The sequence below is a fragment of the Pristiophorus japonicus genome, chromosome 3 (genome assembly GCF_044704955.1).
Source record: "Pristiophorus japonicus isolate sPriJap1 chromosome 3, sPriJap1.hap1, whole genome shotgun sequence".
In the NCBI taxonomy this organism is placed as follows: Eukaryota; Metazoa; Chordata; class Chondrichthyes; family Pristiophoridae; genus Pristiophorus; species Pristiophorus japonicus.
In genome coordinates, this window is record NC_091979.1 from 317646629 (window position 1) to 317718717 (window position 72089).

Below are 72089 nucleotides of genomic sequence, written 5' to 3' on the forward strand. Positions count from 1 at the left end.
CGGACTCAGCTCCGCCCACCAAGCCATCCTAAAAACAGGCTTAGTGGTACATAATAATTTTGATGATCTGGAAAGTTGGGCGACCTCGGTAGACAATCAACAAAGGTCCAAGATAGCCGCCAGTACAGCGGAGGTCTGCGCGGCCACCGACAAAAAGGCGGCTGAGACATGCTCCAACTGCAACAAAACGGGACATCGCCGCGCCGAGTGTAGAGCCCCAAAACGCGACGGACGCAACAAGTGTAGGAACTGTGACCGATTAGGTCACGAGTCAAAGGACTGTTGGGCAAAGGGAGGTGGCAAGGAAGGGAAGGGACCGCAACGGGGACCTAAAACGGGACAAAACCCCAATGAAAGAGCCCCGGACGTTAGTACCCTCGGAAATCAGCAGCTGCTGGACATTATACAGCAGCTGACCCAGTACAGCGGAGGTCTGCGCGGCCACCGACATAGTGGAATTGCTAAACACCGGGAGGTTAAAAACAGTGTCAGATACGCGACGAGCTATCTGGGAGGCAGTACTATTACCCAAAGACCAGTCCATACAAGTAATCAGGGATATAGGTTTTAATCCCGCGGAGGGAATAGTGACCGAAGGTGAACCCCATAGCTGCAAAACTGAGATAGACCAAGGAACGGAAGGGGGAATAGCCGATGAACCTCTGAGCGACCCCAATTTAACCCTTTACATTGATGGGTCCCGACGATCTATTGACGGGCAATTCCGCACCGGGTGGGGCGTGGTAGACCAGGATGGTGCCACCCTCCTGTGAGGGGCACTGGAAGGGACAGTGTCCGTCCAAGTGGCGGAGCTGGTAGCGTTGACCGAAGCCCTCAAATGGGCAAAGGGGAAGCGTGTAAATGTTTATACTGACAGCCGGTACGCATTCGGGGTAGTACACGAATACGTGATAGCCTGGAGCAGACGTGGATACATAACTTCAGGGGGACACACACATTAAACACGAGAATATAGTTCGGGAATCGGTAAAAGCCGTTAAAAGACCTGCGACGGCAGCAGTAATAAAGATCAAGGCGCATCAAAGGGTAGAGACCAGGGAACAACGGGGAAACATGTTGGCAGATCAAGCAGCTAGGAGCGCAGCGGAAGAAGATGAGCCCCAGATAATTAAAGTGGCCATGATAGGACCAGGAGAGCTGAATATCCGTAAGGTACAGGAAGAAAGTAGCTCGGAGGAACGGTCGCGATGGGAGAGCAAGGGGGCTAGCATTGGGGAGGACGGGGTATGGAGAAAGGGATTACAAGTAGTCGCCCCGTCCTCAATCCAGACCGAACTACTCCGGCTACACCACGAGCCAGACCACACTGGGCGAGACGGAATGCTGAGCCGTCTGCTCAAAGACTGGTGGTGGGCCGGGGTAGGGCGAGACGTAGCCAAACATTGCCAGCGCTGCATAGTATGTGCACAGCATAATCCAGGCAGACCCATAAAGGTTAAAATGGCACATCAGACACATCCCAGGGGCCCGTGGGAGAATCTACAGATTGATTTCACAGGGCCCCTACCCACCAGTCGGGGAAAGAAATACTGCCTGGTCATTATCGATCAGTTTACCAGGTGGGTTGAGGTTTTTCCCACCCGGGATTGCGGAGCACACACGGTAGCGCAGATTCTCGCATTCGACATGATCCCACGGTGGGGAGTGCCCCTTCAAACTGACTCAGAACAGGGGACACACTTTACGGGACAGGTCATGAAGCGGGCATGTGGTCTGCTTGGAATCCGACAAGGGTTCCACATCCCGTACCACCCCCAGAGCTCGGGAATGGTCGAGCGAATGAACCGTACCCTCAAGACAGCAATTGCCAAAGCCATAACTGAGACCGGGAAGGGATGGGTGGATGTTTTACCCTGCATATTAATGAGACTTAGGGCTACCCCTAACCGGACCACAGGCCTGACCCCCTTTGAATTGATGACGGGGAGGGCCATGAGACTCCCCGAAGGCATCATAACGGGGGGAGAGGACATGGGGCCTTTACAAGATCGGATTAAACAATATGTAACACAATTAGATTCACAGCTAAAGGAACTAAGGAAAGAGGTGCTGGAGCAACAGACCATACGGGACTTGGAGATCCAAAACAAAGGAAAGGACGACGCACACCTCCCACAGGTAGGCGACAAAGTGTTGGTACAAGTCACCCCCGACAGGACGGGGTTTGCCCCAAGGTGGACCGGACCGTATGACATCATTTTGACTAGCGACACGTGTGCATGTGTCGACATGAGAGGAAAAGGCCGGTGGAAGCACTGGTCGCAATTAAAAAGGTATAACTCAGAAGGATAATGGCTGAACCAAGGGTGATACGCCTAGACGAGACGGAATGGTATTCTGTAAAATACCAGGAGTGGTTGGACACCCTTTTGGAAGGGGTGTTCGGAGGAATAGCTTTGGCCTTGGTGATAATAGGAGTTTGGGTAATATTTAAGTGGGTAAAGACACGGGCGTACGCCCTACAGATTCAGCTCGAAATGGTTCGATTGTAACCTTGTGCTTCTGATTTTGCAGGGTGACAGGGACATTCGTAGAACAAAAAAAACTTAACCCCTGGTGACGACCAGGCCGTCTGTTTAAAATTACAGATAATACTTACCAGAATGGGAATACGAACGGCGCTACTCGTAATATGGATAGCCCTGCGACATGCACGTACCCTGGACAACACCGACGGACAGCAGAGCACGCTGGTGTCAATAAAGGCCGCACTGGCATTGGAACCGACTCTGAGTGTTGAGTGATTCTTCTGATAAACACTAACACTAACACCACTCATAGGGGAAACTAAAACGAGGGGGCTTACACTCAGAATAAGGAGCTGCCCTTTTAAAACTGAGATGAGGAGGAATTTCTTCTTTCAGAAGATTGTAAATCTGTGGAATTCTCTGCCCCAGAGAGCTGTGGAGGCTGGGTTGTTGAATATATTTAAGGCGGAGATAGACTGATTTTTGAGTAATAAGGGAATAAAGGATTATGGGGAACGGGCAGAGAAGTGGAGCTGAGTCCATGATCAGATTAGCCATGTTCTTATTAAATGGCGGAGCAGGCTCGTGGGGCCAAATGGCCAACTCCTGCTCCTTTTCTTATGTTCTTATGTAGGTCCCAGCAGATTGGAAAAGTGCAAATGTAACGCCCCTATTTTAAAAAGGAGGGAGACAGACAGCAGGAAACTATAGATTAATTAGCCTAACATCTGTCGTTGGGAAAATGCTGGAGTCCATTATTAAGGAAGCATTAGCAGGACATTTGGAAAAGCATGATTCAATCAAGCAGAGTCAGCATGGTTTTATGAAAGGGAAATCATGTTTGACAAATTTGCTGGAGTTCTTTGAGGATGTAATGAGCAGGATGGATAAGGGGGAACCAGTGGATGTGGTATATTTGGATTTCCAAAAGACATTCCATAAGGTGCCACAAAAAAGGTGATTGCACAAGATTAGAGCTCATGGGGTTGGGGTAATATATTAGCATGGATAACAGATTGGCTAAATAACAGAAAACAGAGGGTTGGGATAAATAAGTCATTTTCCGGTTGGCAAATGGTAATTACTGGGGTGCCACATGTATTGGTGCTGGGGCCGCAACTATTTACAATCTATATTAATGACTTGGATGAAGGGAACGAGTGCAATGTAGTCAAGTTTGTTGATGATACAAAGATGAGTGGGAAAGCAAGTTGTGAGGAGAACACAAAAATTCTGCAGAGATATAGTCATCACCATAGGAAGTCCCTCGAATCGAGGATGACTTGCTTCCATGTCAAAAAATTCACCGGTGTTTCAATGAAGGACCTAAAATTCCAGGTCCCGAACTAAATTTTGAAGGGTGGAAGATGCCTGTGTGTGGATTTTTTTAATGTGTGGTGACCGCTGCACACCAGCCACCACACGGGCTTGACAGAGCTAGGCCTTGCTCCAGTGGCAAGGAGTAACCAAGACGACTGGAGACCAGCTCTGCTGCACAGATCTAGTGCGCCCACATATCGCAGTGTGAGCTGGCCCGTGCTGCCCCTGGGCCCTCGCCTCTTCTGGGCCCAAAACTCATGTCTCTCCCGATCACGTCCCTCTACAATCTCTCGCCTCTCCTTCGCCCTGATCTCGCCGTTCCTGCTGTATCTGCCCACGCTCCAATCATCGACCTGGATCTTGGTGATGTCCCTTTTCACTGCCGTTGCTCTCCTGCTCCTTTCACTCCCCGGCCTGCTCCGATGGTGCTCGCAGGCCGGAGGCCGCTGAGCCTGCTGGGCTAGGCCGCCACACTGCTCCTTCCGCTCCCCGGCCTGCTCCCGATGGTGCTCGCAGCCATACAGACAGGCCAAATGAGTGAGCAAACATTTGGCAGATTGAGTATAATGTGGAAAAGTGGGAGGTTATTCACTTCAGCAGGCAAAATAAAAAAGCAAAATATTATTTAAATGAAGAGAAATTACAAAGTGCTGCAGTACAGAGGGACCTGGGCGTCCTTGTGCACGAAACATAAAAAGTTAATATGAAGGTACAGCAAGTAATCAGGAAGGCAAATAGAATGTTGGCCTTTATTGCAAGGGGGACGGAGTATAAAAGCAGAGAAGTCCTGCTACAACTGTACAGGGTATTGGTGACGCCACACCTGGAGTACTGCGTACAGTTTTGGTATCTGTATTTAAGGAAGGATATACTTGCATTGGAGGCTGTTCAGAGAAGGTTCACTAGGTTGATTCGGGAGATGAGGGGGTTGACCTATGAAGATAGGTTGAGTAGGTTGGGACTATACACATTGGAGTTCAGAAGAATGAGAGGTGATCTTATCGAAACATAAGATAATGAGGGAGCTCGACAAATTGAATGCAGAGAGGATATTTCCATTCATCGGGGAAACTAAAACTAGTGGGCAGGGGGTGGCATAGTTTCAGAATAAGGGGTCACCCATTTAGAACTGAGATGAGGAGGAATTTCTTCTCTTAAAGGATGGTAAATCTGTGGAATTCTCTGCCCCAGAGAGCTGTGGAGGCTGGGTCACTGAATATATTTAATGTGGAGATAGACTGAGTTTTGAGCGATAAGGGAGTGGGCAGGGAAGTGGAGCTGAGCCCAAGATCAGATTAGCCATGATATTATTAAATGGATGGGCCAAATGGCCTACTCCTGCTTCTATTTCTTATGTTCTTATGATACAATTGTTGACTTCTTCAGTCGGTTGGTTATGTATGGTTGACGGGGCAGTGTGATCCCCTTGTGGCAACATCACCACTGGAGGAAGGAGTTACACAGTCATACAGTGGGGTCGAGCATTCCCTGCAACTCATTCTGATCCGCCATATTGTACATCCAAGTAACTGGAAATATCCCGTGCTTTCTCTATTACTCTTACCTGTTGTTGATGTCTGAGACTTTGCTTTTATCTTTACAATTCACCATCAATTGAGTTGCAAAGAGGCAAAGAATGCTGTTGAAGATCCAAACGGTCAACTGATGGGATATTCTGGTTGTGTGCTTAGCGTGGTCAGCAGGGTAGTGCCAATGCAGTCACAGATTGTCGGTGAATGATGTTATAAGGGGTAAGCCATTTAGGACCAAGATGAGGAGAAACTTCTTCACCCAGAGAGTGGTGAACCTGTGGAATTCTCTACCACAGAAAGTTGTTGAGGCCAATTCACTAAATATATTCAAAAAGGAGTTAGATGTAGTCCTTACTACTCGGGGGATCAAGGGGTATGGCGAGAAAGCAGGAACGGGGTACTGAAGTTGCATGTTCAGCCATGAACCCATTGAATGGTGGTGCAGGCTCGAAGGGCCGAATGGCCTACTCCTGCACCTATTTTCTATGTTTCTATGTTCCTCACCATTGCGGATGCCACCTGTTCTCTAGCAAGCAAGGGTTCAAAACGATGATAAGTCAGCCGCCTTATTTTTGCCTGGATAGTTTTGCTTTATAATTAAGTTTAAAATGGCAGAGTGGAGACAGGCTGTGTGAGAGAAGGGGTAATGTTCTGTTGATCACAAATTAGTGAAGACAAATGATTTCTTGGACCCAAAATGTGCAGGTAAACGCAGGCCGGCATATGTGTCAAAGTTCATGGAGGGAGTGGAGTGGGAGGGACAAAATAAAGGTCCTGGGTTGTGTCACCACCATGGAAACAGAAACAAAGAACAGGAAAAGCTTGTGCTAAGGTTTCAGGTAAGTTGGCCCAGGGCCTTCGCACGGCGACAGAACTTACCGGGCCCATGATCCTGTAGAATGAGGAATAAGGAAGATACATGATTGAATGGATCTTTCTGTAGTTCTGGTTCTTGGAGTATATCCTTGTGGGTTTGGGTTATTGTCAGTGTAGAAGGGTTAGGAAGAGCACCGATGCATATGCGAGTCGAAGGAACAAGGAATGGGCCACGCCTACCACCCAAATGACCATAATGGATATTATAATTCTCATTTGTACTTTGTAAACTTCTGCTCAAATATTGAGCATATTAAGTCTCACTTATGCTGGAATAAAATCATGACCTGTTACCAATTTGGAGTCAGCTTTGAACCATTGTTTCGACAACAAATTTTATTTATATAGCGCCTTTAATGTAGTAAAATATTCCAAGGCACATCACAGGAGTGTTAGAAGACAAAACAAATTAATTTGACTCCAAAGGGACTTCCATTGTTTTCTTACAACCCCTCATGGAAAAACAAATGGGCTGGATTTTCAAACAAATGTGGAAACAAATATAAAAGTTCAGTTTAAAATGTTAAAAACTAGAAGGACTGTAAGAATAAATGTGAAACACAGATTTTGTGGGAAGGTGGTTCGGGTGATTGTGTTGTTGTTATCTTCTACTTTTCCCTACTGTTTTTCTGGTCAATGCATTTCTGGCAACTAAAATAGAGGCTAAAGGTGATCTGTGGGGCAAGTTTTCATCTTCAGCATTCCCAGAGCAGACAGTTTGGCCACGTTTGCCTCATTCAGAGGCCTCAGGTTTTCTATCCATTAATGACACAGGAGATGAATTTCCCTAACTTTGGCAAAAGAGCCACACAAATCCCGGAAATCCACCCCCCAAAACTCTGCTCGTGTTGCTGTGGCCTCTGGAGTATGCACAAGAGCGAATTAGCAGATTGTATCTTTCCGATTTTTACCCTCTCCCTCACCGACATTATACAGGGGCTGAATTTCCACCTATTCATAGTCAATAATGGGAAATGTAGTCCTCCAAATATCTTTCCCAGCCGAAGTTGAGTGATGTACAAGTCTGGAAAACGATTTTCACCTAAGTTGCAAAAGTAAGACAAGGGGGCAGCAATTTGGTAGTTTTGCGTCTCGTGTTACCGGCTGAGGGTCGCTAACGGGCCATTAAGTGGTTGGCGACTGAGTGCGGCAAATGCAGCGATGCCTGTAAATGTCAGCGCCGGTTGAGCGCTGGTGCTAATTCATAGAGCCTGGGCCTCTAGTGCACCGCAGGTCGTGATGTCATAAAGTGCACAGTGCCCCGTTATTGCTCCGAACATAAAATTGATTCTCAGATCCAAGATCAGATATGATCTTATTAAATGCCGGAGCAGGCTCGAGGGGCCAAATGGCCTACTCCTGATCCAATTTCTTATGTTCTCCCTGCTATATCGGTTCGCGCTGACAATGCCAGCAAGAGGAGGCGTTGTGCACTCAGCTGGCCACTTGGGGAGCGGTAATTAAAGGGAATCTTGTCCAGCTTCTGCTTAAATGCATCTATACTATTCGCTTCAACCACTCCCTGTGGTAGCGAGTTCCACATTTTCACCACTCTCTGGGTAAGGAAGTTTCTTCTGAATTCCCTATTGGATTTCTTGGTGATTGACTTATATTGATGGCCTCTGGTTATGCTCTTCACCACATGTGAAACATTCTCTCTGTATCCACTCTATCAAAACCTTTCATAATTTTAAAGACCTCTATTAGGTGTTTGGGGCTGTAATGGCAGTCACGCAGGCCGCCTTGCAAAACAGAACTGCCAACAACCTGTTTGTGCAGCATCACAGGCCCTTCAAGCGACAGAAGCAGCTTCTCATGCCGTTACCAATGTGCTCGAAATTGTTTAACGCACTGCCGCTACTGCCCTGCTCTCGAACTTTACACCCTAAGAGAAGTAGTTCGCGTTTGATGCAGCACTCCACTTCCCTCTTGGAGAGCACTGAGACTAAATATCGTTAGAGGAGAGAATGATTGGCGCCTGCTGCTATTTTTTCAAATTTTCAAAATTTAACTCCCCAAATGAGGCGCTAACTAATTTTTACCCAATAGGACAGGTTTCAGCTAATAAAAAGCACATTTAGGATGGATGTCAATCAATCATTTGAGAGAGAATTTATTCCTTCATAAAACTTCAGATGTACAAACAAAAAAGGTACAAACAAGGCTTCAAAACCAATAAATCCATTACATTACAACTTTTCTTAATAATTCTTAAAAGCAACTTTAGAAATGTATATACTTAATAGATCATTTTAGGTTAAAATTATTTCATAAATGTTAAAAGAAATTTGTAGTGTGTACCCTTTGTGTAAGTACTGTATAACTTAGCATTAAAAACTGCTTCAGTAATATTAAGTCACACTGTTGCCACTGAAGTGTTGGCCAATTCCTCACAGCAGCATTGGTATACGTGTAATGTGAATTATGTCATGTGTGATGTCAATGATGTCATGCGAAATGCCAATGTCACATGATGTGCATGATGTTGCACTAAATTCAAATATCACGTGTGATATGAATGATGTCACGTGATGCAAATACTGTGTGTGATGTCAATGATGTAACATGATCTCATGTCACATGTCTTGTAACTTGATCATTATTTGGAATACCATGACATCATTCACAGCACCACTGCATATCCACACACCAAAAAAGACCAATTTAAACTATTCAGAACTCTAAAGATTAACTTCATTCCACAAAAACTGGCGGGCAAATATCCCAGCCTTGGGCAGTAGGGCAATGTGACCTCACTGCACGACACTTGCTGAAACTGAACTGGTGTGATCTGGAAGGAATCCCTGAGGGCCACATTAGCTATTCATCATTGAACTTGCCCCTTCTAAACAGGGCCGCCCATTGGGAACTTGCATCCCAAAGCACCGTCCTCAAAGAAATATATAGACCGTTTAGAAGGAAGTGACTATCAGAGGCATTGCAGCCTCAAACATCCAGAGGTATGGAGCCGATCAGGAAGTTCACCAAGGTAAGGCAAGCTAGCACTGTGCTTCATCACAGGGGCGTGTCAAGCACAGTCTTCTCTCACACGGTTATAACCTGACTGAGGCTGCATGCTAAGCCTTCACAAAACACTTTTCTCAAAGTTTCCCAAAACGCCTGCATTGCTGTGGAGCACATTTCATTGCTGCCACTTCAAACTGGAACGGCAAACCCATGAAGCAAAGCTTACCACACCACGAGTCGGGATAATGCATATTGGTCTACTCAATGGGTGATCAATTGGTATCTATGTGCTCCTCAAATTTCCAACGTCACAGCGTTACTTCTATTCTTGCAAGTCAAAGCAGTGCATAAAAGGAGCAGACCAGAATCAGAAGAGGTTCCTTCATTTTTGACCCGTGAGACTGTATGAATAGGTCATGCTGGAGGCTGAGAACATACAGGGAGTGGACTATGGTAATGTTGGAGGTCTTCCCCAAAGCCAAAGGATAGAACCGTCCTATTGTGTTCTTCCTCCCCTCACTCACATGCACGCACTGCAGCAAACCCCCATGGCATATTGTAGCTATGCAAGCTGTTTGAGGGGCTGCTATTCAACCATTATTCGAACACATCTTTCTATAGTTGCCCCCGAAGAAACTGCAGGCCTCAGCAGAGGGGCTCATAATCCCACCACCTCACAGCATTCACTCCATCCATAGCAAATGCCAGCCCAAGTGTACCCAGCCTGGAAGATTTAGGTAGTCAGTTTGAGGTGGGTACACTGGGTTCATCTCAAACAGGAGCATGGTAGAGAACGAACAAGAGCCTGCTGGACACGTAACAAGCTGCAGAGGGTCTTGTGAGGCCTGCATTGAAAATAAATGTGTTACCTACCTGAACACTAACATTTTCTCCAGTTAATAGATGATGAGCCAAGCACTCTAGGGGATATGATGCTAACTGTGGAGCAAGTCCACTTCCCACTTCAGTCATATATGATCATTCAACACGTCTGCAGTCCAGCCGGCAGAATGTGACAACTTCAGGACTATTTACAGCAGAGCTCCAGGCCAGTCGCAATATCGCTCATGAATTCTCCCATTGTTGCTATAGGAGCCTTGGGTTCCAATCTCCAAAAGACTGCTTTGTTCGATTGCAACATACTGGGAATTCTATTAGAACAAAAAATTATTATGCAGTGCTTCACTCTGTTGCCCAGATAGTTGCACTCCTGCAGATCACTGTTCATGCTAAGAATGTTCCCAGCAGCAGGACCATGGCTGCAGTGCACAGGAATGAAGCTGTTGTCTCGACAGGTGACACCAAATCACCAGCCCCTTAGCCCAGCCTCCCTCAAAACCCTAAATCAAAAAGATATGACAGGAAGCAGGCACTACCTCATCGAACCATAGTAGAGCACAGGGAGAAAGGCCCACCTCATTGCCAAGAAGCTCCCACCAATATCCAGCACCCAGCTGCTTAAAGAGGAGCTCCCAAAACATGCACATTCACGGTGACAAGTACAGCAGAGTGCATGTTAATATCCATGCCATTGAATGAATTGCTTGCCAGTTTTTGACTGCAGACCTGGTGAGATCAATCCCAGTCTAGTTTTTCACCCCCACCCCTTTCTCCCCAGTCACCACTCTGATACCATCGGCGATAAAGACTGGAAAAGTTACCCTTGCATTGTAAATTCATGCTGGAGCAGGGATCACCACCAACATCCCTGCCACCAAAAGATCAGATCCATACAAGCAAGATATAGAAGGGAAGCCCACTGTCGGGTTCCCAAAACAGCAGTGAACATCCTTTAACACGTATTCAACATTCCTCATATTGTTTTTCAACTTTCAATCCTTTAAAAACATGGCAACTCAATGTATACAGTAATTTCATTCTGAATATGCAGCATTGTAGAGTTTAAAAATGTACAGATTCAGATACACATTACTGGAGAAATGACCACCATTATGGGGTTCTGGCATGCAAGCCAGAAATTAGTATCTGTAAATGGGCCAGTTTTGGTGGGGGGGAAATTGTCCATTGAGTAGCCTATAGTTTATTGGAAATATTTCTTCAAAAGAGCTTTAAGATATCTTCGTTGAGCTACAGTCATGGAGACGCTGACCTTTGCACTGTACTTTGTGCATAAAACTATGGTCAAGCTGCATTTTTGAGTATTTATGCAGCAATACTATGGTTATGCTCAAAGGGTTGGTATCATTTTGGGGTGTAAGTCATGAATTACATATTTTCTTGATGTAGTTGACTTTCTCCCCGCCCTGTCCGAGCTGAAGCAACTAGGCCCCAGCGGTGTTGCGGTAAGTTCTGCCGGTCACTCGCTAGAGTTACGGCGGAAGACCGGTAGAATCCCGGCGAATTTTCAGGGCCATTGGGGATCATTTGTTGAGTTTGCACCATCAAGCGCCGAGCCTTGGTTGCCTGCGGCGCGCATCAGGAAATTGGAGCCAAGCGCTTCTAATTTCAAAATAAAAAAGGGACACGTCATGACTTCTGTTCATCTATAAACATAACTATACGAGTTAAATCATTATGGGCACGAACATTACACAAATATCTTTTGAGGCATTCTAAGTTTAAAACGTCATACAGTGCCTGAACTCAATAACAGGGTGAGGAGGCACAACCCAGTCACAGCACATTGGTTCATTAATGTACGGCACGACATGCCGGTTTGCTTGTGGCATTCCACATACAAGCATCCAGCGGCATCACCATATCCGAGGAAATGTAAAGAAAGGTCCAGTAAGGTCATGTTATCGAACACTGCACATCTGGATCTTAAAAATAGGTCTCCTCCGACTTCTGCAAGCAACTATTTTAGATCAGAATTTCAAGCTTTTCTTCCAATGGAGACCAATGTAGGCTAGTTAGACTGAGAGCAGCAGTGATAGTGCCCACCAGGCAGAATATGTTCCTCTCTGCACAACTTAAAGAAAGTTTCTTGTACTGAAAACTTTATTTGGCTCATAACAGTGCAAAGAATTCTTCTTCAACTTTACATACCGAGGAAGTTAAACCTTACTGTTTTGTAAGTTTGTGTCACAAGATTTGGCAACTTAGAAACTGCAAAATTCTCATATGCATAATATTGTATTACATGCATGATTGGAACAAAATAAAATCGTTTTAATTCAGTGGTGTTACACCAGTTCTGAAACATAAGACATTTTACAGGAAATAATTCTTTGGAATACAGTATCAAACAGTAATTAAAGCAACAGTAAAGATGCATCTTGTGACAGGAAGTGTCACTTCTGTTTTCTTCAAAGACTCTCCTCCCACAGACCACAGTTTACCTGCAGACTGGCTGTTTGCCACTGCAACAAGCTGCATGGTGCACTCCCATGTTTAAGACATTTTCTCTTGACATTAATGTGGCCCTGCTACTGACATGTGACTCGCACCACAAGGTACATTTTACCACACCCCGTGCTGCCAGCAGGGGCTTTGCACTCAGCTAGCGCGGGTTGCAGAGTCACGGGTGTGTTGCCTGTGATTCTGAGATCCACACTGGCTGCGTGAGACCCCACTGTCGGGGTGGGGGGGTCCCGCAAAACGTATCCTCATATTCAAAGTGATCAGCTTTCGCACAGCACTGTTAATCCCGAATATGAAGAGTGTCCCGATGGACAGTAGGGTGGGAATGGTGTATGAAGAGTGCGTCTTTGACACCAATATTATGGAAGACTAAAACAGTGCGTCACCATTCCCATCCTTATTTATTAGCCAGCCAAACACTTCTCCGAGAGAGTGGTTCTCTGCTTGCCTACTCTTTAATCATATTTCCCCAAAGTAATTCCTGATGAAAGGGGTATCGGTAACAAGGGAGCAACTTGGTGATACAGGATCCTCTCGTAGTAACAAAGTTTACTTTCAAACAGTTATTAGTTAACCAGTAGATATGACACTGGGTGGTGGTCTTAGGTGTGGCTTGCAAAGGTGTATCCACAGGATTATATGGTTATATAAACAAAGCAAAATATCAAATTAAAACAGAAAATTCACAGAAAGTCTGCCAACATCTGTGGAGGGTAAAGGCAGATTAATGTTTTGAGGGCCAATTGACCAAGCAAGAGAACATCTAAATTCCACCCTCCGACAACACCATCAAAACAGATTAATCAAAGGTTGCAAATCTGAAAGCAAAAAAAGGAAATGCTGGAATTATACAGCAGGCCAATCAGCACTTGCAAAAAGAAAAGAAAGGTTCGGGCGTTTGGAGTGTACCCTTCACTCAGTCTGATGGTGAGTACACACCTGAAACCTCACAACTTGTCCTTTCTTTTTATAGACGCTGACTAACGGTGTGCATTTCGAGCATTTTCGGTTTTTATTCCATCAAAACAGATTAACTGATTATTTTCTACATAATTCAACTGCACTTCAATGTAATCGTGAAACATACTTTGTGATGTGGAAAGAGGTGATAAAATGTTGTATAAATCCACATTCTTTCTTTCCGAAAGAAAAATAGGAGAATGCTGCATACTGTATGGCATAGGCCACCAATTAGCGGGGAAAGCGGAGAAAGAATTCCTGAAATGTGCGTAAGAGAACTTTCTTGATCAGCGTGTTTCCAGCCCAACAGGAAGGAAGCAGTGCTGGAACTTTGTCTGGGGAATAAAAGGGGGAAAGTGGAACAAGTTTCAACGGGACAACATTTGGGGATCCCCGCAGGGGTTTTTGGGTCCAGTTTTGCGGCGGTGCAGAGCAGCACCACCCTGAAGAGCTGCGCCAGTGTGCAACGCCCCTGGTTGGGACACTAATGTGAGTTCTGACTCCCACCCGACCCAGACGCCCCGCAGTGAACGCCTGGGAAATTGGGCAGTCCAACTATACCGACCGCAGAGAGGTTAGTAATGTCATCCCAAGGCAAGTGGCATTGGGTTATTTTGCGATTTATGTTGTGGTGGCAAAGGCAAATGTTTTGGGAATGTTTTTTTTAGGTTTTTTTTCTCCCCGGGCATTTCTCAGTGTGCTCCCGGCCCCGCTCTTTAGCTCGGATTTTTCCAATGCTAGCGCCTCTCTTAGCGCTGTGCCCCACACTCAGAGCCCAACAGCCCAATATTGCTGACTAAGGCGCAAACTGTTCCCGGGCGCTAACGTTACCGCCCCGAAATGACCAAAGCCGAAAATCCAGCCCATGGAAATTAAAATGAGACAGAAAATGGAGGTTTATGATAATTGTAAGGTCCAAAATACAGTAGAAAACCAAACTGGATATAGAAAGTTCAGAGGAGATCTAAATAAGGGAGTAAGAGGGGAAGAGAGTATAAGATTGGATTAGCGGCCAACATAAAAGGGAACATAAAAGTCTTTTATAAAGTATACATAAGAACATAAGCATTAGGAACAGGAGTAGGCCATCTAGCCCCTCGAGCCTGCTCCGCCATTTAACAAGATCATGGCTGATCTGGCCATGGACTCAGCTCCACTTACCCGCCCGCTCCCCATAACCATTAATTCCCTTATTGGTTAAAAATCTATCTATCTGTGATTTGAATACATTCAATAAGGTTCACTAGGCTGAGTCCTAAGATTCCAGAGATGAGGGGGTTACGATTCACTCGGCTGATTCCGGAGATGAGGGGGTTACCTTATGATGATAGATTGAGTAGACTGGGTCTTTACTCGTTGGAGTTCAGAAGGATGAGGGGTGATCTTACAGAAACATTTAAAATGAAAGGGATAGACAAGATAGAGGCAGAGAGGTTGTTTCCACTGGTCGGGGAGACTAGAACTAGGGGGCACAGCCTCAAAATACAGGGGAGCCAATGTAAAACCGAGTTGAGAAGGAATTTCTTCTCCCAGAGGGTTGTGAATCTGTGGCATTCTCTGCCCAGGGAAGCAGTTGAGGCTAGCTCATTGAATGTATTCAAATCACAGATGGATAGATTTTTAACCAATAAGGGAATTAAGGGTTACGGGGAGTGGGCGGATAAGTGGAGCTGAGTCCACGGCCAGATCAGCCATGGGCTTGTTGAATGGCGGAGCAGGCTCGAGGGGCTAGATGGCCTACTCCTGTTCCTAATTCTTATGTTCTTATGATCTTATAAGTGTTATTGGGTTGTCTCTTTGAGATTTATGTTGTGGTGGCATAGGCATTGTTTTGGGAATATTTTTCTGGATTGTGTGTGGGTTTTTTTTCTCCCCAGGTGTCTCTCAGAGCGCTCACGGCCCGACTCTTTAGCTCAGGATTTGTGGAACATTTATGGAAAAGGGCAAGGTACAATCAGCGTAAAAATACTTAATTGTAGGAAGGATAACTTCAGTGAGTTGTAAAGGGATCTGGCCCAGGTGGATTGGAATCAAGAATTGGTAGACAAGACAGTAATTGAACAATCAGAGATCTTAAAGAGGATGGATCAGGTACAGAGTCGACACATCCCTGAGGGAGAAAGGAAGGGCTTCAGCAGGTAGAACTCCCTGGATAACTAAAGAATATTGGGGCGGATGTTCGGGTCCTTTGCACGCGGTTTTTTGCCCTGGAGTGGCAGCAATGAGGTCTTCTGGGCGGATGGTCAGCCTGCAGCGCCTTGTAGGGGTTTTTGGGTCCGGTTTTGTGGCGGCGCAGAGCAGCATTGCCCTGAACAGCTGCGCCAGTGTGCAACGCCCCCGGTTGTGACACTAGCGGGAGGTTTGACCCCGCCTGACCCATACGCTCCTCAGCACGCCCCGCAGTGAACGCCTGGGAAATTGGGCAGTCCAACCATACCGACCGCAGAGAGGTTAGTAATGTCATCCCAAGGCAAGTGTCATTGGGTTATTTTGCGATTTATGTTGTGGTGGCATAGGCAAATGTTTTGAGAATGTTCTTTTTAGGTTTTTTTTCTCCCCGGGCATTTCTCAGTGTGCTCCCGGCCCCGCTCTGTAGCTCGGATTTTTCCAATGCTAGCGCCTCTCTTAGCGCTGTGCCCCACACTCAGAGCCCAACAGCCCAATATTGCTGACTAAGGCGCAAACTGTTCCCGGGCGCTAACGTTACCGCCCCGAAATGAGCAAAGCCGAAAATCCAGCCCATGGAAATTAAAATGAGACAGAAAATGGAGGTTTATGATAATTGTAAGGTCCATAATACAGTAGAAAACCAAACTGGATATAGAAAGTTCAGAGGAGATCTAAATAAGGGAGTAAGAGGGGAAGAGAGTATAAGAATAGATTAGCGGCCAACATAAAAGAGAACATAAAAGTCTTTTATAAAGTATATATAAGAACATAAGAATTAGGAACAGGAGTAGGCCATCTAGCCCCTCGAGCCTGCTCCGCCATTTAACAAGATCATGGCTGATCTGGCCGTGGACTCAGCTCCACTTACCCGCCCGCTCCTCATAACCCTTAATTCCCTTATTGGTTAAAAATCTATCTATCTGTGATTTGAATACATTCAATGAGCTAGCCTCAACTGCTTCCTTGGGCAGAGAATTCCACAGATTCACAACCCTCTGGGAGAAGAAATTCCTTCTCAACTCAGTTTTAAATTGGCTCCCCCGTATTTTGAGGCTGTGCCCCCTAGTTCTAGTCTCCCCGACCAGTGGAAACAACCTCTCTGCCTCTATCTTGTCTATCCCTTTCATTATTTTAAATGTTTCTATAAGATCACCCCTCATCCTTCTGAACTCCAACGAGTAAAGACCCAGTCTACTCAATCTATCTTCATAAGGTACTAAATCATAGGCTTGTTCGCAAAATTAAAGGGACAGTCGCAGCAGGGATACAAAATTGGTCAAGGGACAGAAAGCAGAGAGCATTGGTGATCAATTGTTGTTTGAATTGGAGGGACGTATACAGGGGTGTTCCCCAGGGTATTGGGACCACTGCTGATTGATATATATTAATGACCTGGACTTGGGTGTACAGGGCATCATTTCAAAGTTTTCAGATGGTACGAAACTCGGAAATGTACTAAACAATGAGAAGGATAGAAGCAAACTTCAGAAGGACATAGACAGACTGGTAAAATGGGTAGACACCTGACAGATGAAATTTAAAGCAGAGAAGTGTGAAGTAGTAGGATGAATGATGAGACAAAATAGGAACTATATGGTACAATTTTAAAGGGGTGCAGGAACAGAGACACCTGGAGTGTACGTATACAAATCTTTGAAGGTGGCAGAACAAGTTTAGAAGACTGTTAAAAAAGCATACAGGATCCTTGGCTTTATCAATAACAAAATCTTGTATTTATATAGCACCTTTAACATAGCAAAACATCCCAAGGTGCTTCACCGGAATATTATATGACAAAAAATGGACACAGAGCCACATAAGGAGAAATTAGGGCAGGCGACCAAAAGCTTGGACAAAGAGGTAGGTTTTAAGGAGCGTAGTGAGGCAGCGAGGTTTAGGCAGGGAATTCCAGAGCTTGCGGCCTAACACAGAAAGCACAGCCACCAATGGTTGAGCGATTACAATCAGGGATGCTCAAGAGAGTAGAATTAAGAGTGCAGATATCTTAGCGGGGGTATGGGGCTGAAGGAGATTACAGAAATAGGGAGGGGCAAGGCCATGGAGGGATTTGAAAACAAGGATGAGAATTTTGAAATTGAGGCGTTGCTTAACTGGGAGCCAATGTATGTCAGCGACCACACGGGTGATGGGTGAGCGGAACTTGGTGCGAGTTAGGATATGCACAGTTGAGTTTTGGATTACCTCAATTTTACATAGGGTAGACTGTGGAAGGCCAGTCAGGAGTGCATTGGAATAGTCAAGACTAGAGCTAACAAAGGCACAGATGAGGGTTTCAGCAGTGAATGAGCTGAGGCAAGGGTGGAGACACGCGATGTTATGAAAGTGGAAATAGGTGGTCTTAGTTATGCTTCGAATATGTGGTCTGAAGCTCATTTCAGGGTTAAATATGACACCAAGGTTGCGACCGGTGTGGTTCAGCCTCAGACAGAAGTTAGGGAGAGGGATGGAGTCAGCGGCTAGGGAATTACGTTTGTGGCAGAGGAAGAGAGTGCAAAAGCAAGGAAGTTATGCTAACCCATTATAAATAAAGTTATATAGCACCTCTCATGACCACCGGACGTCTCAAAGCGCTTAACAGCCAATGAAGTACTTTTGGACTGTAGTCACTGTTGTAATGTGGGAACCACTGGTTACGCGTCAGCTGGAGTAATGTTTCCAATTCAGGGCACCACACATCAGGAAAGATGTCAAGGCCTTAGAGAGGTGCAGAAGAGATCTGCTAGAATGGTACCAGGGATGAGGGACTGCAGTTATGTGGAGAGACTGGAGAAGCTGGGGTTGTTCTCCTTAGAGCAGAGAAGGTTATAAGGAGATTTGATGGAGGTGTTCAAAATCATGAACGATATTGATAGAGTAAATAAGGTGAACCTGTTTCCAATGGCACGAGGGTCAGCAAGCAGAGGACATAGATTTAAGGTTATTGGCAAAAGACCCAGAGGCGAGGGGAGTGACATTTGTTTTTAAACGCAGTGTGATGCTATGACCTGGAATGCACAACCTGAAAGTGTGGTGAAAGCAGATTCAATTGTAACATTCAGAAAAGAATTGGATAAATACTTGAAGGGAAAGAAATTACAGGGCTGTGGGGAAAGAGCAGGATAGTAGAATTAATTGGATAACTCTCCCAAAGAGACGGCACAGATACGATGGGCTGAATGGCCTCCTTCGGTGCTGTATGACCCGAGGATTCTGATGCCTTGTTTAACTCCATCATTACAAAAGGCCAAACTGGAAGTGAAATTCTCAAGATTCAAAGCTACTCGTAGAAATTGCAAAAGGCAGCATTGAGATCTGTTCTTTTAAATCCTCCTGTCATTATTACAGGAAGTGCAGTGATAACCTTCGATATCCTTAACATAAAGGACCAATCTCATTCCTTCCTTTTTCGTGCTTGTATGATTCCTATCTTAGCCTCAAGCGTCTGCACATGACATTTTTCTTACATTAAATGTAACAAGATACAGTGCTGACAAAAACAAATCATAATAAACAATTTAATAACCAAACACAAAAGAAGTTAATAGCAAGTCAATCCACGGAAAACTTCAACCGAGGAACAGGAGGAGGCCATTCAGCCCCTCGAGCCTGTTCTGCCATTCAATGAGATCACGGCTGATCTGTACCTCAACTCCAATTACCCGCCTTTGTTCCATATCCCTTGATACCCTTGCCGAACAAAAATCTATTTATCTCAGTCTGGAAATTTTCAAGTGACCCAGCTTCAACATGAGGTATGAACATTAAAACCGACACTGGCAGATAAATCTGGTACATTTATAGGAGTCACATGTCCACACATGGGCCTTTTTTTTTAAAAAAAAGGAGGACCTCTGGAAATGCAGTTAGCAAGTCAATAGGAATGTGTGGAATGTATGAAGGAGATCAGAAAATTAAAACAAAAACTATTATATATATATATAAAAAATACTTTGGCATTGAAAGAATTAACAAAATATTTACCGATATCTACTCAAGTACAAATATTGCCTACTCTAAATTGTTTCCATGTTTTGATGTCTTTTCTACGTGCCAGCAATTTGTGGCTTGTGTGTTTTTTTAATGTAACTGTTGTATGAACTCTTATTTTTATATCTGATCAGGTGATGCAGTCTGAAAAGTTATAGTGGTAGGATCTGACTCTATGACGGTGGTTTGAACGGCAGCTGAATTTCTGCAGCTCCTCATCTGATTGACAGTAATCATCAACACGGAGCTGAATATCATGGACAACCCACTGACCAGGAAGGCTGCGGTATAATTTCCTGTTGTATCCACCAACCAACCTATAAAGAGAAAGAGGATTTTTTAAAAAAAATCAGTGTTGAACTACAGATGCGCTATTGCAAACACTTAAAAAAAAACATACATCCCACAATCACACCTTGTGGGTAAGGCACATCCCTATAAAGTGTTGAGGCAGCAATAATAACACTTAAGCACATTACTGGTACAAACTGAGGCAGAAGCTCATTTGGATGTCCAAGTGGATCAGGATAGCAACAATAACCTATAATGTACAATACGATTCCCCCTAGTAGTAAAACCAGTAAGTTGGGTCACTCACAAGTCAGTCAGCTGTTAAATCAATTCGCAGCCAACCATGGCTTTTGAGAAGTTCCGGGGGAAGTACACTGAATGACAATATTTAAGGTGCTTCACAGGAGCATTATCAAACAAAATTTGACATTGAGCCACATACCGAGATATTAGGGCAGTGGTCAAAGAGCTAGGTTTTAAGGAGGAAAGAGAAGTAAAGAGGCGGAGAGATTTCGTGAGGGGATTCTCGAACTCAGGGAATTGGCAGATGAAAGCAGGGCTGCCCATGGTGGAGTTTAAAATTGGGCTGCTCGAGGCCAGAATTGGAGAAGCGTAGATATCTCAGACGGTTGTAGGGCTTTACAGAGAGATTACAGATATAAGGAGGGGCGAGGTGGTGGAGGGATTTGAAAACGAGAGAATTTTGAATCGAGGCATTGCTTAACCTGGAGCCAAAGTAGGTCAGCGATGTAGCTCAATCTCCCTCAATCATTTCAGAACAACTGCCATTGTGACAAGATAACTGTGCAGCCAATCATGTCACTACTTGTGTAACCATTAGAAAGGGATAGATAGGTTTAGACAAGACTCAATGGGTAAATGTACTAATTTTGTGCTCTCAGAAAATAGTGCTGCGTAGCGGAAGCACACGGAATGACTGGAACGCCTATCATATATTAGGGCAGATAATAGCAAATGAGCTAATAGCAACATTATCCTTATTTTTTTGGTGACCCCTGAAAACAAATAGGTTCATAGCACAAATAGGGCCATTCGACCCTTCGAGCCTGCACCACCATTCAATACCCCTTTCCCGCTTTCTCTCCATACCCCTTGATCCCTTTAGCTTGGATTGCAAGAGTATAAACATTACAGTTTGATTGACACTAGCTGAAACTTATTAAAATAGTAAAACAAAATAAATCAGTGAACAATTCAAAATCCATTTACAATAAAAACAACTGTAGTAGATTATGTAACACATTACTGACCTGCGATTGGTGGGCCAATAAGATAGGGTATCCCATGAATAAAGTAAACTATTCCCAGAGCAGAGGACAGGAAAGCATTTCCTGCTATATCTGATGTTATTACTGGGATAAGAGCAACATAAGCCCCATCAAAGTATCCATAAAGAACTGCATAGGGAACAAGGAGTGGAAAAGATCTCAGAATGGGAATGAACAGAGAGCAGAGACCATCCAGCCCAATGGTTAAAATGTAACAGTATTTGCGATACTTCTTCAACCACCTGCAGATTTAAAGAGAGAAGGTTGCCATAATAAAAATATTATTCAGTTTGGATAAACTGCCCAATAAATTAAATCCTAATGGCTTGGTCTGTTTTTATTGCACTCGATATGAAGAATTGCAGCAATTTTAATGGCCATCCTTTCCTACTTACAAATGATTACCATTGATCTCAAACTAGTGTCCTGAACTTATATAAAGGTCATTACAAAGATGTGAAGGCAGAGTTGGTTAAAGTGGACTGGGAAAATATAAAGTATCAGACTGTAGAAATGCAGTGGCAAACATTCAAGGAGATTTTTCATAACTCTCAGCAAAGATTTATTCCAGTGAGAAATAAAGATGCTAAGAGAAGGAAGAACCAGCCCTGGCTAACTAAGGGGGGAAAAGGATGGTATCAATTTGAAAACAAAGGCATACAATGTTGCGAAGGACAGTGGGCGGTCAGAGGATTGGGAAATTTTTAGAAACCAGCAAAAGGACAACTAAAAAAATGATAAAGACAGAAATGATAGCATATGAGAGCAAACTAATGAAATATAAAAACAGTCAGTAAAAGCTTCTACAGGTATATAAAAAGGAAATTAGTAGCTAAAGTAAACATTGGTCCCTTAGAGGATGAGACTGGGGAATTAATAATGGGAAACAGGGAAATGTCAGAGACTTAAAACAAATATTTTGTATCAGTCTTCATGGTAGAGGACACTAAAAACATCCCAATAATAGATAATTAAGGAGCTATTGCATGGGGAGAACTTAGAACAATCACTATCACTAGAGATAAAGTAACAGGCAAACTAATGGGACTAAACGTGGACAAGTCCCCTGGACCTGATGGCTTGCATCTGAAGGTCTTAAAAGAAGTGGCTGCAGAGATGGTGGATGCATTGGTTGTAATCTAGCAAAATTCCCTGGATTCTGGAGCGGTCCCAGCGGACTGGAAAACCGCAAATGTAACACCCCTATTTAAGAAAGGGAGACAGAAAGCAGGAAACTATGGGCACAAGTTTCGAGCCGCGTCTAGAACGGCACAGTCCCGACCTGGACGCCCATTTTTCGCGCCACAAAGTGCGCCTAAAAAAACCCTCCAGATTCTCCAGCTCCCTGCAGGTCCTCTGGCCCTCGGCGCAGCGCAGCAGGAGCTGTAGGGGGCGGAGCCAGGTCCCTGTGCTGAAAACAGTGCCGGGACCTCTCCACATGCGCGCAACAGTGGGCGCGCATGTGCAGTAGCTCCAGGCGCCCAAAACTGTGTGGGAGGGGCCCGAAGCACGTAACCCCTAGCCCTGGCCGAATGGCCTCACTGGGGCTGCGTGAATAAGGCTCCTCCCACAGCCAGCTCCTGCTTCCTCCCGACCCGACTTGACTCCCGCTTCCCGCCCCCCGCCTCCAGACTGAACCCGAAACCAACACCGACCCGACTCCCGCTTCCCCCCGCCCCCGGACCCGACCCCCCGGACTGGACCCGACCCGACTCCCGCTCCCCCCCCCCGCCCCCAGACTGGATCCGACCTGACCTCCCTCCTCCCGACCTGACCTCCCTCTCCCTCCCTCCCCCCGACCCGAACCGAACCAACCTCCCTCCTCCCACCCCCCCGACCCGACCCAATGCCACCTACCTGTAAATCTGATGCTGGGGACGGAGCCTGCCCGAAGTCTCGGGCCCGGCCCATTCAGCCTCCCTCCCCCTTCTCTTTTCCCCCCACCCCCGCCAATCTCCTTCCCCCCCATCTCCTTCCCCCCCGCCATCTCCTTCCCCCCCCCGCCATCTCCTTTCCCCCCCGCCATCTCCTCCTTCTCCCCCCTCCTCCTTCTCCCTCCCTCCCCCTTCTCCCCCATCCCTCCCACATCCCTCCCTCTGCTCCCCCCCTCTCTCCCTCTACCCCCCTCCCCTCGCTGTCAGAAACACAGACACTGACAGACAGAGAATGAGAGACACACAGAGACAGACAGAGAGCTAGAGACACTGACAGAGACACACTGAGGGGGGCATCCCAGCACGCTGTTGGAGGGCTCCCGGTGCTGCAGTCGGTAAGTAGAAAATGTTTTATTTATTGATTTAAAAAAATAATTATTATTTCTTACTAATTTTTTTTGATTGATTTATTGGTTGATTTATTGATGTATTTATCATTTATTATTGATGATGGCTCTTTATTTGTAAAACTGAAGTGTTTAATGTTTGTAAACTTCCCTTTAAACCCCCCCACCCCACCATTCCCTACGCCTGATTTGTACTCTACGCCTGATTTTCTAAAGTGTAGACAAGGTTTTTTCGAGCATACAAAAATCTTCACTTACTCCATTCTAAGTTAGTTTGGAGTAAGTTTTCACTGACGAAACTTTGAAAACAGGTGTAAGTGGCCGGACACGCCCCCTTTTGAAAAAAAAATTCTGTTCCAAAGTGAAACTGTTCTAACTGACTAAAACTGGAGCAAACTAAATGACGAGAATTCCGATTTCTAAGATACTCCGTTCTACACCAGTTGCTCCTAAAAATCAGGAGCAAATCAAGTGGAAACTTGGGGCCTATAGACCAGTTAGCCTAACATCTGTCATTGGGAAATGCTGGAGTCAATCATTAAGGAAGTTTTTTGAGGATGTAACAAGCAGAGTGGATAAAGGAGGACAGATTGATGTCATGTATTTGGATTTCCAGAAAGCATTCGCTAAGGTACCACACAAAAGGTTACTGCACAAGATAAGAGCTCACGGGGTTGGGGGTAATATATTAGCATGGATAGCGGATTGGCTAACTAACAGAAAGCAGAGAGTCGGGATAAATGGGTCATTTTCAGGTTGGCAAACTGTAAGTAGTGGGGTGCCGCAGGGATCAGTGTTGGGGCCTCAACTATTTACAATTTATATTAATGACTTGGATGAAAAGATCGAGTGTAACGTAGCCAAATTTGCTGATGATATAAAGATAGGTGGGAAAGCAAGTTGTGAGGAAGATGCAAATAATCTACAAAGGGATATAGATAGGCTAAGTGAGTGGGCAAACATTTGGCAGATGGACTATAATGTGGGAAAATGTGAGGTTATCCACTTCGGTAGGAAAAATAGAAAAGCAAAAATTATTATTTAAATAGGGAGCGATTACAAAATGCTGTAGTACAGAGGGATCTGGGGGTTTTGTACATGAAATGCAAAAAGTTAGCATGCAGGTACAGCAAGTAATCAGGAAGGCAAATAGAATGCTGGCCTTTATTGCAAGAGGGGATGGAGTATAAAAGTAGGGAAGTCCTGCTCCAACTGTTGGTAAGACCACACCTGGAGTACTGCATACAGTTTTGGTCTCCGTATTTAAGGAAAGATATATTTGCATTGCAGGCAGTTCAGAGAAGGTTCATGAGATTATTCCTGAGATGAAGGGGTTGACCTATGAAGAAAGGTTGAGCAGGTTGGGCCAATTCTCATTGAAGTTTAGAAGAATGAGTGGTGATCTTATTGAAACATAAGATTCTGAGGGGGCTTGACAGGGTAGTTGCAGAGAGGATGTTTCCCCTCATGGGGGAATCTAGAACTAGGGGGCATCGTTTCAGAATAAGGGGTTGCCCTGCTCCTATTTCTTATGTTCTTATAGAATCTAGATACAATGAACTTGGCTAATACAAATCTCCAAATGACAGCAAACATTTGCCTTCAAATGAACTAAAACACCATTCAAGTGGAGATGACTGAACCACGATGAGTAGAATTATTTTATAATAATCAGGTTCAACTACGCTGATCTCATTCTTGTCTACAGACTCGAGGCTTAAAAAAAGTTTACATAAAAACAGAAAATGCTGGAAATACTCAGCTGGTCAGGCATCTGTGGAGCTAATTTTAAGGTTGATGACCTTTCATCAGAACTGGAATAAGTTAGAGATGTGACGGGTTTTAAGAAAGTACAAAGGCAGGGACAGGGGAGTGGGGGAAGAGAACAAAATGGAAGGTCTGCGACCGGGTGGATGGCAGGAGGAATTAAATGACAGAAGGAATCATGGTGCAAGGCAAAAGGGGGTGGTAATGGGACAAAAAAAAATGGGTCTGGAGGAGCTGTAAATGGGAACAACAGAATCATTAGCAACAACTGCCGTCCGAAAACATAGAAGCGGTGGTTATGAATTGAAATTGTTGAACTCAATATGTTGAGTCCGGACAGCTGTAAAATGCCTAATCGAAAGTTGAGGGGCTATTCCTCGAGTTTCGTTAGAACAGTGTAGGAGGCCAAGGACAGAGAGATCCAAATGGAAGTGCGATGGAGAATTAAAACGACAAGCGACCGGAAGCTCAAGGTCATGCTTACGGACTGTGTGGAGGTGTTCCGTAAAGCGATCACCCAATCTACACTTGGTCTCCCCAATGTAGAGGAGGCCGCACCGTGAGCAGCGAATACAGTATACTAAAGTACAAGTAAATCGCTATTTCACCTGGAAGGAGTCTTTGGGGCCCTGGACGGTGGGAGGGGAGGAGGTGAAAGGGCAGGTGTTGCATACCGTGGGATCGGGAAGGGGTGTTGGGAGTGATTGGGAAATGGGCCAGAATGTCGCAGAGGGAACAGTCCCTTCGGAATGCTGAAAGGTGAGGGGGAAGGCGTGTTTGGTGGTGTCATCACTCTGAAGGTGGGGGAAATGGTGGAGGATGTTCATTTGAATGTGGAGCTGGTGCGGTGGAAGGCGAGGACAAGGGGAACCCTATCGTGGTTCTGGGATGGAGGGGAAAGGATGAGAACAGAACTGTGGGAAATGGAACAAACAAGGTCGAGAGCCCCGTCAACCATGATGAAGGGGAATCCTCGGTGGAGGAAAAAGGAAAGCACTGGTATGGAAGGTGGCAGCTTTAGAACGGATGCGAAGGAGACAGAGAATCTGGGTAAATGGAATAGAGTCCTTTCAGGAAGCGGGGTATGAGGTATTGTAATCATGGTAGCTGTGGGAGTCAGTGCGTTATAATAGATATTGGTGGCCAGCCTATCCCCAGAAATGCAGATAGAGACGTCAAGGAAGGGAAGGGGTTGGAGATGGATCATGTGAAGGGGAGGGAGGGGTGGAAGCCAAATGCCGCACTGCCAGATCACGGCATGGACCCCACCTTCAAAGCGTTAGTGGGCCACGACAATTAAGTTGGCACATTTTATATTGACCCACCCGCCACTTCCCCTTTAATTTGCGCCCCGCGAGCCTCCTGTTCGTTCGTGTCCCCCGAAGCTATCGCTGTCATCGCCCCCGCACAGCTTCAGGAGGGGCGGGCCAATTTTTGTTCTGGTGCGAAAAATCGCCAGCGGAGCGGGGCGCTACCAGTTTACCGCTGCCATTAAACTCCTGGGAAATGTAAATGATCCCAATTTCTCCCCCAAAAAATACTGCCTGACCTGCTGAGCGTTTCCAGCATTTTCTGTTTTTAATTTTAACTTTACTCATAGTTAAACACTACAGCCCCGTCCAGCATTAACAGGTTCATCAATTTTCAATCATCACCCCTCTCCAATCATTTTTATAGGGGGTTCACAAACCATTTTGGACCTCTTTGGGTTGGATAGGATTAACTGACGGGCTAATGGTGTTGGTGTGAATTCAGAAAGCTGGCAGCCAATACGTTATCCATCTGGACCCATTATTATTGATTTTCGTTGCATTTCCTGGCATCCTTCATCTTTTTAAACTGAGAGGGGCATAAGTATGCCTCATTAAAAACACAAACAAGGCCAAATGGTGACATGTGATTGAAGGAGTGGATGGGTTGGCGATGGATACCATGTTGTGAATCCAGCCAGTTGTGGGTGGGAACTGACAAGCCAATTCCTCGATTGTTTAGTTTCTCCATTTCTCAGATGGACTGGGGTCAACAAATCAGATGCTTTTCCTGTTCCCTCCCCATAGCCCAACCTCTTTCTCTTCTCCCAATGCTGATGTTTCTGATTAACTTCTGAGCTCCAAGTGAAAGACATCTTGTGCTGAGGAATCGAAGTCTTTTAATCCTGGCATCCAATTACATCACTTGGCATTCCCAGGTGCACAATAAAACCCTCTCTGCTGCAAAAATATGCATCAATTCCTCTAGTGCATTGCACATACTCTCTCGGCCTGGTGCGGTGAATAGTGCCAACATCTGTTAATGTGACCATATCAATCTCTATACCAGCCACTTTTGATGAGCGAGGAAAAATGGCCTTCAGAGATGCTTTTAAGTTTATAAAAACCCAGGCTTTAAAAAGTTCACATCCAGAAAATAAACAGTGGAAACCATAAAGAATGATGAAAGTTTACTAGTAAAAGGTGTTAATTAGTAAAGCAAGGTATCGAAAAGTTAGACTAAGCAGAAAATAAAATTATTAATGGGCAAAAAAGACAAAATGGAGGAATGTGGGACAATGGGATAAGCTGAATTATTAAAGTATTTAAAGCACTCTATTAAAGTTTTTACTACATTAGTGGTTCAGTGTTAATAGGTTCAAGATGTGAGCTGAAAATGTACAAAACCTTCAAATTGTATCCTTCCTAGGGAGACAGAAACTCCTCTGGACGGCACAAGTGGTGGGAACTGCATCAGATGACTTCCAATGGAAAATTCTGCAAGTGGCAGGGAGCCAGAAGACAATTTCTACCCAGTCCACTGAAAAGTTACGCTGCCAATTCAGTAATTCGCGCAGGAAATCCTGCCCAGGGTCATTAGTTTCTGGGGCTAAGTGCCCTGGTTCTATGGAGCACTGACAATGATCTCGGAGTTACCAATGCTGCAATTCATCCTTTAGGCTATGGGGCTGAAATTGTCCTCCGACTGGCAGGGGGCGCACTCACCGATATTGAAGATTTTTCTCGGAGAGTAGAGCGAAATTCAGCACTTTGTATATTTTTTTTGTTCCGGGCGGTGAAATTGAGTTGCGGTGGGGCAGAAGTGCATGGGGAGCGGGGCGGACATCGGTACGTGTGATCAGCGCTGCGCTGATGGCGTCAGAGCAACGCAGACATCCCGCTGACGCGTAGCAACATCCCTTCAGTTAAAAGAGGGCGGCTGTGAACTCTGCAGCCACATTAGTGACACCCACTGGGCCACCGGGGAAGGTTTCGGCCGGGCCAAGGGGTGCCGGGCTGAACCCGGGGGGGCACCGTTGCTGGGCCGACCTCGGAATCGGCCGACCATTAAAATAAAATGGCAGCCGCGGCAGTGCACCCTCCCCTTTAGGGGCGGACGCGCCACCCAGCCACAGGCAGCTTTCCGCAGGGGAAAGCGGTCGGGGGCACCGAGCGGCAGCCAATCCGTTCCCGCGGGGTAACTTCCCATGGGGCAATTTCCCACGCAGGGCGCAAACGGGGTCGCCACTGGTCAGTAAAGGGTCGACGGGGCAGGAACATCCACTGCCCCCCCCCAAAAAATTAGGGCAACCGAGCGATGAGTGCTTTCCGCACAGTCACTGCCTCTTTTTTAACGGCTCTTTAAAAAAGGGGAAATTTCAGCCCCTATGAGTTTCATCATTCTAGTACAGAATAAAATCAAAAACTTGTGTGTTTTATCCTTACCTTCTGTCCGCTAGCCAGCCAAATGAAATATTCCCAACAATGTCTATGATGCCTAGTATTGACATTAAAAAGGCCGCTTGTTGCTGGCTGACCCCAGAGCTTACCGCGTATGGTACAAGATGCACAAAAGGAGTGTTGCAGCCATAGGCCAAGAACAGCAACGATACACCAAATACAAGGAAGTCTGGCGTCAGGAGGAAGGCGTATTCTTTATACGACGGACAACAGCCACAGGGCTGCTTGTTACCACAGCCTTTTCCGATGAAGTTTGAATCTGCAGAAGGGCAAGGCAGTTGAGGGTCTTCACGTTGTGTTTTATAGCTGCTTTCCTCAGAAGGCTTTCTGCTCGCCATACTGCTTACGGTGGAATTGGACAGATCCTCTACAAGAGTGAGGGGCCGGAGCAGGGCACCACAGACGCAAATATTAGCTACAAGGCCTCCAAGGATGAGTAACGCTCCACGCCAAGAGTACTGTTCAATCAGCAGCTGAACCACTGGGGCTAAAACAAAAGTCCCAATTCCACTTCCTGACATGGCCAACCCATAAGCCATAGCTTTTCTTTTACAGAAGTACTTCCCCACAATAGCTATGGCTGGAGAATAAGCTAGAGCATATCCACAACCTGCAACAGAGAACACAATTTTTAAAAATTACTATTTCATCCAGTTGCTTTCATTTTCAGCTTTCTACTGACAGTAGTCGACAGCACAACTGCTTTTAGTTAGGAATGCAGGCAAATGCACACTCACACACACGCTTCAAAACTACTGCCTCTATCTAAGACGCACCCAACAACTCGAGAAACTTGACGTGTCAATTGCAATAATCTGATGAATAAGCCCAATAGCTTTTGTCCATATTGGGTGGAAATTTCAACTTCAATAGAGGCGTAAAAAAAATGGTAGCAGATTTTACCTTTGTTACTCAGATAGGTTTAATGAGCTGGGTCTATTTCCTTTACAGCAGCGTAGAATTAGAGGCAATCTGACAGAGGTATATAAAATGATGAAAAGTGCTGAATTGCGTGTAATTCATAGATTATTTCAGTTTCAGATTAAGGACAACCGGGGACACGAGCTTAAACTATGCACAAGTAGGACTAGCCTAGATGTTAGTTGGGTTCTTTTCCCAAAGAGAAGTGAGCCTCTGATTGTGATACCGGCTGGTGTGCTGGGTGCTGACTCTCCATGCCTACAAGAGGGAGCTCGACCAATTCTTTGCAGGGGCAGAGCTTGCATCATATAGACGGTAAGTGGATGTACCAGTTAATGTACACATGGTCAATGTGATCTTCTGTATTGGATTGGATTGTCTGAGATCCTTATTGGCCCTGGGTTTTTTTCCCGATTTCTTTTGCCTCTCCCATGAAAATTCATGGCCGTGTTTGGCGGGGGCAGGGGGGCGTGGAGTGGGGGGGGGGTGATGCAGATGGTAGGAAGTGTTGCTTCAGGCATCATGAGTGTGGAGCAGGTTTGATGGACCAGCTGGTCTTTTCCTGCCTGTCATTTTACTAGGTTAGTATAATGTATGCACCGGTGAGTCTGCTCACAGTTTGTAGAGTGCTGTTGCATTGTGAGTGGCTTAGCCAGTTGATCTCCTGGAGAGGTCTCTTCCATCTATTGGAAGGGAAGGGAATCTCCCTGCATGCTGTGAGACCCTCCAGAAGCATATGGAGGGAGTCATGGGAGAGCCTGGGTTCAGCCGGGCACCTCTGTGCAGTGTTTGTCAGTGATTGCAGCACCTCAAGGCTGTAGAACACTGACAGCACAACTGTCAAAATTAATTTGGGCATGGCCCCTTTCAGGAAACCGGCTGATGACAAGTCATCAAAAGACATCACCAGACCCACTTCCTTCAATTGGCCGGGAAATGCCACCGATGTCGCCCACCAGCAGCGAGGCCGGGTCCCACCGAGGTTGGTAAAATCCAGCCTCTCGTCTCTGATCTTCTGAAAGCTGGTGGACAAAAAAAAAACTCACTTCAGGACACTGCAAAACTTATTTTACTCTTTCTGCCTTGATGCCACAAGTAGTGTCTCAAATCACTGCTCCTGCCCATTGTGCTGGGCCAGGAGGATCTTTCAGCCCTTCAGTACAATGGCATTGTGACAGCATTACTAAATTCAGAGCGAATACAAGGACAAAACTTCCTCAAGATGGTTTCTGCAAGATAGAAAAACAAAACGAGATTTTGCCAAAATTAAAAACCTTAATATGAGACAGGTATATAAAGCTAACTCATGTAATCTTTCCCCATTCAATGTTTCTAAACAGTGCAGACAGCAAAATCACTGGGGGTTGTCACAGTGGCTATTTATGCTACTTAAATTTCTGGACCAGGAAGGACTCAAGTGTCTGGCTAATAATTTCACTTCAACAATTTATCACAAGGGCACATTGCCACTAAATTAACATTATGTGTAACCAGCCAAGTGCATTCATACAAACCTGCTTAAAATACTAATGGGACCGCACGCTATGTACACTCGTGTATTAGATTGGGTAGTTAGGCTCCTATTTGGTGGTCCTTTACACAAGCAACTGTTTTCGGTGGAGGGTTCAGTGCTGTACTTTGCCACAGCCTTGCAATGTGCAGTATGCAGCTACTGTATTCACCTGGAGCGGAACAAAGAGTCCCAGACACAACAACACAAGTAAAGTTGGCAATTTTCCACTTTTATGTTTGCTTTGGAAATGCCCCTTTATTTTACTGGTTCACAAACAAAAAGCTCAAGAGACTTTTAACATTCACTTGGCAGAAATACAACAGTAGAAGGCAATTATCAGATTAAGCTTGTCACAACAGTACATCACCCTGCTGTACCAATACACTGAGCCAAGGAGGGGCGAGGCACATACTTGCCATTCGTGACAGTCTCTCATTGACCGATCTTCCTCTGTACCTCCCTCTCTAATATACTGGCATGTTGCAAATATTATCCAAAAAACTTTGCATCACTATCTTAATTTTACAAAAAAATTGGTAGGATTTCCACCGTAAAGATAAATTAAAATAATTTATTCTCTCACACCAGTGCTACCAATTCCTCACCCAGTTTTCTGCCTCCCCACTCTCAAATTGTACCAGGACCCACAGCTGCACCACATTGAACAGTCAGTTAATAATTGGGCCATTTTTTACACTTACCATCGCGGAACGTGCTCTCGACTGGCCGAGAGCTAAATTTAATTATTATAATTAATGCTAATGAACCAGTAATGAGCGCCAGCAGAATTCCCCAATTTCTTTGCGGGTGATGCTACGATACAGACTCAGCTCATTCATATAAAATGGCTGATGAGGATCAGGCACATTGTCAGCTTTTGACTTCTTAAAAGGTAGATTTGCTGGACTGTGCACAGGAGCATTTTTGGTTAATTTAACTTTTGAGAACTAGATTAGTGACCTTTTTTTGCTGCATTTTTGTTGGTTGTATTTGTTTGACTAACTTTTCACCTAGCAAGATTTTTGATTGCTACAACTCAACCTAGATGATGGAAATTCCTTTGGAGTATCTTTAAAGGTGGCAGGATATATTGAGAAGGCTGTTAAGAAGCAGATGGGTTCATTGGCTCTATAAATAGAGGCATAAAGTACAACAGCAGGAAAGTTATGCTAAATCTTTATTAAATCACTGGTTAGGCCTCAGCTGGGGCCTACTCTGGGCACCACACTTTAGGAAGAATGTCAAGGCCTGGGAGAGGGTGCAGAGGAAATTTACTCAAATAATGATGGACTTTAGTTATGTGGAGAGACTCGGGATTGTTCTCCTTAGATCAGAGAAGGCTAAGGGGGAGATTTAATAGCGGCATTCAAAATTATGAAGAGTTTTGATAAAGTAGATAAGCAGAAACTGTTTCCACTGGTGGGAGAGTCATCAACCAGAGAAATCTGTCCCCAGCAGAGTGGAGACGGAGAACATTTTTAAAGTTGTTATGATCTGGATTGCATTGCCTGAAAGGCTGGTGGAAGCAGATTTAATAGTAATTTTCAAAAGGGAATTAGATATATACTTCAAAAGGAAAAATTTGCAAGGTAATGGTAAAAGAGCAAGGGAGTACGACTAATTGGATAGCTCTTTCAAGGAGCCAGCACAGGCACGATGGGCCGAATGGCCTCCTTCTGTGCTATATGATTCTATGGGCTAGACTTTCGGCAACATTCTGCCCATTTAGTGCTTTGGAAGCCATTACTGCCCATTAATTGCTTCAAGTGGAAACTAGCGCCCACTCACTCCCCTTATACTGCCTGCTGTAATTTCGGCAGCCTATTACCGCCGGCGGTAATTTGGGTGATTTTCCATGCACTTCAATGTGCATTGCCCAAATACCGGCCATATTACCGCCGGGCACCAAATTCGGCAATTCGCACAAATTACCGCCAGCATAATGTACCACCCTGAAAAAGCTGCACTTACCTGACCTTAACCCGGCGGTATGGATGCCATGTTTTAAAACGGATGAACTTGAAAAATATGCTACTTTAAGTTGGAGGGAGCATTAAAATCATTTATGAGTGGATTTTAAGGGTGTTTGAAATCAATGCTCATAATCTGAGGGTAAAGTAGTCTATCTAGATAAATTTTTTGGTTGTTTAAGGAAAATTTAATAATTTTTGATAGTTTAGAAGACTTTTAAAGGAATGGGGCCTGCAATTTCTCAGCCAATATTGCTAACTATTCACATGCTGCAGAACAGAGCTGGAAGAAGAGCATTATGTGCCCAAAGAGGTGGCAGACTGCTGAGGAGGAGGAGACCTTACACCCAACGCATTTACAGAGATAAGCGATCATACCTGGACCTGTCCAATAAAATGTGCGTTAGAAGGCTGCGCTTCCGAAAGTAGATATGCCAGCTAATTAAGGGAGACCTACAGCCTACCAGCACCATCAGGACCGCACTGCCCGTTGAGGTTAAGGTGACTGTGGCACTTTCATTCTATGCATCAGGCTCCTTTCAGGCCTCAGCTGGCGACATTTGCAGCATCTCTCAGCACGCCACACATTGCTGCATTAGACAGGTGACAGAAGCGCTTTACGCACGCAGGATGGACTTTATAAACTTCCCAATGAGCAGGGAGGCACAGAGTGAGAGTGCTTTGGGGCTCTGGAGAATACCAAACTTCCCCAAGCTCCAGGGTGCAATAGACTGTACGCACATCAACCTGCGAGCACCTTTAGAGGATGCAGAGGTGTTTCGAAACCAAAAGGTATTCCACTCCCTGAACGTGCAGCTCCGTCAACCACAAGCAAATAATCATGGTGGTAAACGCGAATTTTCCAGGGAGCATTCATGATGCGCACATCTTGCATGAGAGCACTGACTCCGACCTCTATAAAAGTCAGCCACAAGGTCAATACTGGATGCTTGGTGCCAATGGATACGGCCTCACCACCTGGCTCTTGACGCCCCTCTGTAAGCCTCAGACAGATCCAGTAACAGCCACATGCAATATTGCCGAAAAGACAATTGGAAGTAGCGCTTTCGATGCCTGGACCACTCTGGAGGCAGCCTACAGTATCATCCTGAGCACGTCGCGGAGCTCATTGTGGTGTGCTGCATGGTGTGCAACTTGGCGATCAGAAAGAGACAGGAATTGCCACAGGGGACTGCAGGACCACCTCAGGACAGAGGGGATGAGGCAGAGGACAAAGCGGAAGAGGAGGAGGTTGAGGAGGAGTCTGCCGATGAGCCCATGACACCTTCCACCCCTGCACCGCAGGAGAAGCCCCGTGGTAGTTACGCAGCAGCAAAACTGTTACGTCAGGAGCTCATAAATGAACGCTTTGCTTGAACGTTGAGAGTTAAGTTTAAACCTTGCCCAGCCATTGTTTGCAACCCTTTTATTGATTGTTAACCTCTCATTTTGTGAAAGTGAGCGAGGCACTGCACAATAATTGTTAAGTTCAATAAAATGCTATCAGTTATGAAAAATGTTTTTTGTGAAATAAATTAATAAATAAATCTTTTTAAAGTAAATTTGTAACAAAATGTAAACAAAGCATCAAGATCGAAAAAATTAACCATTAAACGTTAAACATTAAACCCACAATGCCCCTCCAAACAGTAAACAATGTTTCATTAAAAGTTAACATTTTTTGAACAAACAATGTCTGCCCCACAACCTGCCAATAAATCTACCTGTGACCACCATTCCCACCACCTCTCTCCCCGCACTCCCTCCCCCACTCCATCGCACCCTCAACTGTTTTCTGGCATCACCCCTACCTCTGCCCCTGCCCGAGTTGGGACCTGTGCGTTGTGCAGCAGGGTGCCTCGAGCGATGCTGCTGTGGGCCGGGGGGGGTGACGGTGGCAGTGCCACGTGTGGGGAATCTGGAGAAGAGGGAGGCTCAGACGTATTGCCATGCTCCTGACGCCCATGTGCTGTCGGCAGTGGTGGAACGACACCGTGGGATTCAGTGTCGTGGACCGATTGCAGCGTCTGCCGCATAGCATCAACAGGATCGGCAGTTCGCTGTATCACCGCAATCAGCACCAGCGTGTCCTCCAATTGGCACGTTGATTACACTGCGACGTTTCCGGCTAGTCCAACAATTGCCTGGAGGAGCTCTCGACCAATGTTAACGCTCCACCTCGACAACACAACCATGCCTTCGAGCGCACCTCCCCTGCCCAAATCAGCCTCCGCGGATTCGGCATGGGGGCTCAACACTCGGTGTGCATACCGCTTGATCTGGCCACTTCCTCGGAGCCCAATCCATGACACGTGGGTTCGGCTGAGGAAGAGGTGGCTGCAGGTATTACGGACCCTTCAGTTTCTGCACCCCCTTCTTCTACATCCAACGGTACCATCCTGGGGTGGGGGGGGTCAGAAAGCCGGAGGGTTTCATCATCATCGTCATCCTTCTCCTCTCAGGTGTCCTCTCTGGTCAATTCGGCACTGCCTGCTGATGCTCCAGGTCAGCTAGAAAACATAACAGAAGAGGTAAGCTGAAGGGGAAGGGAGGAAGGGACAAGCTGACATTTTAACGCTTACATTGCGCAGACATATGTAGAGGAGCAACATTACTGCATTATATATCACCGAGCAATGCCACATGCAATGAACATGAACAGAATTTACAGAGACTGCATTGCATTGCACTAAGAGTTCATGATGGTCCCAGCATTACATTACATCACTTGGCATCATTTATACAATTATGGTCACATGACTATATTACATGAACACTGCACGGCCCGGGGATTGTGTGTGACTTACGTGGCACCAACACCTTATCTGCACCTACACGCGTGGCCGAGCGATCATGTGCCCGTGAGGGCTGAGGCCCGCTCTTCCAGATCTGTGAGCTCTCCCAGCTCTGGAGGACCTCCTCCGGTGCGCCGATGCTCACCTCTATTGAAAGCGATTTTTTTTCTGAAAAGATGACAATAGCATGGCATAAGGTTCGATAAAGACAAAGACCTCTGGGGAGGCGTGATTGGCAGAGGAGGAGGGTAGGGAAAACCTGCTTTATTCAGAATTGTCCATATCGTGTATGTTCTTCTTTAAATTTCTTGTCCCGGTTTCCTTTAAAATAAATGACGTTCACAAGGACAAGCTTTGTGAGACCGTCAACAGTTCCTTCAGCCAGTAAGTTCTTGATCTTGCCTTCAATCTGTGCTTCTGGTCAGGAGTTGATCCGTTGCCGGGCTTCTGTTGTCCAGTGATACCCTACTCCTGACAAAATGCCCAGAACACGACCTCGTCATCACCAACACCTTGTTCCGCCAGAGGGACAAGTACAAGGCATCGTGGCAACATCCTCGCTCCAAACACTGGCACCTGCTCGACTAAGTCATCGTCCGAGTGAGGGATCCCAAGGCCATGTGCATCACCCGTGCCATGACAGGGGCAAACGACTGCTGGACGAACCACCCTAATCCGTTCCATCATCAACATTAATATGGCCCCAAAGCGACGACGGCAACAGAAGCAATGCCACAGAAAAATCAACACCGGGGCACTCAAAGACCAGCTAAGAGAGCCCTATACAGCCAGCGTCTCACTGACAACTTGGCGAACCTTGATGACCCCGAGACACAGAGTGCCCACAGGGCTTGGTCTGCCCTCCAGGCCTCCATAACCCCTGCCTGTGAAGAGACGCTCGGTCACTCAACCAGGAAACACCAGGACTGGTATGATGAGAATGACCAGGAGATCCAGAAGCTAATAAAGCCCAAGGACATGGCATTTCTGAACCTAAAGCAACAACCCAACTCGGGAGCAGCAAAGCAGCTTTACAGATGGCTGAAGGCCGAGGTCCACCAAAAAACCCATGACCTAAAGAATAGATGGTGGGTGGAGAATGCACAGGAGATTAGGCAGCTGGCCGACAGCCATGACGTGCGAGGATTCTTCACCGCAGTCAAGTCCACCTACGGCCCAAGCACCCAAGGCCCCACCCCACTGCTGGCCAAGAACGGGGAGACATTTAGCAAGGACACCGAGGCAGTCAGGGCCTGCTGGAAGGAGCACTTCGAAGATCTCCTTAATCGAGACTCTACCTTTGACACGAGTGTCCTCGACTCCATCCCACAGCATGCTACCCGCCACCATCTCAGCAAAAACCCAGCCCTGCACGAGGTAGAAAAGGCCATCCGTCAGCTCAAGAACAACAAGGCAACGGGAGCGGATGGAATCCTCACTGAGGCACTAAAGTATGGCGGAGAGGCACTATTGGCTCGAATGCATGACCTTATCTCTCTCATCTGGAAGGAGAAGTGCATGCATGGAGATCTCAGAGATGCCGTAATCGTGACCATCTTTAAAAAGGGGACAAGTCTGACTGCAGTAACTACAGAGGAATTTCCCTGTTTTTGGTCACTGGGAAAGTCATTGCTGGAATCCTCCTCAACCGTCTTCTCCCTGTGTCTGAGGAAGTCCTCACGGAGACACAGCGCGAATTCCGTCCGCTCCGGGGTTCAACGGTCATGATCTTCACGGTGCAAGAGAAATGCAGGGAACAGCACTAATCCTTACACAAGGCCTTCTTTGATCTCACAAAGGTATTTGACACTGTTAACCGCGAGGGACAATGGAGTGTCCTCCTATTTCGGCTGTACCCAAAAGTTCGTCGCCATCCTCCGCCTGCTCCACAATGACATGCAAGCCATGATCCTGACCAACGGATCCACCACAGACCGAATCCATGTCTGGACCGGGGTCAAGCAGGGCTGTGTCATCGCGCCAACCCTCTTCTCGATCTTCCTCGCCGCAATGCTCCATCTCACGCTCAACAAGCTCTCCACTGGAGTGGAACTAAACTATAGAACCAGTGGGAACCTGATCAACCTTCGTCACCTCCAGGCTAGATCCAAGACCGGCCCATCCTCTGTCGTCGAGCTACATTACGTGGACGACATTTGCGTCTGTGCACATTCAGAGGCTGAACTCAAAGCCATCGTCAACATCTTCACTGAGGCTTACGAAAGCATAGGCCTTGCACTAAACATCCATAAGACAAAGATCCTCCACCAACCTGACCCCGCCACACTGCACTGCCCCCCCAGTCATCAAAATCCACGGCGCGGCCCTGGACAACGTGGATCACTTTCCATATCTCAGGAGCCTACTATCAGCAAGGGCAGATATCGACAACGAGGTCCAACACTGCCTCCAGTGCGCCAGCGCAGCCTTCGGTCGCCTGAGGAAGAGTGTGTTCGAGGATCAGGCCCTCAAATCTGGCACCAAGCTTAAGGTCTACAGGGCTGTAGTGATACCTGCCCTCCTGTATGGCTCAGAGATGTGGACCATGTACAGTAGACACCTCAAGTTACTGAAGAAATACCACCAATGATGTCTCCGCATGATCGTGCAAATCCCCTGGGAGGACAGACGCACCAACGTTAGCGTTCTCGACCAGGTCAACATCCCCAGCATCGAAGCACTGACCACACTCAACCAGCTCCGTTGGGCGGGCCACATTGTCCGCATGCCCGACACAAGACTCCCAAAGCAAGCACTCTACTTGGAACTCCTACAAGGCAAGCGAGTCCCAAGTGGGCAGAGGAAAACTTTCAAGGACACCCTCAAAGCCTCCTTGATAAAGTGCAACATCCCCACCGACATCTGGGAATCCCTGGCCAAAGACCGCTCTAAGTGGAGGAAGAGCATCCGGGAGGGTGCTGAGCACCTCGAGTCTCGTCGCCGAGAGCGTGCAGAAAACAAGCGCAGACAGAGGAAGGAGCGTGCGGCAAAGCAGCCTCCCCACCCACCCTTTCCTTCAACCACTGTCTGTCCCACCTGTGACAGAGACTGTAATTCCTGTATCGGACTGTATAGTCACCTGAGAACTCACTTTTAGAGTGGAAGCAAGTCTTCCTCGATTTCACTGGACTGCCTAGGATGATAAGATAATTGCCGATGTACTTAGGTCCCATCCTCAATGCCTTTCAACATTGTCCGGTTAATGTACCGTTAGCATGCAAGTGATGCATGATGAGCACATCTTATTAATTACAGGAAAACAATATAACATCATTGATAGTAATAATGTGTAACAGCAAGTTTACCAAGAATAACAAAATCACAATGTGGCAGTTTTACATTTTAAGTAATGAGTCAGTGCATGATTAAAGTTATGAAAGTTATTTAATTTATGAATTACTCTTGCGGCAGAAACAAGGTCGTTCCAGCCCTTGCGGCACCGGACTGTCCTGCGACGGACCTGGGCAACCGATGACACCGCCTTGGCAGTCTCTGCCCATATTTGCTGATATACGGGCAGGCTGGGTTTTCCACAACCACCCCGGCTCAATTGGTGACAACGTGGCTCCACTTCATGCACCAAGGCAGCTTGGGCATCCAAGGTAAATCCCTTTGCCCTATTCCTCCCTCCTGCCTTTGCCTCGACCATCAACTGATCTTCGATGTCCATTTTTTAATATTTATTAATATTTTTTAGGACTTTTAATGCATGTTTTCTAACCAATCATTACATTAATTTAACAATGAAAGATTAGCAAATGTATTTAATTTGACAGCACTTGACACCAGAAAGGCCCAACAACAATATTTTAATCTGTACTCTAGTTGGGACTGAAGAATTCCACTCACAATTTCACCTCATGGAGCAAGGCAGGAAGCTATCTCTTTAGCTCATCAACTTTATAAGTATTTTTCTCCCTGTCTCTCTTTGATTTCCCCACCTTCTCCAATCTAAGCTTTATGGCAGTTAACCTGATTTATAGAGTAGTTATAATTCTTACCAGTCAGGACTCCCAGTGATAGATACAGGTACTCCAGGCAAGTAGCAAATGAGCTGAGAATGAGGCCAGCAGAAGCTAACACTCCTCCAACAATCACTGCCACTCTAGTGGAATACCGATTGCTAATAATACTTCCAACAGGTGCTAAAGAGAATGAAAAGACAAACATAATGAAAATGATGCACTTTGGCTGTAGCCCTAGCCTGCTTTTGCACTCTGTATAAATGTAAAAACATTAATAAAACACAGCATAAATCTCTATGCATCATGGGACAAATGCTAAGGCACTTTATTGCGATTAGTGCGATCACACCTTAGGATCCTCACACCAGTGTGACCAAATCCTCACCCAGTGGTACCTAACCCCATCCAAAGCCCTTTCAGCTAGGGCATATCCTACAGCTTTACTCGTTTCTCCAGACCTCAAGGGACAATATGCCCCCATTGCTGACAGATACCATCTTGACGAATCTTCTGGAATTTTTTGAGGATGTAACTAGCAGAGTGGACAAGGGAGAACCAGTGGATGTGGTGTATTTGGACTTTCAAAAGGCTTTTGACTAGGTCCCACACAAGAGATTGGTGTGCAAAATCAAAGTGCATGGTATTGGGGGTAATGTACTGACGTGGATAGAGAACTGGTTGCCAGACAGGAAGCAGAGAGTCGGGATAAACGGGTCCTTTTCAGAATGGCAGGCAGTGACTAGTGGGGTGCCGCAGGGCCACTTCCTTAAGTACTCTGGGATGCAGACTATCAGGCCCTGGTGATTTATCGGCCTTCAGTCCCATCAGTTGCCCAAAGACCATTTCCTGACTAATGAGGATTTCCCTCAGTTCCTCCTTCTCACTAGACCCTCAGTCCCATAGTATTTTCGGGAGGTTATTCGTGTTTTCCTTAGTGAAGACAGAACCAAATCATTTGTTCAATTGGTCTGCCATTTCCTGTTCCCCATTATGAATTCACCTGATTCTGACTGCAAGGAACCTACATTAGTCTTCACTAATCTTTTTCTCTTCACATACCTATTGAAGCTTTTGCAGTCAGTTTTTATGTTCCCTGCAAGCTTACTCTCATACTCTATTTTCCCCCCGCCTAATTAAACCCTTAGTCCTCCTCTGCTGAATTCTAAATTTCTCCCAGTCCTCAGGTTTGCTGCTTTTTCTGGCCAATTTATATGCCTCTTCCTTAGATTCAACACTATCCCTAATTTCCCTTGTTAGCCACGGTTGAGCCACCTTTCCTGTTTTATTTTTACGCCAGACAGGGATGTACAATTGTTGTCATTCATACATGTGATCTTTAAATGTCTGCCATTGCCTATCCACCGTCAGCCCTTTAAGTATCATTCGCCAGTCTACCCTAGCCAATTCATGTCTCATACCATCGAAGTTACCTTTCCTTAAGTTCAGGACCCTAGTCTCTGAATTAACTGTGTCACTCTCCATCTTAATGAAGAATTCTACCTTATTATGGTCACTCTTCCCCAAAGGGCCACGCATGACCAGATTGATAATTAATCCTCTCCCGTTACACAAGACCCAGTCTAGGATGGCCTGCTCTCTACCCATGGATTTTCAGGAATTAAATTCCACAACTTTGGAGTTTTCCCTGAAAACTGTAAACTTTGAGGGAGAGGTCTGGGAGAATTGGAGGGAGTTAGTGGTGCATCACAAATGGGGAAGGGTGGGTGGGGGGGCTTGGGATTTGGTGGCTCTAGGGTAGAGATTCCAAAAGCAAGAAAGATTTGCATTAATATAGCACCTTTCACAACCACCGGACGTCTCAAATTGTTCCTCGCCCTCATTATATCACGTTGCAGAATCAAAGAGAGCATCTAATCTTGGGGTTGAAGTTCTTGGTAGTTCAAGTCAAGAGGGTGAAAATGACAAATGCATGGAGGGTAGCCAAGTGATTAAACCCTCCGAACCGCTCACTCGCAATCGGTATGATCGTGTTGTGCATTGGGAATTATTTTGGATTTCAAGCAATTTTCAAACTAAATATTGACAGCACAGATTTTTTAAATTGGCAGATACATTTTTGTGAATGGACCAGTCAGGCTTTAGTCAGATGGAAGGCCTTCCTTCTCAGCTTCTTAGCATCCTTCCTTGAAGCAAAATAGGGCTGGAAGGAAGGGGGCTAGTCCACTATTCACTCATTCAGTGCTGAATAACATCACTTGCTGCCAACTTTTCTGTCTCCACAAGAAACAGATGGGCCAAAATTACCCTGTTCTGCGCCTCCGGGGGCACGAGCAGGGCACAAAACTGTTTTTGCCGGCGGGGGGGGGGGGGGGGGTGAAGGCATTACAGGCTCCCACGAAATTGTGCGGGAGTTAGCGGAGGCGTGAACACAGTAGTGTCGCCGCCCCCCTCTCCCCCACCCCTCCAGGCTGCCGCGCCTTCGCCGATGATGACATTGCTGTGCGCGGCGGCCCTTTTGCTGCCCCACGCCGGAAATTGCCTAGTTCCCGTGAGACTGTCGTGGGCAATGCCCACGTCAGGTCGCGGGTCACCACCCAGGCTGACCTTCGCTCCTGCGATGGAAGTTAAAGGTGAGGTACGCCGCGCCGAACGCCACCATTTGTTTTCTTCGGCTAACTCCCCGGTTGGCCTGTGCTCCAGCAATGTCGCATGGTCCAGGCCACGATCGTGCAGCCTGGCGCTCTCGTTTGGATGCCGGGCTGCGGCCACAGCACCACACAGCCCCGGTGGCCCAGTGGAGGCCATCAATGTTTGCAGCGGCCCTCCCCTTTAACGGAGGGGTGTTGAAGCGCGTGAGCACTATGCGGAGAAGCCACATAGTGCTGCTGATCCCGCTCCGCGTAGCGCCTCAACAGGAAGTGGAGCATGCGGCATTGCGCTCCACTTCCTGTGACAGGCAGTTACCCAAATTTCGCGGCCGGGGCAGGACGTCCTGCAGGAAGTCCCGCCCAACTCGGTTACCATCCCCAAATGGGGTGTAACCCAATTCGCCCCCAGAGTCTGCTTTCTGTGTGGAAAATAGAATGGGGAGGTAATTGGTGCAAATTGAAAAAGTGCTGAAATAAAAACCACAAATAAAACAATGTTCATATAAACTCGTACTGAGATTGTACCTCATTAAATAAAGGAACTGGTCAGTCACCAGAACTCCATATCAATGGTCAGTATTGGAAATAACTTTTGGGCATTAAAAGCATATCAGATACCAGCAATAGATTGTAGGCAATTTCTTTCCCATGACTGAAAAGAAAAGCTCTTTCGCTCATCATAATACATGTTGTAATTTAATCGTTTTTTAGCATCAATTTTGGGAGCTATTGAAATATCACATGCACACACTTCTGGGAACAAATGATAAGAATCTGATAACAGATGCTTAGTGGGTGGAGATTGGCATTATTGATAAGCTCGGGTGCCAGATCTTGCTGGTTTTAACTTTAGAAAAGAGTTTGACACTTCAATCTCTGAAGTGTCCACGCAGTGGGATTAAAACTCATCAAGGAGCAGAACAAAGGGAGTTCCCTTTCTTTACAAAAACAAAGACTCGCCTCCCCGCCTTCCCCCCCACCCCACTTCTTTATTTTCTGTTTGTTTCCCTCTGTTTTCCGCGGCAGCTAGTAATCATTCTGCCATTCACACCCTAATTAGACTCACCGTTTGTTTCCTAACCTGTGCTATTGAATTGTAAAACAGGCTCATCATTCCCTTTGTCTCTCAAATTTCTTTTGCCTTCCATCCTAACACAGATATTCCCTTCTGTTCTTCCCCCCCCCCACCACTCTCCCGTTCAGGGCCCCAGCACTTCCTTAAGAATCTGTTACATTTCAAACTTTCGCCAGTTCTGACGAAGGGTCTTCGACCTGAAACATTAACTCTGTTTCTCTCCACAGATGCTGCCTGACCCGCTGAGATTTCCAGCATTTTCTGTTTTTATATTATATAAAAGGGAGATCTATGACAGGAATGAAAAGATTTCAGAATTGAAGCCTGACCTGTCACAGGAACAGGAGTAGGCCATTGAGCCCCTCGAGCCTGTTCCACAATTCAATTAGATCAAGGCTGAACCTTGACTGAACCCCAGATACCCGCCTTTGGCCCATATCCCTTAATATCTTTAGTTAACAAAAAATTATCAATCTCCAATTAACAACTGATCTAGCATCAATTGCCGGTTGTGGAAGAGAGTTCCAAACTTTTATCACCCTTTGTGTGTAGAAGGGTTTCCTAATTTCACTCCTGAAAGGACTGGCTCGAATTTTCAGACTATGCCCCCTGGTCCTCGACTCCCCAACCAGCAGAAATAGTTTCTCTCTATCTACCCTATCTGTTCCCCTTAATATCCTGAAAACTTCGATCTGATCACCCCTTAATTTTCTAAATTCTGGGGAATACAACGATAATTTGTGTAATCTCTCCTCATAACTTAACCCTTGAAATCCAGGCATAATTCTGGTAAACCTATGCTGCACTTCCCCCAAGACTAATGGGGCAGAAATCCCCACCTCCCCGGGTCCGTCCGGAGTGTGTACAGACCGGGGAAGGCATCGCAAAAGCCAGTTTTCAGCGCAAAATGCGCATGCACTGAAAACGGGCTTTTCCGATCTGTCCAGCTGGAGCTCGACAGGCCCTCTGTATCTCATTCGCACGGGTGAGATTGCGATATTTATCCAAATCTTGCCCAGTGGATGTCCTGAAAACTCTAGCTCCTGGTAAAAGCATAGCCCTCTGTTACAGGCGTAAGAGTTTTAAAATACACAAAAACATTTTTAAATAAAATTATAAAAACACATTTTATTGTTAAAAACCCTCCCCACTACGGTAAGTTTTTTTTTAAATCGGAAAAAGATTTTTTTTTTATATAATACATAAATAACTAATTTAAATTAATAAAAATATGTGGTGTATTTTTTTAAATTCGTGTTTTGGGTGTTTGGGGAGGGTTTCTCATTCATAATAATGGGAACTCCAACTTATGGAGTTATGAATGAGAACATACTTTACCTGATTGGCTGCCCAGAGCCATGTGACTCCAGCTCCAGCCCTGCGCACGTCCTGACGTGCACGCGCTGCGACGCGCAGTCAGTGCTGGCCTCAGGACCCGGAACTCGCGTGGGCGCAGTAGCTTCAGGGAAGTGCGCATCTTTTTCCCTCGATCGCCCGCGGGAAGCAGCCGACCGGGATTTCTGGGTCAATATATCCTTCCTAAGGTGTGGTGCCCAAGAACTGCTCACAGTCCTCCAGGTGTGGTCTAACCAGGGATTTGTACAGCTGCAGCATAACTTCTACCCATTTGTATTCTAGTCCTCTAGATATAAAGGCCAGCGTACCATTAACCTTTTTGATTATTTTCTGTACCTGTTCATGACATTTTAATGATCTATGTACCTGAACTCCCAAGTCTCTTTGGACCTCCACTGTTTTTAAGCTTTTCACCATTTAGAAAGTGCCCTGTTCGAGACATGTTCAAAATGATGTGGAATGAAGACAGAGCTAACTGCCTTTTTCCAGGACCAAATCCGTGACTTCCCATCTAACGATTTTCTCTCTCCTTCTCCCCTGTTCCCTTCAAGATCCCAACCTCCTGCTCTTGAAACCAACTTAGGCCCTTGGAAAATGCTACTAGTCTCCAAGCAATCACAGATCAAGTCATTTCCTGAAAGAAAGGGTTTGCTGCTGGCTGCTCTGCATGGTTACTCTCATGTATCCTACATGCTTACTGCTTGTACTATCACAAGGGGTGCCACCAGAGGGCACCGCAGTGGGAGACTTGTAGCTTACCTGTACAGGTGTGCCTGGCCTAGTATAAAAGGCAGGCCACCAGGTATGATCCTCCCTCTGGAGTTACATTAAATGGACTAAGGTCACTACAGTTCAAGCACAACACATTGTCTCATGGAGTCATTATCAGAGCATCCAAAGACATAACAATTGGCGACGAGATTTCAGACCTCCACGCGAAACTGGCTAACCTTGCTACGTTGCAGCAGTTCGCCGATGGTGATGATTGGGACGCCTTTGTGGAAAGGCTTGACCATTTCTTCACAGCAAACGACCTGGCAGGTAACAATACGGCCACACTGGCTGATAAGCGCAGAGCTATCCTGCTAACCAGTTGTGGGCCCACTGTCTAGGGCCTCGTCAGGGACTTGCTGGCACCAGCGAAGACAACGACCAAGACATACGAGGAGCTTGTAACGCTGATCCAAGAACAACTCAAGCCAAAAGAGAGCATCCTCACAGCCAGACACTGGTTTTATACACACCGATGGCCCGAGGGCCAGGAGATCACAAAATACGCTGCAGACCTCAGGAGGCTGGCGGCACCGTGTGATTTCGGCAACCACCTCACCGAAGCGCTGCGGGACATCTTTGTCATCGGAATCGGCCACGAGGGCCTTCTGCATAAACTACTATCTGTGGATACCACAGTCACACTGCAGAATGTCATCTCTGTGAGCTAAGCATTCATGACCTCGACCTGCAGCTCGAGGAGGATGACTCATCCTCAGGGCTCAACCCAGCAAGTACTGTGCACAGAGTGGCGCCTTTCAGAGGCTGGACTGTAGAACGTGAACCTTCTCATGGATGAGAGAACAGGCCCCCGAGTCCCTTAACTCAGAGTCCGCCGAGGGGGGCTAATCGAGTAGCTCCATGCCGGCGTTGCGGAGGGAATCACAGGGCTCACCAGTGCCGTGTGTAAAGGCTGCAGCACAAAGGGCCACCTCCAGCGAATGTGTAACAGAAATATGACTCACTGTGTTGATGAAGAGTCTGCAGGTGGCCATGAATCCAGCGTGGATTATGAAGCGATACTGAGAGAGGCAGCTCAGCCCCACGATGAGGTATATAGCATGTTTACCTGCACCACCGAATGTTCTCCATTGAGGATGGAAGTCGAGATAAATGGTGTTCCAATCTTCATGGAAGTGGACACGGGGGCGAGCCAGTCAGTAATGAATCAAGAAGCCTTTGAGAGGCTATGGGACAATCAGGCTGAACGACCCAAGTTGGTCCTGGTTCAGGCAAAGCTGCGCACCTACACCTATGAACTTATCCCAGTTGTTGGTAGTGCGGATGTAAAGGTACTCCATGACGGCGCGGTGCACAAGTTACCCCTGTGGATTGTTGCAGGTGATGGACCAACGCTATTCGCAAGAAGGTTCATGGAGAAGATCCATTGGAGTTGGGAAGATTTCATCCCTCCAGCGATCGACGTCCCCCGCACTCAGAGGCAAAGCAAGCCCCCACCCGAGGTTGGATCCGGCACCAGAGAGCAGACCAGCACAGCACCCGAGGCACAGACCGCTCAGCACGACTGCGTGGAGATGATCCAGCTGGGATAACCCGAACGCACCTTCCAGGCTCCAGTAGCAGGACTCTGGAGGAAGAAAATCGGATCCAAAGGCGATTTCCCAGCCTCGGTGGCAGAACCCGGGGAGAAGAGGATCACAGCAGTCGACATCGTGGATGGAAGAAAGATGGCGCCCAAACCACGAGATGAGGCGCTGAAGAAAAAGATGGCGGTGGCCAGACCACGAGGTGCAGCACTGATGGAGCAACACATGGCACCAAGCGAAGAAGAGGATTGGGGTAAAGATAGCAAGGCTCTCTTAAAGGAGGCCTGCAACTCAACACACTTAAAGGGACAGTTCCACACACTCAATCAATGTAATAGCAACTGTGAGTTAGATGTAAAATGTGTAATTGATGATCAGAGTTGTGTACATGCAATAAGCAAGGAAAAGTCGTGCAATTGCGATCGGAGCTACAGGTTATTCACAATAAGTAATGAAACGTTGTGCGATGTAGGATTTCAACTGCATACAGCCAATGCAGTGGGCAAACACCCATCGGGAGCACACAGGCATAGCAAGCTACCCAACGCTGTAGCCTGCATCTCTGGGACCAGAGCGATGCAAACAGTGATGTGACCACAAACAGCTAATGCATACAAGCTGCAGAGCAAGTGATCTCAGGAAGGCAACGGCACTGGTATCGACACCATGCCCCTGATCGGCTCCACCTCTCAGGCACCCGATGGCACCAACCGCCACGAGCCTGAAAGAGCAAACTGCGTTAAGGCGCAGCCCCCAGACCCTATCGCCACCAAGGCTACACCTGGGAACGAAGGGCCACCCACAACGGTTCTCCCAAATGGGACTGGGACCAGCCAGGATCCCAAACTAAATAACGCCCAGGTAAGTGAGTCAGCAGTTCCCTGTGCACTGCCAGACGACTGCCCCTCAGGGAGCAGCAGCGACTCAGGGCACAAGGAGAGGACAGGGAGGTCACAGGCATCTGTGAACCTGCCCGACACTAGGAGCAATGGCAAAAGCCCCGAGAGCAGGCAACTTGAGCCAACCGGGTTCCCACTGCCAGCACTGGGCACCATGCCACCACCAGACTACCTGGACACCATCCTGGCACTAGTCTGTCCTCACGCACTGGTGCTGACACCAGCACTGACTCCAAGTATATACCTCACCATTCAACTGTACTTACCTCACCATGGTAGCATGAATGCAACACGGTAAATGCAAATGTTTTTTGGACTTGAATGTATATGAAGGTAATGAGCCAACGGCACAATCTATCTGTGGGGGTCGGGGGGGGGGAACTGAGAATGGAGTGGTCATGCACACACAAACAGAAACCACCAGCACCTCTACTGCCAACGAAATGCCACCTACTCACCCAAGATGGAAACGATCCTCCAAGGGTCAACCAGATAGAGCTAAGCCCAGAGCACAGTCAATGCAGAGGCGATTTGCACTAAGGGCTGGGGGGAGAGTGATGTCATGAATCCTACATGGTTACTGCTTGTACTATTACAAGGTGGGCCACCTGAGGGCACTGCAGTGGGAGACTTGTAGGTTACCTGTACAGGTGTGCCAGGCCTAGTATAAAAGGCAGGCCACCAGGTGTGATCCTCACTCTGGAGTTACATTAAATGGACTAAGGTCACTACAGTTCAAGCACAACACAATGTCTCATGGAGTCATTATTAGAGCATCTGAAGGCATAATAGTCACAAGTTCAGCTTGGCATCCAAATAGCAACCTCATTGCTGATTAGAAGGATAAGGGCAGTGCCATCTGATCACAAATCTGGGTTACCATTGTTTAAAGTTTGTGGAGAATCTTAAAACGGCAAGATGAAAATGTGCGCTTTGTTTTGCTGCCTCATCCACTCCAACTGTAATGCAGCTTTGTGCTAAAACACAGCTGATAATTTCCAGATCCTTTCCAACCATATCGTGCCCACCCACCCCACTTCTCCCGGCCCACCTGCAGAGACCAGGTGGGAAGAAGCTGTCAAAATGTAGCAGGGGCCTTACCCACCCGTTTCCTGCCCTGATCTGGCCGTCTGTAATTTTAAATTGAAGGCAGCAAGGACACTGCTACAAGCCGACAGGGTCCTCTTTTAAATATACAGGTCTGCTATTTTAACCTGAGGCTCAAGCAGGGGAGCAGTAATGGACTCCCCATCAGCCCAAACCTGCCGGCAACAGTAGACAGGGCCAGAGGAGGCACAACAACGTAAATTTAAATATCTTAATTTGTCCCTTATGGGCAAGGAGGAGTAAGAGCACTGCTCTGAGCCCCATAAAGCAGCCCTGGGTCTTCTCCGTCCTGGGCTTGTCCCTCTCTCCCCAGGACTGCCATGCCCCTGCTGAGCCTCACTGATCTACTTACCTGGTGCCAGGGACCATTCCCTCGGTCCCCGGCAATGGCCTCCTACCACCCAATTTTAACTTCCCGGCCACTTCGGTTAAGAGGTTGGCAAGTTAAATCAGCTAAGCATCCTTACTGCCACAGCACTTACCTTGCCTCATTCCCTGCCCGCCCGCCCCTCTGCCCCCACCCCCCAGGAGGTCAAATCGAAGCCAGGGTGTCTGTGGGTCTAGGTTTCCTTTGCTTGCAGTGATACACAGAGTCCCTGCAGTTCGTGCAAGTTCAGCTATCGTCAAAAGGTTACCACCCATTTTTCTCCCCACTCCCGAGACCCCCAGGCAGGAAAAAGGAAAATCTGTAAATTCTTCTGATGATTACAGCAGTGCAATGGGTGGTCAGGAGACTGACGTCAAATTTGGGAGGTTTCTCGAGTCTATGGAAGGATTTGTCGGTCTAATTCAGAATCAAAACTGCCTGCAATTTCTCAGCCCTTTGCACCGACCGGCTCGATTGGTAACTAGAAAGAACTGCCAAGGAAACGTCCCAAGATTACTTGGAATTAATGTTACATTTATACCCAGGCTTTATTCAAAGTACAGTCACTTTACTCCCATCCTGTTACTGAGTGACTCTGGCGAGGAATAATTAACAGACAGCAAGTGTGCCTACAGATCACTAGAATATAATATTTCATTACAAATTCCAAACAGCATTTTAATTTGTATCACAATTACTCACATCAGCACATTTGTGAATGGTTAAACGGCAAGTAAGTCAGCTAATTAATTACAAGCCTCTGATCCGATGGCGACGTTGCCATGGCAGCAGAGCATAGAACCTGGCACTTCCCACCGACTTAGTGAGCAAGTCAAATTTGTTTGGTTTTGTTCTGTTGCGAGGGTTGGCACAACTCTTCCTGCGGCATTACTTATCTGCAATAGTCCAGCATCATTATCATAGGTCACCATTATAGAAACATAGAAACATAGAAAATAGGTGCAGGAGTAGGCCATTCGGCCCTTCTAACCTGCACCGCCATTCAATGAGTTCATGGCTGAACATGCAACTTCAGTACCCCATTCCCGCTTTCTCACCATACCCCTTGATTCCCCGAGTAGTAAGGACTTCATCTAACTATGGAGCTCTCATTGCAATAAAGATGTTTCAATGGTTTCAGCAGAAGCTCTATTCTAGCCAACATACTACATAGGCACAGCAACAGACCATTCGCCCGACCAATCCACGCCTGCTTTTATGTTCCTCCCCCTAAATGCATCGATATTATTTGCTTCAACCACTCCCTGTGGTGGCGAGTTCCACATTCTCAGCACTCTTTGGGTAAAGAGGTTTCTTTTGAATTCCCTATTGGATTTCTTGGTGACTATGTGATATTGATGGCCTCTAGTTATTCTCTCTGTATCCACTCTATAAAAATCTTTCATAATTTTAAAGATCTCTATTAGGTCACCCCTCAGCCTTCTTTTTTCAAGAGAAACGAGACCCTGCCTGTTCATCCTTTCCTGATATGTATACTCTCACCCTTGTAAATCTTCTCTGCACCCTCTCCAGTGCCTCTATATCCCTTTTATAATATCGCGACCAGAACTGCATGTAGTGCTCTAAGTGTAGTCTAACCAACGTTCAATACAGCTTTAGCGTAACTTTCCTATTTTTGATTTCTATCCCTCCAGAAATAAACACTAGTGCTTGTTTTTTTTTTATGGACTTGCTAACCTGTGTCGCAACTTTTAGTGATTGGTCTATTTGTACTCCGAGATCCCTTTGTTCCTCTACCCCACCTAGACTCACACCTTCCAAGTAATAAGTGGCCTCTCTATTCTTCCTACCAAAATAGAATACCTCACATTTATCTGTGTTCAACTTCATTTGCCATTCTACAAATGTATTAATGAAGAGCGGAAAGCTCAAAAGTAGGAACTAATTGATCAGTTCCCAATAAAAGGAGCTTTTTATTATCTCCTTTCCTCTGAGCTATGCTTTGTTCTTCTGTTTCCCAAAATCCTGGTTGCCCCTAACACCGCTCCAAGTCAAACGTGAGCAGAATGTTAGAGAAAAGAAATCATTGCTGTTATATACACACAAACACAAAAAACGTCACGATGTACAGAATGTTATCAGGAAGCAGGGAGACGGGAGACATTATTTATCGATATTGGCAAGTGATGAGCTCGAGCAGAAGGCTTAAGAACAAATAAGTTGAGACATTTTCTTGTCATAGAATCATAAAGCCTATGCACAATTCTAACAGTAATCATGTTGCCGATGATTATGATCGAAGCTCATGACTTCAGTGAGACAGAACAAATAGCTGCAATTAAGCCACTGCCGCTCGGAACACGTGTTTGAACCGAAGGGCTATGTGCAGCAAAATGTGCCTTAACTCCATGTGACGCAGACTTTCCTAGTTGTACTCCAAACACTCACCGAACACCATTGTAGTGCAGTCGACAGTGGAGTGTATCCATGCCGTCATTGCATAATCCTGAGCAAAATAATTCTGGAACTCCACAAAAAATATGGAGAAGCACCTAGAAATCCAAAACAACGTTACGTTAGCAGCTATGTGAACTAAAACCAGAAATTGGTCAAAATATACAACAAGTGCATCAACATCTGGAAAATGGAAAGATAAATGAATACCTTGGGTAAGACAGTAACGGGTTTCCCTCGGCCTACGTCTGCATGTATTGGATGCTCTTGCATAGAATTTAAGGTATAGAAACAAGCCACTTGGCCGAACTGGTCCAAGCTCCGCACGCGTCTCCTCCCACCATTCAGCACATCTTTCCATTCCTTTCTCCTTCATGTACTTATCTAGCTTCCCCTTAAATGCATCTATGCTGGTTGCCTCAACTATTCCTTGTGGTAGCGAGTTCAACATTATAACCCCTCTCTGGGTAAGGAAGTTTCTACCAAATTCCCTATTGGATTTGTTGGTGACTATCTTATATTTATGGCCCCTAGTTTTAGACTCCCCCACAAGACCTCTATTAGGTCACTCCTCAGCCTTCTCTTTTAATCTGTTCATCCTTTCCTCATCCTTGTTAAAAAATGGTTTGCACCTTCTCCAGAGCCTCCATATCTTTTTTGTAACATGAAGACCAGAACTGGGCACACATTCCAAGTGTGGTTTAACCAAAGTTCTAATGAAGTTTAACCTAACTTCACCTTTTCAGTTTTATTTCTCTAAGAATTGAACCCCAGTGATTTGTTTGCATTTGTATGGCCTTGTTAACCTGCAGAGCTACTTTTGGTGAGTTATGACTCTGTACCCCCAGATCCCATTGCTCCTCTACCCCATTTAGACACTTATTATCCAAGGGGTATATGGCCTCCTTATTCCTTGGGGCCGAGATTCAGGATCTGTATAAAGCCCGTTACCGCCATTTAGCGGCGGCCATGCGGTGGAATCGAGTGGCTGCCACATTCCAGTCCATTGGTCCAAATTCAGCTCGGGGATTTTTTTGGCTGTCCCCATTTCCACCCCGCTGCTGCCGACTGCCACAAGAGCGTCATCCCGCACCTCCATTTCAATCAGCCCCAAATTTGCTGAAAAAAATCCACGAGCCACTGAACGGTGCCCCCCCCCCGCTTCAGATCCGAGCCTTTACCCTCTTTATACTTCTTTCTCCCGTTTTTCTCTCTTTCTGATGGTCAATATCCAACGTGTTGTAAAATTGCTGTGATGTGGCTTGGGACATTTTACTACATTACAGGCGCTATATAAATAAAAGTTATTATTAAAATTACACCCAGATTCGGGAACTGGGAAATCCTCACCCACTCCCACCCAGGTCAGAACTGGAAAAGGAACCCTGATGGTTGTTGTCTTCGTCAGCCACATGAACAGGAGCCACACAGCGTGTGTGATGTTGGGAGGAGGTTCGAAACTGCGTTCCCACCCTTCACCATTTTTACATGCCTGAATTCAGGCACGGGAAGGCCACCCGTCCCAGAGGAACGGGGCCTAATGTAAATGGCAGTGTCATATCCTGATCCAGGCCACAGGAGGCCCATGCATGTGGTCTTTTTCAAAAATGTTAAAGGTTCCTTGTAGGCCAAGATGGCAGAACTACTCATCCTGATACCACAAGGATATCAGGGACATTCCCTACACCCGGCATCACCCTTTCCCCTGATCGTGGACTTGAGATTTAGAACCGAGATGAGGAGAGACTTCTTCACCCAGAGAGTTGTGAACCTGTGGAATTTTCTGCCACAGAAAGTTGTTGAGGCCAATTCACTAACTATATTCAAAAAGGAGTTAGATGTAGTCCTTACTACTCGAGGGATCAAGGGGTATGGTGAGAAAGCGGGAATGGGGTACTGGAGTTGCATGTTCAGCCATGAACTCATTGAATGGCGGTGCAGGCTCGAAGGGCCGAATGGCGTATTCCTGCACCTATTTTCGATGTTTCTATGTCCCCCACTCAATCTGTACTTACTTTGCCGATGCCCGTTTCTGTGGCCTGACCCCACACCGATTCTGTCTCCCACCCGCTGGAGATTGAGTCATTCCTGTCATCTTCAGACGTGATTCAGAGCCGGGGCATGCAAATGAGGCCAGGGAGTTAAAATTTACTGGGCTTCATGTTGCGGGAGAGGTGGCTGATGGTTCATGAACCACTTCGGACCCCACACCTCCAAAATCCTACCCAGATTTAAATTTGGCCTTTTTGTCTTACTAATAATGTTTCACAACCTGAATGAGTTGATCTTTGTAGATCAACTAGCATTTTTCACCCTTTACGGGTTTTATGAACCCCTAAAAATAATGGCTATTAAACTTATTAAGTGCCTCTTTATAAACTTATTTAGTAAATGTGGCTCCCGCCCATGGCCTGTTTTTGATCCTCTCAGTTTTGTTCAATCCTATAGAGAAACTGAATGAATGAGTCCGCACATCTGACACGAGACTCCCAAAGCAAGCGCTCTACTCGGAACTCCTACATGGCAAGCGAGCCCCGGGTGGGCAGAGGAAACGTTTCAAGGACACGCTCAAAATCCTTGATAAAGTGCAACATTCCCACCGACACTTAGGCCAGGAATTCCCAAATGGAGGAAGAGCATCCGGGAGGGCGCTGAGCACCTCGAGTCTCGTCGTCGAGTGCATGCAGAAAACAAGCGCAGACAGCGGAAGGAGCGTGCGGCAAACCAGACTCCCCACCCACCCTTTCCTCCACCGACTGTCTGTCCCACCTGTGACACAGACCGTAATTCCCATATTGGACTGGACAGTCACCTGAGAACTCACTTTAGAGTGGAAGCAAGTCATCCTCGATTCTGAGCCTATAATGGTGTTGAGAGACTCTCTCATTTTCAGTTTTCTGGTTCTGCCAAAGGATCCCCAGCCAGAAAGTCTGCCCATCTTTTCTCCTCACAAATGCCGATTATTTCCAGCATTCTTTTCGTTTCGGATTTCACAGCATTCAATTTTTTTTTAATTTCACAATTCACATGTTGCTGCTTTTACCACAAGTTGCAAGATTTGCTCTTTTGAGTTACATAGAAACATAGAAAATAGGTGCAGGAGTGGGCCATTCAGCCCTTCTAGCCTGCACCACCATTCAATGAGTTCATGGCTGAACATGCAACTTCAGTACCCCATTCCTGCTTTCTCGCCATACCCCTTGATCCCCCGAGTAGTAAGGGCTGCATCGAACTCCTTTTTGAATATATTTAGTGAATTGGCCTCAACAACTTCCTGTGGTAGAGAATTCCACAGGTTCACCACTCTCTGGGTGAAGAAGTTTCTCCTCATGGGAAATTAATTGAGCTGAGTAATAATGACGGAGAAAAGAAATTAATTTTTAAAAGAAGCAGAAGCCTAAATCAATGCTGAAACTGACTGATGGCTGTGTGGGCGGGGGAGGGGCAGGGTGTACATAAACATGTTGGTTTGCTTCTTTGCAGGTCTTTTAAGGACATTTTCAACTTGCAGCTGTGAAATTTGTCTAGCGAGACCCACGCAAATTGTACAAGAAAAGGAAAATAGGCCAACTAAAATTCGCTGGGCCAGAACTTGCTGGAATGGGGCATCTCGTGACGTGTATCAGCAGTTATACTTTTTCTTGCACCCTTCAGCTAGAAAAGGTATTGCATCATAAGTTGCTGGAAGTGCGAGCTAAAAGGGCAACAGGGCATCTGGGACCTCGGTTAATGGCGGGATCACCAGTGTATCAGCCTTCAGCTGCCTGGGCCCTAAAAGCTCTGGAACTCCCTCCCTAAACCTCTCCGCCTCTCTATCTCTCCTTTAGGACGCTCGTTAAAACCTACCTCTTTAAACAAGCTTTTGATCATCTGCTTTCATTTCTTCCGTGGCTCAGTGTCAAATTTATCTGTTTGTCTGTAACACTGTTGTGAAGCGCCTTGGGACGTGTTACTACGTTAAAGGCATTATATATATATATAAAAACATTAACCACCAATTAAACAGGCATTTTTATAATCTCCAAAAACAATTCACTACATGCAGGAATGGGACAACACGGTTTAAATTGTGCAATTTATGAGCCAGATATATCCGCTCCACAAAGAACGCCTACTTCCACCTCCGCCATTGCCTCACCTGGAAACCTGATCCATGTTTTTGTTGTCTCTAGACTTAACTATTCCATCATCATCATAGGCAGTCCCTCGGAATCGAGGAAGACTTGCTTCCACTCCTAAAGTGAGTTCTTTGGTGGCTGAACAGTCCAACACGAGAGCCACAGACCCTGTCGCTATTCCAATGCTCTCTTAGCCAACCGCCCATCTTCCACCCTCTAAAGTTGAGCTCATCCAAAACTCTGCTGCCCTTATCCTAACTCGCACCAAGTCCCGTTCACCCATCAACCCCTGTGCTCACAATCTTATTAAATGGCGGAGCAGGCTCGAGGGGCCGGATGGCCTACTCCTGCTCCTATTTCTTATGTTCTTATGTTCACTGACCTACGTTGGATCCCTATCTGGCACCGCTTCAATTTGAAAAATGTCATCTTAGTTTTCAAATGATTCCATGGCCTCATCCCTCCCTATCTCTGTAGCCTCCTCCAGCCCTACAACCTTCAAAGATCTCTGCGCTCCTCTAATTCTAGCCTCTTGTGCGTCCCTGATTTGAGTGCTTCAACATTGGCAACCATGTCTTCAGCTGCCTCGGCCCTAAGCTCTGGAATTTCCTCCCTAAACATCTCTACCGCTCCTTCTTTAAGATGCTCCACAGATTTACAATCCTCTTGAGGGACGAAATTCCTCCTCATCTCAGTTTTAAATGGGTGGTCTCTTATTCTAAGATTATACCCTCTAGTTCTAGTCTCCTCGATCAGTGGAAACATCCTCTCTGCATCCACTTTGTCAAGCCCCCTCATAATCTTATACGTTTCGATAAGATCACCTCTCATCCTTCTAAATTCCAATGAGTAGAGGCCCAACCTCCTCAACGTTTCCACATAAGTCAACCCTCTCATCTCCGGAATCAACCTAGTGAACCTTCTCTCTGAACTGTCTCCAAAGCAAGTATATCCTTTCGTAAATATGGAAACCAAAACAGTACGCAGTATTCCAGGTGCGGCCTCACCGATGCTACAATTATACAGTGTAAGACTTCCCTGCTTTTATACTCCATCCACTTTGCAATAAAGGCCAAGATTCCATTGGCCTTTCTGATCACTTGCTGTACCTAAATACTAACTTCTGTGTTTCATGCACAAGTACCCCCAGATCCTGCTGAAATGCAAAACTTTGCAATTTTCTCCATTTAAATAACAACTTGCTCTTTGATTTTTTTCTGCCAAAGTGCATGACCTCACACTTTCCAACATTATACTCCATCTGCCAATTTTTTGCCCACTCACTTAACCTGTCTATGTCTTTTTGCATAATTTTTTCTGTCCTCCTCACACATTCCCTTTCCTCCCATCTTTGTATTGTCAGCAAACTTGACTACGTTACACTCGTTCCTTTCTTCCAAGTCGTTAATATAGATTGTAAATAGTTGGGGTCCCAGCACTGATCCCTGTGGCAGCCCACTGGTTATTGATTGCCAACCCAAGAATGAACTATTTATCCCAATTCTCTCTTTTCTATTAGTTAGCCAATCCTCCATCCATGCTAATATATTACCCCCAATCCCGTGAACTTTTATCTTGTGCAGTAACCTTTTATGTGGCACCTTGTCAAATGCCTTCTGGAAGTCCAAATACACCACATTCACTGGATCCTCTTTATCCACCCTGTTCATTAGATTCTCAAAGAATTCCAGCAAATTTGTCAACATGACTTCCCGTTCATAAATCCATGCTGACTCTGCCTGACCGAATTATGTTTTTCTAAATGTCCTGCTACTGCTTCTTTAATAATGGACTCCAACATTTTCCCAACTACAGATGTGAGGCTAACTGGTCTACAGTTTCCTGCTTTTTGTCTGCCTCCTTTTTTAAATAGGGGCATTGCATTTGCAGTTTTCCAATCTGCTGGGACCTCTCCAGAATCCAGGGAATTTTGGTAAATTACAACCAATATCCCTGCCGCTTCTTCTCTTAAGACCCTAGGATGCAAGCCATCAGGTCCAGGGGATTTATTCGCCTTTAGTCCCATTATCTTACTGAGTACCACCTTCTTAGTGATTGTGATTGTGTTAAGTTCCTCCCCCCTATAGCCCTTGACTATTCACTGTTGGGATATTTTTCGTGTCCTCTACCGTAAAGACTGATACAAAATATTTGTTCAGAGTTTCTGCCATCTCCATGTTCCCCATTACTAATTCCCCCGTCTCGTCCTCTAAGGGACCAACATTTACTTTGGCCACTCTTTTCCTTTTTATATACCTATAGAAACTCTTGCTATCTGTTTTTATATTTCGTGCTCGTTTACTTTCATAGTCTATCTTCCCTTTCTTAATCATTTTTTGTCATTCTTTGCTGGCTTTTAAAAGCTTCCCAATCTTCTGTCCTCCCACTAGTTTTGGCCACATTGTGGCCCCAAGATTCCACATGATTTGCTCCTGATTTTTAGGAGCAACTGGTGGAGAACGGAGTATCTTAGAAATCAGAATTCTCCACATTTAAGTTTTCTGCAGTTCTAGTCAGGTAGAACAGTTTCACTTTTGAACAGAATTTTTTTTTCAAAAGGGGGCGTGTCTGGCCACTGACGCCTGATTTGAAAGTTTCCACAGTAAAAACGTACTCCAAACTAACTTAGAATGGAGCAAGTGAAGATTTTAGTACGCTTGAAGAAACCTTGTCTACACATTAAAAAATCAGGCGCAGGTTACAAATTAGGCGTCGGGAACGAGGTGGGGGGGGGGAGAAGGGAAGTCATTACATTCTACAATCAATCCTTAGTTATACTTATACAAATATTATACAAATAATTCCAACATAAATAAAAATTTACAAGCAAAGAAAAGATTAAATAAACCATGTTCCTACCTGTGTGAAAGTGCTTCAGGCAGGCCTTTCAGGCAGGGAGAAGGCTGCAGGAAGCCTCACAAGTTGAGGCAGCCGTTCCCGGCGGCAGGCGGGGGGAGGCAGTGAGGGCCCGACCGACGGCAGGCGGGGGGGAGGCAGTGAGGGGGGAGGCAGTGAGGGGGGAGGCAGTGAGGGGGAGGCAGGGAGAAGGCTGCAGGAAGCCTCAGTGCTGATCATGGAAGGGCAATGTGGTTTTATTAAAAAATGTTAAAAATTGAACAGCTACAAAGAACTACAAAAATGGCCGAGTGCCAATGTTTCCTTCACACTGCGAGTGCGCGAACGCTCCAACGCGCACGCGCAGGGTTGCCGGCACAAAAAAAACTAATTTAAATGGTACCCGCCCCCTCCGACTTACAAAATCGGCGCGAGTGGTAGGCTCCGCCCCCCTGGGCACCGCGCCAAGCCAACATCGAGCTGCAAAGTGCTCGAGAATAGCGCGTTTTTTTCAGGTGCCGTTTTCGGCGCGTAAAACGGGCGCCCAGCTCGGAGGGGCGCCTCTTTTGCTGCGTGCGGAAACTTGGGGCCCACGTGTGGTGGCCCGGTATCGACTCTGACTTAGAGTCCTGTGTACGGCAATGCAGTGTGTGTGCTCAGTTGAGCAACACGCCCAGAGAGGCACCACTAAGTTTGTTGTTCTGGCCCTCCAGACCATGGTCAAGAATCCATCTCGACTATGCGGGCCTGTTTCTCGGTAAAATGTTCCTGGTAGTGGTGGATGCTTTTTCAAAATAGATTGAATGTGAAATAATGTCAAGAAGCACCGCCACCGCCACCATTGAAAGCCTGAGGGCCATGTTTGCCACTCACAGCCTGCCTGACATACTGGTCAGTGACAACTGGCCATGTTTCACCAGAGCCGCATTTAAAGAATTCATGACCCACAATGGGATCAAACATGTCACTTCGGCCCCGGTTAATCCAGCCTCCAATGGGCAGGCAGAGCGGGAAGTACAAACCATCAAACAGAGCCTTAAACGAGTCACAGAAGGCTCACTCCAAACCCGCCTGTCCCGAGTACTGCTCAGCTACCGCACGGGACTGAGCTACTCATGAAAAGGACACTTAAAACCAGACTCTCGCTGGTTCACCCCAACCTGCATGATCAGGTAGAGAGCAGGCGGCAGCAACAAAATGTAACCGATGGTCGCGCCACTGTGTCACGGGAAATTGATCTGAATGACCCAGTTTATGTGCTAAACTATGGACATGGTCCCAAGTGGATCGCGGGCACGGTGATAGCTAAAGAAGGGAGTAGGGTGTTTGTAGTCAAACTAGACAATGGGCAAATTTGCAGAAAGCACCTGGACCAAACGAGGCTGCGGTTCACAGACTGCCCTGAACAACCCACAGCAGACACCACCTCTTTCGAGCCCAAAACTCACATCCAAAGGATCAACGACACCACGCCGGACCAGGAAATCGAACCCATCACGCCCAACAGCCCAGCAAGGCCAGGCTCACCCAGTAGCCCTGCAGGGCCAACAACACACCAGCCCAGCGGGGGCACAGCCAACACACCAGAACAGACATTTGTACCGAGGCGGTCCACCAGGGAAATAAAGGTTCCTGACCGCCTCACCTTGTAAATAGTTTTCACTTTGACTTTGGGGGGGAGTGATGTTGTGTATCTGTAAAGCATTCACTCCCATGTTCCGCCACCAGTGAGTGCATCCCCTGAAGTCCCAAAGGATCCCAGCATCCCTTGGGAGCACTGTATATAAGCCGACCCCTAAGGCCTGTTCCTCACTCTGGAGTGTCTTAATAAAGACTGAGGTCACTGTTACTTTAACCTCCCTGTGTGCAGCCTCATCTGTGTTTGGAACACAATAAAAGAGGTATGAGTAAGTATGAGGCCGAAGACCTGTGACTGCATATGGGAGTTAAAAGGCCTTGCTGGTGTCCTCAGGCTGAGTCGGGAGCTAAAAGGTGAGAGACGCTTGGATGGGCAGGGTATATCTGGGAAGGCTATAGAGAGCTTTGAGGGTCTCTGCAGCAATGAGGAGCATGGCCTGGCACACATAGAGAAGGTATGGGCAGTGTGAAACAGTGAGGCTCACATCAAGGCATTGCAAGGATAATGTAACGGCTACTCACCCTGACGACCCTAGTCAGGTCATTGAATTTTTGCGACATTGAATCGCATTCCTCAGCACCATGTCACGGGCAGGAAAGTGCAAAGTGATACACTTTAGTACAAGGAGAGGCAATATAAACTAAAGGGTACAATTCTAAAGTGGGTGCCTGAACAGAGAGACCTGGGGGTATGTGTCCACAAATCGTTGAAGGTAGCAGGGCAGGTTGAGAAAGCGATTAAAAAAGCATACGTGATCCTGGGCTTCATAAATAGAGGCTTGGGCTCAATTTTCCCCAAAGCTGTTTTTTGGCGTACTTGAAGAGTTATGCCCCTTTTTTTGGGGCTCAAATATGCCAAAACAAAAATCATCCAACTTTCCCTGTCCGAATTGTTCAGTTTGGCGCTGCCTAGCCTGTCCTTGAGCTTTGGGGGTGGAGTCTATCTGTGCCAAAAAGCTGGTGTTGCCAGGGTAACGAGGGACACACTGCGGGCTGAGGCTGGAAAATGAAACGTACAACACATTCTGGCCGCTCACAGCAACCTGCACAAGCACCTCGCACGTTGCCGCAGTATTCCAGCATTAAATTATTAAAGTGTTTATGGCAAATGTCTATCAACCCTCCCCCGCTACCTCTCCCGGTACCCGGTGCCACTCCTAACCCTGGCCGAAGGGACTCCCTCCTCCCGGTGCCGGTTACCGCTGTTAGCCCTGGCCGTAAGACCTCCCCCTCCCGGTGTCGGTTACCGCTGTTAGCCCTGGCCGTAGGGACTCCCTCCTCCCGGTGCCGGTTACCGCTGTTAGCCCTGGCCGTAGGGACTCCCTCCTCCCGGTGTCGGTTACCGCTGTTAGCCCTGGCCGTAGGGACTCCCCCTCCCGGTGTCGGTTACCGCTGTTAGCCCTGGCCGTAGGGACTCCCCCTCCCGGTGCCGGTTACCGCTGTTAGCCCTGGCCGTAGGACCTCCCGGTGTCGGTTACCGCTGTTAACCCTGGCCGTAGGGACTCCTCCTCCCGGTGCCGGTTACTGCTGTTAACCCTGGCCGTAGGGACTCCTCCTCCCGGTGCCGGTTACCGCTGTTAGCCCTGGCCGTAGGGACTCCTCCTCCCGGTGCCGGTTACCGCTGTTAGCCCTGGCCGTAGGGACTCCTCCTCCCGGTGCCGGTTACTGCTGTTAACCCTGGCCGTAGGGACTCCTCCTCCCGGTGCCGGTTACCGCTGTTAGCCCTGGCCGTAGGACCTCCCGGTGTCGGTTACCGCTGTTAGCCCTGGCCGTAGGACCTCCCCCTCCCGGTGCCGGTTACCGCTGTTAGCCCTGGCCGTAGGACCTCCCCCTCCCGGTGCTGGTTACCGCTGTTAGCCCTGGCCGTAGGGCCTCCCGGTGTCGGTTACCGCTGTTAACCCTGGCCGTAGGGACTCCTCCTCCCGGTGCCGGTTACTGCTGTTAACCCTGGCCGTAGGGACTCCTCCTCCCGGTGCCGGTTACCGCTGTTAGCCCTGGCCGTAGGGACTCCTCCTCCCGGTGCCGGTTACCGCTGTTAGCCCTGGCCGTAGGGACTCCTCCTCCCGGTGCCGGTTACTGCTGTTAACCCTGGCCGTAGGGACTCCTCCTCCCGGTGCCGGTTACCGCTGTTAGCCCTGGCCGTAGGACCTCCCGGTGTCGGTTACCGCTGTTAGCCCTGGCCGTAGGACCTCCCCCTCCCGGTGCCGGTTACCGCTGTTAGCCCTGGCCGTAGGACCTCCCCCTCCCGGTGCTGGTTACCGCTGTTAGCCCTGGCCGTAGGACCTTCCCCTCCCGGTGCCGGTTACTGCTGTTAGCCCTGGCCATAGGACCTTCCCCTCCCGGTGCCGGTTACCGCTGTTAGCCCTGGCCGTAAGACCTCCCCCTCCCGGTGCCGGTTACCGCTGTTAGCCCTGGCCGTAGGGCCTCCCCCTCCCGGTGCCGGTTACCGCTGTTAGCCCTGGCCGTAGGGCCTCCCCCTCCCGGTGCCGGTTACCGCTGTTAGCCCTGGCCGTAGGGCCTCCCCCTCCCGGTGCCGGTTACCGCTGTTAGCCCTGGCCGTAGGACCTCCCCCTCCCGGTGCCGGTTACCGCTGTTAGCCCTGGCCGTAGGGCCTTCCCCTCCCGGTGCCGGTTACCGCTGTTAGCCCTGGCCGTAGGGCCTTCCCCTCCCGGTGCCGGTTACCGCTCCTAACTCTGGCCAGAAGGCCTCCCTCCCCTGCCGATACCAGTTGCTGCCCCTAACCATACCGAAAGGCCTCCCCTCTCCCCTCACTCCTCTCTCCCTCTCTGCTGCTGCTGTCCGGGCCGTGGAACTATATCTACACCACTGATTCTCTCACCTGCACCAATTTTGTTAACTGCCCAGAGGTTTTTCCAGAGTGGTCACATACGCCGTCCTCAGAAAAATTGGAGTAAATCGGAGCTAGCCAAACTTTCTGAAACGGCCAGAATTGCCGTGGGTGGCAGGTTACATCACCAATGAGGTAAAAAAAATCGTAGCCTAAAAATATCCTACCTCAGTGAATTCCGCTCACGCAGAAACTTTGGGAAAATTTGGAGATTTTAATTTGCTCCAAAAAAAAGATGTAGGCCAAAAAAATGGCGCAGATAATTGGGGAAAATTGAGCCCATAGAGTATAAAAGCAAGGAAGCTATGATGAACCTTTATAAAACACTGGTTGGCCTCAACTGGAGTATTGTCCAATTCTGGGCACCACACTTTAGGAAGGATGTGAAGGCTTTAGAGAGGGTGCAGAAAAGATTTACAAGAATGATTCCAGGGATGAATGACTTCAGTTACGTGGATTGACTGGAGATGCTGGGGCTATTCTCCTAAGAGCAGAGAAGGTTGAGAGAAGATTTGATCGAGGTGTTCAAAATCATGAGGGATCGAGACAGAGTAGATCGAGAGAAACTGTTCCCATTGGCAGAAGGGTCTGGAACTAGAAGTCACAGATTTAAGGCGATTGGCAGAAGGCCCAAAGGCGACATGAGGAAAAACTGAGTGGCTATGATCTGGAACGCTCGGCCTGAAAGGGTGCTGGGGGTGGATTCAATCGTAGCTCTCAAAAGGGAATTGGATAGGTTCCTGAAGTAAAACAATTGCAGTGCTACGGGGAAAGGGCGGGGAAGTGGGACTAGCTGAAGTGCTCTTGCAGAGAGCCGGCATGGGCTCAATGGGCCGAATGGCCTCCTCTTGTGCTGTAACCATTCTATGCTTCTATGATTTTATGCTTTTAAGGCCCCCCTCCCGTGTTATTAAAATTCCACGGACTCTCTGTAACACAACAGCAGTATTTTTTCTGTATAAAAAAGTTCTACAATTAAACATATATTATTATTATTTCTTTCTATTAACTTAATGTGAAACTTTTGCTGGTGCTGATCAACGATTCTGTCAAGAAGTGAAGGTATCTTCGACAAACATAACCATATCCAATCCTCAATGTTCATCCTGGCTCAGTACATACTCGGCGAGAGGAGGAGGCAGTTTTGGCGGGCCCGGTGATTGTCCTTCTTCTCTTACCCGCTGGTGCAGGGCCCAGTTGCTCAAGGTGACATGCGGCTGTTAGTCCATCAGCTGTGTGCCAGAGTGAGGCGGGGGTGAGGGGAACGGGCAACGGATCGAGGCTCGGGTAGGTGTGAGGGCCCCGGATCGAGGCTCGGGTAGGTGTGAGGGCCCCGGTTCGAGGCTGGGATGAGGGGCGTGGGCACCGGATCGAGGCTCGGGTAGGTGTAAGGGCCCCGGATCGAGGCTCGGGTAGGTGTGAGGGCACCGGATCGAGGCTCGGGTAGGTGTGAGGGCACCGGATCGAGGCTCGGGTAGGTGTGAGGGCCCCGGATCGAGGCTCGGGTAGGTGTGAGGGCCCCGGATCGAGGCTTGGGTAGGTGTGAGGGCCCCGGATCGAGGCTCGGGTAGGTGTGAGGGCCCCGGATCGAGGCTCGGGTAGGTGTGAGGGCCCCGGATCGAGGCTCGGGTAGGTGTGAGGGCCCCGGATCGAGGCTTGGGTAGGTGTGAGGGCCCCGGATTGAGGCTCGGGTAGGTGTGAGGGCCCCGGATCGAGGCTCGGGTAGGTGTGAGGGCCCCGGATCGAGGCTCGGGTAGGTGTGAGGGCCCCGGATCGAGGCTCGGGTAGGTGTGAGGGCCCCGGATCGAGGCTCGGGTAGGTGTGAGGGCCCCGGATCGAGGCTCGGGTAGGTGTGAGGGCCCCGGTTCGAGGCTCGGGTAGGTGTGAGGGCCCCGGATCGAGGCTCGGGTAGGTGTGAGGGCCCCGGATCGAGGCTCGGGTAGGTGTGAGGGCCCCGGTTCGAGGCTGGGATGAGGGGCGTGGGCACCGTATCGAGGCTGGGGCGAGGGTTGTGAGCACACCGTATCGAGGTTGGGGTGAGGGACGTGGGCCCACGGATCGAGGTTGGGATGAGGGGCGTGGGCACCATATCTAGGAGGGGTGAGGGATGTGGGCACCAGGTCGAGGCTGGGATGAGGGGCTTGGGCCCCGGATCAAGTTTGGGATGAGGGGCGTGGGCCCTGTATCGAGGTTGGGGTGAGGGTGTAGTGCCGGGTTACAGCTGCGAACCCCCTTGTGTCTGTGTGAGCGACGATGCTGAGTTACTGGCCTTTGGCCAAATCGAATGGCCGTGGATTTAAAAGTTAATTAGAGAGAGAGAGACGCGTAGGTGGATTGCACAAGGCCCACATTTTACACATTCTCGGGTTTGTCCACTTGAAAGCTTCTCATGGACCCCTAGTGGGCCACGGACTCCTGGTTGAGAACCCCTGATCTAGATTACATAACAACTTCCTGGGGGTGATTTTAAACCCTCCCACTTGGTGGAAACTGGGTAAGTAAAGAACATAGGAACATGGGGCTAAAAATCTGTGTCCTGAGCACTACTCCGTAGTGACATTAAATGGCACTAAAACGCCAGTGGCCAATATTTCGCCAGCTGCTGGCAGGGTCCGTGACGGTGGCTGTTTTGGTCCTGACCTTTGCGCTGCCGGTTACTGGCAGAGCCATGCCGGACAAAATGGCAGCGTTGTGATGTCAATCGACGTACAACGCCAACTTAACGTCACAACCGTGAAAATCACCCCGAGCACTGAATTCAGCAAGCAGGCTGACAGTGGTGATGTCGGCACCTCTTAAAGGGACACACACATCTTTCAGGTAAGTTTGTATTTAAACTTTTGGACTGGGAATTTTTGGATTTTATTGAAGCCCTTGCCTGTCTTACTGATGTCATGCAGTGCTACCCCAGTGGCTGCAGCATGGCTGGTGGAAGGCTGCTGACTTTCAGTGGGGGACACTGCAAATGGCCTTGCTGGTCGACCTTGAGGAGCTGGTGGCTGGGTGTGTCAAATCAATCTTCTTGCTTTTCGTCACTCTCCTCTCCCTCGTCTTGGTCAACCACTGGATGGAAAGGTGCATTTCTTGGGTGTGTGAAATGAGGAAAGCACAAGGGTGGAGTTGTGGGGACGGGAGGGCAGGAAAGCAAGAGGTGCATGCCAGAAGGAGGATTCTGTATGAGGATACCAGCATCTTGTATCCCTTCAGCCCCACCGCTGGCCAAGAGCTCAGCCATGCCCCTGCCAAGAATGGTCTGCACCAGCTCCTCCAAGGGGATGAGGGACGGCTAGGAATGGGAGATGTGCCTCGTGATTGGTACAAATTACTGGTAGGTGAGTGATTGGGGGTCGTGCATTGAGCAGTGTGTGAGGTGAGTGGTGCAGTTGGTAGGGGAGGGCTTTTGAAGATACATTCATTGATCTTGACCAGCGGTCTGAGGCCATGAAGCTTCTTTGAGCACCGGAGTCAGATGGTGGGGGTGACACTGCTGGCAGTGATGGCTTCGGTGATGTTCTCCCACATCATTCTTTCTGGAGGGCCTCCTGGCCCCTGTGGGTAGAGGACCTCTCTTGCAGTGTTGACCCCCATGCACAAAGCTGGAGTGCTGCGTACTGACCCTGAGTGCCCCTTCCCTGGCTTACTGAGCCACTTGTGTTAGTGCTGAAGCACTTTTACCATTTTTTGACGTTAGGAAGGGCATTCAGCTTTAAGAGCTGAATATTCACATTTTAGACTTCTTATTAATGTTAATTTTTTTTTGAAAGGAAGATAGGGCTGAAAACAGTATTGTTTCATTGGATTTTAATTTGTATTACTTCTGAGTGCAAGGCCCCTTTAATTCACGGGCCTTTTCATTGCCCACAGTTCCATCCCGAGCTCCACAGCGTTGCTTCCAGATGCTGTGTGAAGCTCGAATGCCGTACCTGGACAGGAACTTCGGGTTGGATGCCTCCACTAACCTCACCAGGGTGGCGTTGCATGGAAGGTAAGTGCTGCACCACCAATCTCCAGCTTCCCAGACGAATTTTGTCCTGTTAGCGTTGCGGCCATTTTCAACGGTCGTTAACTGCAGTTGCCGGTGACACCAATAACTTTCCTGGCGAACACGAATTTCTCCCCCAAAGGATCATAGGAACAGGAGTCAGCCATTATCTGTAGAAACGGTTGAGTTTCCCATTCCCCTCGCCACTCACCCACCCAAAATCCATCTGGAGTTAAAATTGGGGCCAATGTAATGTGTACTATTGTTTTAAAAATGGTCCCTGTAATTCATAAACAACTATGATGTCTCTGTCTCAGTGGTTCAATTAACTCTAATTCCCTAAAACCCACATTATTTTATTTATTTCCACATATAGCAAAGGTCTAAGGATATGGAAACAAATCCTATTTGGTTAGTGCACCAGTGGTGTTAATATTCTTGAATGAAGCACAGGAACTTAGAATAATTACAAGAAGATTATTGTTTGAAAATTATACACACTTGAGTAAATTGCTACTTTGAAAGAAAGTGCCCGCAGGATATAATATGTGAAGCGAGTACCCTACCAAATCTGCTCATAGATCTGAGAGTATTAATGCATCCTTCAAATGTTTTAGCTAGGAAATAGTCAGCGTTGCCAAGATAGAAAGGCGTAATTCAGAGAGAGCACTTAGATATTCTTCATTGCCACAATCAAACTCCAAGGCCTTTTCAAAGCACTCAATAGCTTTGTACTTCTCCCCATCCAACTGGTGCAGTAACCCAAGAACACCAAAGGCCTTGCTGTCTCTGGGATTCCTATGAAGTCGTCTTTCTGCTATCTTCTCCAAGTTTTTATAACACCTTGTCTGTTGTATTGAGTCGTATCTGACTTTCACTCCTTCCAGAAAACGGCTGATGGCATTTGATTCAGATCTTTTCTGGTACAGTTCAAATAAACCAGCCTCTAAACATATTGCCTGTTTATTTTCCGGACGAGTATCTTCCAATTTCATTAGATTGCTGTAGATCAACTCTGCTTTGAGATATTCTTCATTTAATGAACAGATTCCTGCAAAATCCAGTTGTAGTTGAATAGATGTTACTGGGCGGGACTGAAATGCCTTTTCAAAATGGTACTTGCATTTATTGATTAAGTCAGCTTTCTGTTGAAAAGCAGGATTGCGAGGGTCTTTGCTGCCTGGATATTTGATCAGTTGAAATATTCTATTTCTGTAACACTGACCTATTTGGTGGTGTAAGAAGATAGAGTTTGGGCTAATTTCTAAAGCTGTCTTCAACAGCTCCACAGCTTTTTCCACATCTCCATTAATTCTGTAAAGTTTTGCTGCATAACGAGTTACATATGGAAGATCAGGGGACTTCTGCAATGCTTGTTCAACTAATTTCAGTGCTTCCTCCTTTTGATTGAACTCTTGTAGTTTTAGAGCCAACAGCACCATGGCTACAGAGTCATCTGGATCAAGTTCCAGCACACGTCGCAACTGCTTCACTGATTGGCTGCGGTCACCACTCTCTGGGGTACCAGAAATCCCTTCCAGACGGAACAGAACAGTCGCATAGCCAACGTTCCATTCAGTGTCATCAGGATCATCCTCCAGAGCCTTCTCAAAACATTCCTTTGCCTCTTCATAGTATTGACTAGAAGTCAACAGTGACCAACCCTTCTCCCCGTATACTTCAGGTATCAGTGCTGTATACCGAGAGCCATCAGTAAATTGTTTACAGATCATCTCCAGCTTGTCGAGGTGGGACTGGGCCTCTGTCAGTTGGCCCATGTGATAATATACCCAGGCATAGTTTCCATAGGTGATGATGCATCTTCTTTCAAATTCATGTTCATGGTCCTCCCTCAGAATCTTTTCAGCTTCCTCTAAGTTTTGAATTGCCTCTTCACAGTTGCCTTGCAGACAGTTTACAAAAGCGAGGTGGTTGTAAGACCTGGCCTGATATTTCACACCCGCCTGTATTGAATCTTGCAATCTATACTTCATGTCGTCCAAGTCAATGTTTTCTTTCTGTGGGCCCCACGTGAAGTGACATTGAAGCCAATCGAGACTCACTTTCAACAAATCCTTCTGTGTGTTGCTGCAAGAGAACAAAATAATAATCCATTTTATCTGCAACTCTAACTTATCCTTTTTGCATTTTGATGCTTGTGATTAATTCTACCATTCACCTTTGATTAGCACGAGATGACACAGCAGGGATAGTTAGCAATGGTACATTATTAATTATGGCATTTAATTTATATTCCAGTAGTGGATTGTGGTGCTGACTCTCAATACTGCAGTTACAGGTGAATTGCAATCAGTATCACTTGTGTAGTGTAACTTGTCCATATTATAGTTTCACAATGAATCTGAGAACTTCTGTCATTTGCATCATTCTTTCAAAGAGCTGGCACAGGCACAATGGGCCAAGCGTCCTCCGTCTGTGCTGTATCCTTCCATGGTTCTATGATTTTGTGAATGAGCCAGCGACTGAGATTGAAAATTCTGAACTGTGGGAATGAGTTCTTTTTAAAATCACTGCTGAAGAGGCCAGAAAATCCACTGGAAATGGGATGCACAAGAATCAATCATGAGAGCGAGTGGCACTGAAATTCTGGTCCGAGGTTTCTTTCGAACGAACGTCTCCGACCGGAGAGTTTTTACAAAATTACCTGGGGGTCCCGGAGACGCCTCGGATTCCGGTGGGGAGGCCTTCTCTTCCCGCGCTGCGAAGCGCGCTCCCGTCCTCCAGGTTCCCACGCAGAAGATGCAGTCATGTGTGACTGCACAGCCAATCAGGTACCGTATTCCACAGCATTCTCATTAATAGCAATGGGAGCTCCGTATCTACCAGTTCTCATCGCTATTAATGAGAAAAAAAAAACAAACACACTAAACACCACATTAAAAAATAAAAAACACACCTCACATAAATAAAATTAATTGAAATCAAAGTTAATAAATGTTTTAGAAAAAAAAATATTTTTCCGATTATTTAAAAAGTTTTGTAATTAGGTTTAAAAATAAACTTACCTTAGTGGGCAGGGTTTTTCACATAAAAATTTGTTTTTAAATTTGATTTTGATACGTTTTTATTTTGTTTTAAAACTCTTACGCTGGTAAAAGTAGGCTATGCACCTGCTTTTACCAGGCACAAGAGCTTTCAGGACATTAGCTGGGCAAGATATGGGTAAATACTGCAATTTTGCCGATGCGAATGTCCTGGCTGTGGGGATATGGATAATCTGTCAAGCCAGAGCTTGACAGATCGGAAAAGCCGGTTTTCGCTGCATGTGCGCTGCGCGACGAAAACCGGCTTTTGCGATGCCTTCCTGGGTCAGTAGAGACTCCACACGGAGCCGGGGAGGCCGGAATTTGTGCCCCAATGTGAGGGCACTTGGACAAGTGTAAGCTGATCAAAAAGAGTCAGCAGGATTTGTGAAGGATAGTTCATGTCTGACTAAGCTAGCCTAATATTTTGAGGAGGTCTCTAGCATGGTGGAGCGTTTATGTATGCTGTCTATATGGACTTCCAGAAGGCATTTGATAAGGTTCCACACAAGAGATTATTAGCAAAAATGAGAGCACATGGAATTGGTCGTACCGTTATGACATGGGTTGGTAATTGGTTGGGAGTTAGGAAACCGATAGTAGGGAGAAAGTGAATCATCTCTGATTGGTGGGATGTGACAAGTGGTGTTCTCCAGACATCTGCTCAGGGACCTCACCATATACATCAGTGACTTGGATGAAGGAATAGTGAGTTGTATATCCAGATTTGAAGATGCCATAAGTTAGGAGACACAGTAAGTTGGGTGAGAGGAGCAGGAGTTTATAAAGGGGCATAGAGAGATAAGATAATGATCATTCCCAAGGTGCTTGGAGCATTATAAAACTAAACTTGACAGAGCCGCATAATGAGATGATAGAACGTGTGACCAAAATGTTGGTCAAAGAGCTAGTCTCTAAGGGGCATCTCAAAGGAGGAAAAGGAGGTTGAGAATCAGAGAGGTTGAGGGAGGGAATTCCAGAACTTAAAGCCCAGGCAGCTGAAGGAACAGCCGGCAATGGTGAGGCGAATGAAATGAGAGATACACATGAGGCCAGAGATGGAGGAAATTATCATTAACGTAGAAAACAATTTCCTGTTATCCAAACAAGAAGGATAACAGCCTAAAGAGGGCTAGAAAAATGACCAAGAGATAGGTGTATTGCCGAAATAAGAAGGAATACAACCTAAAAGGGGGAGGCAGTGGTGGTACCCAGGATGTTTAGGAAAACTGGCCAGTGAGATAAAATGAAGATCAAGGGGGCTCTCTGGGATATGGGGCAAAAGGGTCCCGTGTATAAATGCTAGCAGGATTGATGAAAAATAAAATCGACACTTCCAGTCGGAGTAACCA

At 46.9% G+C, this 72089-nt stretch overlaps 1 protein-coding gene and 1 pseudogene across 1 annotated transcript; both read right to left on the reverse strand.

Moving 5' to 3' along the window:
- Positions 1 to 19680: 19680 nt before the first annotated feature.
- Positions 19681 to 53371, reverse strand: LOC139256185 (monocarboxylate transporter 12-like). The gene is made up of 6 exons (XM_070874135.1): positions 53224 to 53371; positions 52267 to 52455; positions 40163 to 40306; positions 28948 to 29572; positions 21187 to 21446; positions 19681 to 19941 (listed from the first exon to the last, which is right to left on the reverse strand). Exons 1-6 carry the CDS (start codon positions 53369 to 53371, stop codon positions 19745 to 19747), a joined length of 1563 nt encoding a protein of 520 aa, XP_070730236.1. The 3' UTR covers positions 19681 to 19744.
- Positions 53372 to 67531: 14160 nt separating this feature from the next.
- LOC139256192 (interferon-induced protein with tetratricopeptide repeats 5 pseudogene) lies at positions 67532 to 70463 on the reverse strand (annotated as a pseudogene).
- Positions 70464 to 72089: the final 1626 nt, after the last annotated feature.

Excerpts from the sequence above, each read along its gene's own strand:
- LOC139256185 (XM_070874135.1), bottom strand. The coding sequence starts at position 53,371 with ATGGAGGTGCGGGATGACGCTCTTGTGGCAGTCGGCAGCAGCGGGGTG. Across the intron at positions 52,456-53,223 it reads ATGGCCGCCGCTAAATGGCG|ATGTTGATGCACTTGTTGTA; the intron begins GTAACGGGCTTT and ends TCCATTTTCCAG. Across the intron at positions 21,447-28,947 it reads GGCTGGCTAGCGGACAGAAG|GTGGTTGAAGAAGTATCGCA; the intron begins GTAAGGATAAAA and ends TTAAATCTGCAG.